This window comes from Papaver somniferum, chromosome 6 (genome assembly GCF_003573695.1).
Source record: "Papaver somniferum cultivar HN1 chromosome 6, ASM357369v1, whole genome shotgun sequence".
In the NCBI taxonomy this organism is placed as follows: Eukaryota; Viridiplantae; Streptophyta; class Magnoliopsida; order Ranunculales; family Papaveraceae; genus Papaver; species Papaver somniferum.
In genome coordinates, this window is record NC_039363.1 from 57,801,344 (window position 1) to 57,873,432 (window position 72,089).

General features: G+C 36.8%; 4 protein-coding genes and 1 long non-coding RNA gene across 18 annotated transcripts; 4 read left to right on the forward strand and 1 right to left on the reverse strand.

The window, feature by feature from the left end:
• Positions 1-21,170: 21,170 nt before the first annotated feature.
• LOC113285689 (NDR1/HIN1-like protein 6) lies at positions 21,171-22,695 on the forward strand. The gene has a single exon (XM_026534479.1). It carries the CDS (start codon positions 21,344-21,346, stop codon positions 22,094-22,096), a length of 753 nt encoding a protein of 250 aa, XP_026390264.1. The 5' UTR covers positions 21,171-21,343; the 3' UTR covers positions 22,097-22,695.
• Positions 22,696-23,207: 512 nt separating this feature from the next.
• LOC113287657 lies at positions 23,208-26,360 on the reverse strand. 10 transcript variants are annotated; one of them, XR_003330220.1, is made up of 6 exons: positions 26,162-26,360; positions 25,957-25,997; positions 25,041-25,841; positions 24,747-24,930; positions 24,348-24,435; positions 23,208-23,728 (listed from the first exon to the last, which is right to left on the reverse strand). It is a non-coding gene; the product is annotated as an uncharacterized LOC113287657 (long non-coding RNA). The 10 variants fall into 10 exon arrangements; XR_003330219.1 differs by having other exon boundaries at positions 23,208-24,042; XR_003330216.1 differs by having other exon boundaries at positions 23,208-24,930; positions 25,041-25,610; positions 25,729-25,841.
• Positions 26,361-27,671: 1,311 nt separating this feature from the next.
• Positions 27,672-35,382, forward strand: LOC113287658. 5 transcript variants are annotated; one of them, XM_026536468.1, is made up of 9 exons: positions 27,682-27,900; positions 28,010-28,025; positions 28,125-28,147; positions 30,886-32,090; positions 32,200-32,485; positions 32,760-33,641; positions 33,771-34,031; positions 34,132-35,039; positions 35,250-35,382. In XM_026536468.1, the coding sequence occupies exons 6-9, from the start codon at positions 33,085-33,087 to the stop codon at positions 35,258-35,260; spliced, it is 1,737 nt and encodes a 578-aa protein (XP_026392253.1). In that variant the 5' UTR covers positions 27,682-27,900; positions 28,010-28,025; positions 28,125-28,147; positions 30,886-32,090; positions 32,200-32,485; positions 32,760-33,084; the 3' UTR covers positions 35,261-35,382. The 5 variants fall into 5 exon arrangements, with proteins under 5 accessions (XP_026392251.1, XP_026392253.1, XP_026392249.1 ...); XM_026536466.1 differs by lacking the exon at positions 35,250-35,382 and having other exon boundaries at positions 27,672-27,900; positions 28,125-28,277; positions 34,132-35,123; XM_026536464.1 differs by lacking the exon at positions 35,250-35,382 and having other exon boundaries at positions 34,132-35,123.
• LOC113290830 lies at positions 30,963-33,085 on the forward strand. The gene is made up of 4 exons (XM_026540423.1): positions 30,963-31,450; positions 31,492-32,090; positions 32,200-32,376; positions 32,760-33,085. The coding sequence occupies exons 1-4, from the start codon at positions 30,963-30,965 to the stop codon at positions 33,083-33,085; spliced, it is 1,590 nt and encodes a 529-aa protein (XP_026396208.1).
• Positions 35,227-37,321, forward strand: LOC113287659. Its single transcript, XM_026536469.1, has 5 exons — positions 35,227-35,489; positions 35,590-35,796; positions 35,879-35,968; positions 36,403-36,525; positions 36,616-37,321. Exons 1-5 carry the CDS (start codon positions 35,262-35,264, stop codon positions 36,970-36,972), a joined length of 1,005 nt encoding a protein of 334 aa, XP_026392254.1. The 5' UTR covers positions 35,227-35,261; the 3' UTR covers positions 36,973-37,321.
• Positions 37,322-72,089: the final 34,768 nt, after the last annotated feature.

Below are 72,089 nucleotides of genomic sequence, written 5' to 3' on the forward strand. Positions count from 1 at the left end.
GTATCCTCCAACTTCTATCCCAGCCAACCAAAGAACAAGCTAGTCAAGTCTCATTCAGTATTCTAAAGTGATTGGCAATCTAACTTCCTATCAAACACCTTGAAGATCGAGGCTATACATGTATTGGTAGATCGTGCACGTGCAAGTTTCTTATCACATGTGATTTGTGCTAGAATCAGGGTGCCTAAATATCTAGACTAAGACTCCTAAAAATTACATATTTGCACAAGAGTCAACATTTCAAGGTAAATGAGCTCCATTTTTATGTTTTTTTTATCATTTTTTAATATTTTTTTTTGGAATTTTTAATTTTTTTTCAAAAAGAAGGAGTTCTTGTTTTCAATTATGGCATATTATCAAAGTATCTACTTTTCACCCCCAAACCTAAACTAAACATTGTCCTCAATGTTTCAAAATATGAACAAAATTATAATACAACATATGAAGAGGATCATGTTGAGTAGAGAAAAAGGAAAGAGAATACCCGATTTCGGCGAAAGCAAGATTAGAACTCCGTTATTCAAGGCAAGAATCCAACATATGTCAGCGGAGATCATATTAGATTAGAAAAATATATACAAAAGGAACAAAAGGATTTTTAAAATTTTTATCTACTGGATTATATACAAAAAATTCACCATACACTAACAATCTAAAGAGTTGAGGATCAACCCAAAAGACAAAGTGTAGAGGTTTCAACAGCTTCACACAATAATAATATGATAGGCATGCAAGTGAAGCTATGAAACAAAATGAGCTACCCCCAAACCTGGATTTTTCAACAGATAAAATTTTGGATACAAAATCTCGCAGTTTTTGGGGTTCATCATGCACAAGGTCTAATTCGAAATGAACTTTTCTAGGGACGGGTACACATGCTAATTCCAACTGTGGTTCCTCAAAGATATTATACTTAGATGCAAAATAATCCAAAAGGACTTGGGAAGCACACAGTTCCAAACCTAGATTAGGGACTCTCAGAAAAATTGGTTTGACAATATGGGTACAAACCAAATCTAGGTTGGGTGGAAGGCTATCAGATTGTGACTTAGGCAATAAAGTGACATCTAAGTGTCTCACATGCATGAGATCAAGAGTATCAATATTATCAGTCACATCAGCATTATCTAAGTCACACTCAAGATGTGTAGCATGCTCATCATCACAAAAAATTTGCACAAGTCCTAATTCAGAATCGTGGTTATCCGATATATTCAAATTATCATCAAAAGAAGCAATATATTGTGGCTTAAGTATGGAATCAGACACATCAACTATGTTTTCCTGCATAGGATCATTAGTGTCAACAGAAGATTTACCTAAGTCATGCTCTTCACAGGATAATTGCACAATATCTAAATCAGTATCAACATCACATGCATATGGAATACTAGAAGAAATATCATTCATGAAGGTCGGGGCAGAAAAGCCTAATGTATTTGAAACCAAAGGTTCCACAACATTTTCAGCATAGACATGTTCTTCTAACATAACATTATCATCATCATCATCATCATAGTAATATGCATACTTGTCCCTATTAGCAGTTGTGGTGTCATTAGTCAACTCATGTTCCTCTAGATTAGGTTCATATTCAATATCATACACATGGGAAGGACTAGACATGCTATTTTCAAAGTTCAATTCATTATCACCTATATCATGTGACAGTGTCTCAGTTTCCCTAATGGATTCCCATTGACGGGTTTTCTCTGCACTCTCAGCTAAAAATTTCCATGCATCATCCACAGTTTTATCAACAAATTCACCATTACACATACACTCAACCATGGCTCGAGATTTAAAGTCTAGTCCCTCATAGAGGATAGCGACAAGTCTCCACTTCTCAAATCCATGGTGTGGACATTCGCTCAACAAATCATTAAAACGTTCAAAATAGTCAAAAACAGTTTCCTCATCCAATTGGACAAAACAATTGATACTTTGACGAATATCGATGGTCCTATGATGTGGAAAGAATTTTTTGAAAAATAGATCTGTGAGTTGGTCCCAAGTGTTGATTGATTGTGGTCTCAAACCGTAAAACCATGTTTTGGCCCTTTCCTTTAGAGAAAATGTAAACAAACGCAATTTCAAAGAGTCTTCGGACATATGATCAGGTTGCATAGTCCGACAAATTTGTTCAAACTCTCTTACATGAGTATAGGGGTTCTCAGAATTGAACCCTCGAAATATAGGAAGTATTTGTATCATGCTTGCATTTTTTTTAAAAGGGTTATTGGTTTGAGGTAAGACAATACATGATAATGGAATTTTTATTGTGGGATACATGTATTCATGGAGAGCACGAGGTTGGCCCATATTGAAAAGACACAAAGCCCACTATTTGGTTTTAAAGGGTTTTCAAAAATTTGGTTTTTTATGGGAAAATTTTGGTTTTTATGGGTTTTGAAAACTTTGGTTTTTATGGGATTAAAAATTTGGTTTTCGAAATTAGGAGCAATTTTTTTTTTTTTTGTGTTGGGTTTTGAAGCCCAAATTTTAGTTTAAAAGAAACTACAAGCCTAACAAACAACTAAATTACAAGCCCAAATAAAGAAATAAATAAAAATAAAACTAATTATTACAAACCCACAAAAAAAAAGAAAATAAAAATAAAACTAAAAATATTACAATCCCAAATAAAATAAATAAAATAAATAAAATTAAAATAATTATTACATGCCCAAAAAGATAATTACAATTACAAGCCCAAAAGAGAATAACAATACAAACCAAAAAAATTACAAGCCCAAAAAATTTGGGTTTGGGTTTAGGCTTACCTTTTTGGAGGGAAGCCCAGTTGGGCTTTTATCCCTTTTCTTAAGTTTCACAAGCCCAGATGGGCTTTGGATCTTCCTAAACTTTTGTTGGAGAGGCCCAGTTGGGCTTTGGCTCTCAGCAACAAGCTCAGACCAGCAACTCAACAATAGCAGAAGGAAAACAACAGCAGCACCAGAGGCTGGCTGTAGCAATGGCCCAAGCACCAGCAGCAGCAGGAAGAAGTAGCAGCAGCAGCAGGGAGAAGAAGAAAGTAGCAGCACAGCTGCAGCAACAACAACAAGAGCACCAGAGGCTCAGCACCAGCAGCAGCAAGTGGCAAGCCCAGCAGCAGCAGCACAGCAGCAGAGGCTGGCAGCAGCAACAGGAAGCAGCAGCAGCAGTAACACCTGTTGGCTCAAAAAGAGAAGTAAGTTTCTCTTGAAAAAGAAGCAATGAGGGATCAATACAGCAGTGATATGCAAACTAAGATGCAAACAATATGCAATATGCAAGATGCTAATGCAAGTTACACTAAGATGCAGTTAACCTAAGATGCAATGCAAAACAGTAAGATGCACAACAAGTTATGCAAAAACAGCAAATTAAGATACAAGAAAAACTTCAACAAAACAGCAGCCAAGTCCCCGACAACGGCGCCAAAAACTTGGTAGGCTTTGGGATATGTATAAAATAAGAGCAAAGACAGCCTACAGTGATACCTGCAAGTGCACAGGGTCAGTTGTAGCAATGTATGTGCAAGAACATGGTCATTCCACAGGGACAAGGTGAGTGAGTTGAAGCTTTCCTACTTTCCTAAGCTAAGATTATCCTAAGCAGTAAATTAAGTGGCAGTGATAGTGACAGTGGCAGTTAAACAAAGGCAGTGAGCCTAAGGCAGAGAAGCTAAGCAGTAAATGCACTAGGGGATTTGAATTCACCTTATGGCCTAGCTAGGCAGCATCAATCTAGTTTATGCTCTTGTCCCTAATGGACAAAGGTGGAGGCTCATGCCTTCCTATAATCCAGGGCACACATAGATAGAGAGTTAATTAACTAATCTCACTAGCATCACCCCTAGCATTGAGTGTCTTCTTACAGCACACTCAATCACAGGTGATGTTTGATCCCTAAGCTTCATAACTTCCCTACTTTAGTTAAATGTGGATGGTTAAGTCCCTAAATTCTCTAGTTCACCCCTAGCATTGAGTGTCTTCTTACAGCACACTCAATCACAGGTGACTTCAATCACCAAGAACACTAACATCCTAATTCAGTTAAACCTACAAGAGTGTTCACTAAGATTTTGCTACCCAACAAGGTCTTCAGGCTTCATCTAAGCCCTAGCAAGAGTAATTAGAACATATTGACAGTAATTGTAAACATGATAAACATAAAGAGTAATTGAAATTGAAACTTGGAAATAAAACAGAAGATTACAAAACCTAACAGTGGAGAGCACTGGCTAATCCAGGCCTCCAAAGGGTGCTCTGGCTAATCCAGGCATACCCACAACAGCACAAAACACCTTCTATTTATACCCAAATTAATCAATTAGGGTTCCTACACAAAAATCCCCAAATTCCCCCAAATCAGGGAAGTTAGGGTTTCGAAATCTTACCCATACTTCTCGAATTTCACTCATACGCTTCTACCCACTTGCGTCTGCCTCTCCTAGACTTCCTCCATGCGTCAATTTCAGCTCTAGGTTACCTACTTCATCAATCTCCCACGCTTAGGGTTTCAGGGAGGGAAACGTGAGAGAGTGATGGAATAGGGAGCTAGATGGAAAGGGGGGGTGATGGGTTTTAGTGGTTGGAGTGGTTGTGATGTTTCGGTGGAATTTGGTGGCTGGCAGAGACGAGGGTGTGGTGGCGATGGAGTTGGTGGATCTGTTGCAGAGGGATGGGGGAGAAGATGGAGAAGAAGGTGGTCGATGGAAAATTGGGTAAGGTCTGTTTGGCTGACGGGTATAGGTGTTAGGTGCTCGGGTGTTGAGCGTGGACAACAAGTTGGATGTACAACGAGGATGAGACGTTGGATGTGGAGGTGATGGATCGATCTAACGACGAGATGGAAGGAAGCTTAAAGAGACCGTTGGATGCGGAAGTACAACGAAACTGACGGCTCAAGATGGAGTTAGGTGCTATAGTGTTTGACAGGAGCTTCAGATTTCGATGCACGAAGATGATGCGACCGTTGGATGCTGAGATGATCCAATCTGACGTCTAAAAAGGGAAACGGGTATGGATATTGGAAATGGATTTGGGTAAGGGTTTGGGGCCTTGGGTATTGATGAGTGCCAAATATTGTATATATTTATCACTTTTTGTTGGCATTTTAACTCATCTTTTGCGCATTAATTCTACATTTTATCCCATATTCTGTATTTTCATTGTTTTCAAGAATAAATATTTTTCTTACTTAATTTTGCATTTTTAGGTAATAAATAAAGTTTGGATGACTTGCGGAGCGGAAAAGAGTTGAAGAGTAGTGAAAAGCCGGAAGAAATTACGCAAGGAAGCCGCAAAGAATGGAGCGCACGTCCAAAAAGCTAGGAATGGGCTCGAGAAGGAAGAATTGTTCTTAAAGAAGATATGGGCTTGGCATACCCAAAGCCCAAAACCCTTACCCAAACCCATTTTCTATAACCAAAACCGCCTCCATCTTCAGCCGTCGGATTGGATCCATCTCATCATCCGATGGTCGCTCCTTCATCGCGCATCAAACCTCGATACTTCCGCTTAACACTACAACACCTAACTCCATCCGGCACCGTTAGTTTCGTTGTATATCTGCATCCAACGGTCTCTGCCAGCCTCTTCACTTTTAGCCGTTAGATTGATCCATCATCTCCACATCCCACGGCTCATCCTCGCTGTTCATCCAGTTTGCTACAACCGCCCAACACCCGAGCACCCGATACCTATACCCATACCAAACATCCCCTTCCCCTTCTTCCATCGACATCTCCTCCTCCATACCCTGTGCAGAACCACCACCACCTTCTCCACCTGCTCTGACATCGCCACCACCACTCCCTACGCCACCAAACCAACCCTAAACCTAAACCCATCATTACCATCACGTCCTATCTCTTTATCAACCACTAATTTCTCCAATTTCTCATCTTTCTTCTCACTGAAACCCTAGGTGAGAAATTGGGGATATAAGTGATGTTAAAGCAGAAATTGAAGCAAGAGATGAACCAGGAGAAGAAATTGGAGAGTGGGTCGACGAGTTGGAGTGAATATTTCATCTAAATTAGGTAAATCAATTTTACCTAATTTCTGTTTTTGGGGAAAAGGGTGTTAACCCTAATTTTGGATTTATGTATAAATAGATACTGTGGGTGTGATGTAAAGAAGACTTATGCTGGGTTAGCCAGCTTCACTCTTGTAGAGAACTGGACTAGCCAGTTTCTCATTTGTTTCATGTTTACACTGTGGTTCATATGTTTATCATGTTTTTGTATTTGCTCACCATATGTGTGTTGTTTGAATTGCCTTGTATGATATTTATTATTGTTTACAAGATTAGCATGAGCTAAGTTGCATTGCTGAGGCTCAGATGATGCTTTAGTGCACTGTTAGGTAGTGGAATGCTAGGTTAGAGCCTTAGGATGCATTGTTTTGATTGAGCAATGGGAGAAATTAGTGCTCATAGCAAGCTAATTCTCTTTCCATTCCATTTGTATGCTTAGGATGCATTGTTTTGATTGAGCAATGGGAGAAATTAGTGCTCATAGCAAGCTAATTCTCTTTCCATTCCATTTGTATGCTTAAGATCCTAATTTCAACCTAGAATTGCATTGTTTGGCTAGGTCACAAGGGTGGATTCAATTGCCTTAGTAACTTCTCACATTGCTTCCTGATCAGTTATTTCCTTCACTGTTTTTGCACTTCACATCTTGCTGTGCACTGAAATCAGTGCACTGCCTTCCCTGCCCTTGGCTCATAGCCTTGGTTCCTTGTTGTTTTACCATCTCTGTTTCACTGTCACTGCAACCTTGTGACCTTGCATTTAGTTTTGCATCAATTATCAGCATAGTGAAACTTCAACTACACATCCCAAGTCCCTGTGGAGATGACCTGTTCTTGCACATACACACTACAATGACAACTGTGCACTTGCAGTTTAACATGTAGGCCTTCTTATCCTTTGTCTTATTTTCTTACTCCTTTAAAAGCCTACCAGGTATGCCAAGCCCATATCTTCTTTAAGAACAATTCTTCCTTGTTAAGCCCATTTCTAGCCTTTTGGTCTTGTGCACAACATTCCTCGCGGCTTCCTTGCGTAATTCCTCTCGGCTTCCACCACTTTTCTGCTCTTTTCGCTCCGTAATTCCATCCAAACTTTATTTAGAACCTAAAAATACAAAATTCATTAAGAAAAGTATTTATTCTTGAAAACAATGAAAATACAGAATATGGGATAAAATGGAGAATTAGAGCACAAAAGATGAGTTAATTGCCAAGAAAAAGATATAGAAATATGCACTTTTTAGCACTCATCAGTCGGCCCGTAACGTAGTTTACTGTTTAGGATTTTTATTTTTCGAAACAAAAGCTCAACTGTACCTCTAAACCCTAAGCACAACTATCTGTCTACAACTGTTTTTTTCTCTTTTTTACCATCACTACTAAGCAAATATATACCTTGCAAAAGCTAGTTGGTTTTGTATTGTTAGAGTATATCAATTTAGAAGAACACTGACGTAATATGAGCAAAAGATTTATGAATTGACGTAAAATGGATTTAGTAAAAAAAAGGCGTTACGAATTGAGCAGTTCAAGAATTGGATTCAAAATCTCGAATTCATTCAATCAAGATATTTTTCTTCTTTGGACCTTTGTTAAAAGCTAGCACCAAAATTTGAAGGGGAGAGTGTGGATATCTTGTTCAGGATATAAAGAGTTTCTAAGTTTAGAGGTTTGAATTGCTTATTTCATTCACTTAATTCTTTAAGGTTAGATTTAACCATTTTTTAGGATTTAAAATTTCTATAACCATCATTAATGTGGGTAAAAAAACATTTAACAAATTTTAATCTCGTCCAATTAAAATCAAGAACAAATTAACTCGTAAACTCCATTCATTTTATAAAAATTTTCATCTGTTACCTTAACCATTCAATATTTTGTAATTAATTTATTTTTTCACCCAAGTAAATTTATTATAATTTCTACTGAAATTACTAAATCTCTTTGAAGGAAAAAAATCAAAGGCAAAGCTCAACCGTAATCTGATTGGGAAAGTTTTGTTATACAAAGTTCTTCATACTTTTATTCTTTACTGGTAACTACAAAAATAAATTACAGTAACGATGGTGATTAATGGGCATGAAGGAATCGATGAATAACTAAAAACAAGTGATATATATTATGACAAGAGAAGATGATCTCCGTCGAGTTAAATTTCCCGAACATGATCGCATCAATTGATAAGGCTTCGGTATCCATCATATACAGGGCCGTCTTAGGGGCAAGGCGAGGAAGGCGTCCGCATAGGACCCCAAATTTTTGGGGGCCCAATTTTTTTAAACTAATAAATAAATTGTAAAAGTTATAAGAATTAATCAACAATAGAATCGTACAAAGTCTTAGATGGTAGCCTAGCAACAAGCTGGGCACTAACCCAGCTTGTTACAACAATATAATTGTAACAGTTTATCAAATTTTATAGAAAATGATATAGAACTGAAGTATGTAGTTTGGCTCGTATAAGAATTGTAACGGTTATAAGTGTTAAGAAAACATTTTGTTACAACGATATAATTGTGGTAGTTATATTTGTTACCAAATTTTATGTGACAACTATAAGGGTCACTAATATTTTAATTTTTCAAATTAATAACCAATTTTTGGGGGTTTATTTTATACCAAATAACAAGTTTACAAACCAAAATCTAGCTAAAAAGCTGGAAAAAAATTGGTCTCCTTTCAACCGCATAATTGGATCCAAATTATCGCTTTAAATATATAAATATGTCTCCCTCTAAACTGAAATTCCAACTTTACCTTTGATTTAGTAATATAGCCCCATATATCACGTTCGCCTAGGGCACCCAAAAACCGTAAAACGACCTTACCATCATAGACTAACGAGAATTAATAGCTTACACATAGAGAAAAAGCACATATCCCATAGTTATGTGAAAAACAAGTGTATGATAAGAAAGTGAATTTTGTAATCCATAGAAGTGTATGATAAGAAAGTGAGTTTTGTAACCCATAGATTTTCTATTATAGTTATTTTTATTTTCGATTAGGTTGTATTCAACCCAAACAAATGTTGTATTTAGTCATTTCCTTCCTATTTATATACAAACTAAGTAGATGTTGATAGGTACTAAGAAGGATATGTATCTAATCCATAAGTAAAACCTAATTTATTTACCACTATTTTCCTTGAATAACTTAGTCTAAGTTATTAATCAAAGTTGTTGCGGAACAAGTCGTAATCTGTCGACTACAACTGAAGATATGGTGAGTTGGGGAGAAGTCAAAGGTGTTACAGTTACACCACCACAAGTTGGAGCTGATGAAGGAATAGAAGAGATGCCCAAGTTGCTAAGTATTCGAGAGAAGCGATCAACACAGAGAGGTTTGGTGAAAATGTCTCAATTGAGGTGTAGTATGAATATATAAGTTATGAAGCGATCAACTTAGACTGAATCTTCCCGTAAACATAGCAACAATCAATTTCATTGTGTTTAATACATTCATGAAACATTGGACTGTTATCAATGCGAATTGCAGTACAATCACAAAATACAAGAACATAAGTAGAAGGATACACCTTTAAATCATTAAAAAGATATTGCAACCATCGTAGATCAGTTGTTAAATGTGCAATACGATATTATCTTCAGCAAAAGAAAGAGAAAATAGTGGGTTGCTTCTTATATTTCCATGATAGAGGACTATTACCGAGTAAAGTGAAGTAACTAGTCATAAATCAACGCGTTATAGGACAACAACTAATAACCAAATAAGAACCCCCATCCTCCTAAGTTAAGGACTAAAACATAATAAAAACACACTGAAGCTATAAAATGCATAAAAAATATTCATTTTATTATTGAAATTGTTTGGTGCAATAATCAAAAATGAGAAAAATCAAATAAATAAAAGTTGTTGATACTTAGCTCATTTGTAATGGAAATGACTTGACAAAACAAATAAATTTCCCAAATCTCTGCATTCCTCAACATGACAAAACTTTGGTAAAACAGAATGAGTCACGTGTTCAACACGCTGTCCTTAAGATATTAGCCCCCGGCTACACTCAAGAGTGATTTTATGGCACTCACAGGACGGATGCATCCAGGTTTAAACACCCTACTACTCCTACTACTAGCATATGTCGTAGATGCTCAACTTGATCTTGGTAACTCAGAAAAACCCTCTAGGAAAATCACGAAAGTAAATTAAAAAAAAAGAAAAATAATAAAGAAAATATTGTTCTTTCGGTCTTTTTAAAAATAATATAGAGTAAACCTTTTTCTTGGATATCTTAATAGTATAAGAAAATATTTTTTATATAATCTCCTAATACAACTTAAGAAGAGGGACTCCTAAATATAAGACTAATAAGCTTAATGATATAATCCCTTAAAAAATAACTTAAGAAGTAGGAAATCCTCGATGTGAGGCTAATAAATTTTTCATTCACAAAAGAAAAGAAAACTAATTTATTTTCATAAAATCTATAAAATTCATTTTTATTTATTGTTCTCCAACAATTCCCTACATGAATGAAAAACCTCAGTAAAACATTAAAAACACAGATTGATCTTGGTAAACCAACACCCCCAATACGACAACCCGACCTGACCGAACAGATAGACTAGACGTGCATGTGTTGGAGTTATACTAGCCAATTCAACGTCCCCTCCTTTACATAAAAGTGTGTTGACCCGTGGTCATGCTATGGATTGGATATATCATAATGCTTTCTTACTTAGTTTCTCACATGTGAGACTAAAGGTTTCTTTCACCAAAGTGAAAATAATCCAGTGAACCCTTAATGACCCTTAGGTCTCAAGTTCCAGTAATACCAAAATCACCAAAAACAACATGAAACTCATTTTTTTCTCCAAATGAGTTAAATTTCGGCAAAAAACAAAATTCGTACAAAAAGCGGGAAATATCATTATAGCAAGGGTTTCCATGAGGTCTTGAACCTTTTCTTAGTGAGAGATTACCGTAACTACTTGCTAGAGACAATGAACGTAATGTCTTGAAATGCTATCATTTGTTGTAATTCGCGATAACGACCACGCCTGATATACAAGAATTTTCAGAATCTTTTACAACTATGACAAACTCTTCTTTTTCCTTATACCTTTTAAACTACACCAAGTTTGAGCGAAATTTTGGAGCTAAAAAGCAAGTTAAGTACCCTCTCCGTCTTTTTTATCAGTTCGCTTTGAATAAGTCAAAATATTAAGGAGACCTGATGAAATATCATAACTACCCTTATTAAACGCTAGATTATTACTAAAATCCAGTACAATTATGAATTACAACTCAGAAGGATTATCATATGGTAAGAAATTAGTTGGAAGCCTAGCAACAAGCTGAGCTCCAACACCTTTTTGGATAGCTGCACCTAACCTATGAAAAAAAATTCTCCAACCCGAACATTAGCATCATGGCTAGCAATTTAATTGCGTAAGCGCTTCAAAAAGTCTATAGTATCATCCCCAAACTCCCCTAAGGTGGTAAATGCAAGCATCCCAAAACCATAACCTTGAGACGTACACTTCTCCAAGTATTTAGCATTCTTGCGAGTAACAACATTCTTAATGGCCATACCTGAGACAAAGGACCGAACCCCACCACCAGTAAAAGGTGAAACACCTGTTACATCCAAGCATACATCACATACATTGTCCCAATTATATACAAATATATCAACTAGTCGAAGAGCTATGCCATTATTCGCAAGAAAACCCAAGTCAACCTCCTTCCTAGCTGGCACACCTTCTCGAAAACACATGTCCGCAATAGTGTCACGCACCAAATCATGTCTAAACTTAAGCCCAACTTCATTCGCACAGTGTATAGCATGATCACCGAAGACATCCATATGTCTCTTGCAAAAGGGGCAAGCACCATCCACCTCACACAGGGGTATCCCTAATCTGTATCGGAGAACTGCACTGAATTTCCTAGCTCCAATAAGTTGATTGAGCCCCAAAATTGGAATCATCGTTAGGAAATCCCAAGCATGTTTTGTTTGGTTACATTGCCAAATCACATAATCTCGTTCAGACATAACATAATTGGTAGGTAAGTTCTTCTTTACAGCACCAAAGTAAATAGTTTCCAGAGAGTTCGTGGAATGAATGGAAAAATTACTAATGCAAATGGGAGAAACAATCCCACACATCGAATTAAAAGATTCCAAAGCTTGTAGAAGAGAAATACTACTACCATCGATACCTGAGCGTCTGAGAATAGTGGACTCCAGATCTAGGGTCTGTAAACAAGAAGCAAGGAAACAAAAATGCTTAGTGTCCTGCATTGTATACAAACCAAAACCTCCATGCTTGAAAGGCAAGGTAGACAATCCCTACTAAAGAAGTCCAAAACCAGGCCCGTCGATCACTAGTAATAAATGCGCCTAAGGAATTGAAACAGGCGAGTATCAAATAAATCTTAAGCTTCGAGTACGAATTCAGGTTTAGTGGTTCTCAGTGCGAAGTAAAGCCATGACACTCTCGTACAATTGCTAAACAAGAGCGGTTCACATTGACGATCTTTTAGCTTCTCCACGGCATCAATAAGAGCCATAGTCTTGCCCACTCTACCAACAACCAATTATTTATTAAATTGAGTATCAAGACTAACCGTACCACCAAGTAATTTCAGTCTCATAGACGGCCTACTAATATTATAAGGGAAAACACCTGTAACCAAAGCTCTTGGATCCGGGGTGGGCCAGAACAACTCCGTTTTAGCGATGTTCAAATGTAACCCTCGTTCTACCCCATCATCTTGGATAATCTTCAAAGCCTTGGCAACCATTAGAGTATCACCTATCAAGGTGCCATCATCCATGTACCAAGCTTGTATTTCAAGCTCACATTGCATGGCAATCGTTTTAATCAAAGATGAAGAGTAAGAGCAAACGACAACGACCCCAAGGAATCATCTTGTTACTAAAATTAAAACTTACACGTACAATATATAAAAAAACATACATCGGGTAATTTTATTACTTTTGAAAATATTTAAAGGAAGATAAAAATAAATATCTTCCCACTAATTTTGGTTATATTATCAATTTTGTTTTTAGTTGGATTATAAGATCATGTAATATACTTCTTTTGTAGGAATCTTATAGTCATAAATATTTTTATTTAGAAAGGAAATGAAGATTAAAACATACTAAATAAATTTGTTTCTTTATATACGGAGACATTATTTAAGATTTTGGATTGCGTTTATATTAAAAATAGTTTTATAATTATAAAAAATTAAGGATATATTTGATAATTTAATGAGAGAATATATCTATAAACAGAGCAGACATATTGAAAAAGACAAACCAAAAAAAACAAAGCACAGGTAAAAAAGGACCGAAGGGGTATCAAATTCTATTGTTCTCACTCCAATTTGAAGACATTTGGTTTAGATTTTATTCTTTTCAAAAAAAGTAAAAGCAAAATGAATTTGAAATAGTTGCAAAGAAGGCATACATTTTAGCTCCTATTGTTATATAAAGGGCTCCCTGTGATCGTCGGTTGATGGTCTAAGATTGATAAAAATTGGATTGGTTGGCGGGGTAAAATGAAAAGTGAATCGCAAGCCGCAATAAATACTTCGCATTGTAGACGGACAGAGATTACTAGCGACTTCCGGAGCGAAATTATTATAATTTGGACCGGAAGTGCTACGTACCCTATATTTATTCCCATTAGGTAGCATTACTCTCCTCCGTTGATTTCACTAGGAAGGTGGGGGCGGGGGAAGCAAGGGGCCCATTATCTTGTGTTATATGAGGTGGGTACAAATTTGGGGGACTAGTTTGGGGGACCGGAAGCAGTTTTGAATTTGGACAGAGTAACACGAACGGATAGAGATTCAAGGGCACCAAGAAAACTTGGCAGTTGGCGCTGTGTCTGATTTTACTTGTCGTTTAGTCAACATAAATGTTTGGTACAGCGCAACAATGCACTCGTAATGTGCACGTGATATTTGGTGTGAGGAAAAAAAAAGGTAGTGGACCCCACCTTCAAGGTAATCAATATCGGTTATATAAACCGATATTAAAGATTTTTATAGGATATAAGAAAAAATCTTTACGATATTGAAAATATCGCCGATACGAAGGAGAAACGATAAAAACGTGTGTATCATCCTATACAAATCGATATACCGGTTTCACTTGTACACTGATAATATAGGTTTCACTTGTACACTGATATATCACCAATGTATTTTGTCTTTTGATTACGATTTTTTGAACTTTTAGTTCAAGAAAGTAACTCCATTCATTTTGGTAACTTCATATATGATTATGGTGGACGTAATTACTGTAAATGTGATGTTGATGGGCAACAAACATTCAATGCTTGGTTTCGTTGTTGACAGTATAAGGCTCAATCATCACCTCTTATTTTGTAAGGTTGAAGTATGTTTACTACAATTATTATTGTCTATTATGGTTATATCGATATATTTTTTTGTTTGATAAATTATAAATAGTAAAAAAATTCTAATGATGTATCGCTTATAAAAACAAAACAGATATTATCATTTGTATAGGTATATAGAACCCGGCCGATAAAATACCGATACATGATATTAACAACCTTGCCCACCTTTAATCTCATCCCTGTAAATCTTTTCCAGGACTGCCCTAATAACCCTTAGATTTGATCACGATGCACATCACGGTGCACCGCTTCCGTACATGTATCATTTCTGTTTAGTCAAGATCAAATATTAAACTCAATGTAAGACATCTAAACTATTTTAAAGGAAATCGTTTAATCAAGATCAAATTGTGCTTGCTCATAGTCTTTATGCAGGTCCCACCCTCTAGTAAGATCAAATGGTCCATCTTTACAGTTATTACTTTAATAAGATCAAATGGTCCATCTTTACAGTTATTACATTTCCAATATCTACAAAAGGAATCCAGTGGTAGTTGAGAAAAGTTGTTTCTCCTCATTTTATAATTTTAAAAATCTAATCAAAACAAAATCAAAAATCAAAATGCCAGTAGTGTTTTGCACTTCTCCACGATCCCACCATCTCGGCAACAATCTACATGCTACGGAACCAATTTATCAAGAAAATTGTTCAGCCATTCAAATTATGCCATTTATCGCAGATTCGGGCAATACAGCGAGCGGATTATAAAAGGGATTCGATTCAGTGGCACGTGGCGATACATTATCTGAAAAGCAGCAAAATTTGCAAATCCATCATTCTTCAAAACTTAATCTAAAATCTCTCTAAAGTGGAAAGTTCATTAAATGGACAAATAACATGCTTTATTGGCTGGTAAAATATTAAAAGCAACATAAAACAAATAGAATAAAACATTTACTAAAGTTTATATTTTCTCGTCTAGAAAATGGAGGATTTGGTTGTTATTAATGTCTCAACTCTCAAGGTCACATGTAAGCACATTCGTAAGCACATTCGTGTTTGTTGAATTTGAAACGGGTGAACTACCAAATTGAGACTCCAAATTAGCTTGGTAATTTTGATGAAGTGCGGCGTTTTGTCATCAACCTCTTCAACATTCTACTTCGATACTTGAAAAAAAATCCTTTATCCTACTAGTTTTATTTATAATTACAATATTCTTCACTAATTTATATTACTGAAATTAATTTACTAAAATTATTAACTTTAGTGATTAGATTAGCTTAATGACTTAATTCATAAATATGTTTGAAAACTAAAACCAAAAAAAGAAAGAATTTCTTTTTCTTTTTAGAGGAAAATCATGAGCTCTCAACAGTAAATTATTGGGAAATCATGAACTCCCAACCGTAAATCAAGATTATGGTTGGGAAATCATGTTTTTGAAACTGTAAAAAAGAATTATGGTTGGAAAATTATGAACTCCTAATTGTAAATCTGGTGTAGAGTTGCAAAACCTAACCATAAGTGCATGAGGATAATAAATGTTAATTAATGCTTCTACGAATGCATTTCCTAATCGTAACGACAACTTGCGGCTGAGAAATCAATGTAAGTAAACTCGAGGTCATTTACGGTTGGGAATCCATCGTAGTTGGAAAACATGGTTATTTTTTTCTATCCTAGGTAAACCCAGGGTCTATTATGGCTGGGAATCCTAATTGTAGGTTAGTTTTCTGATGCTTCTTGCGACTATGTGATTTTTCTTTCATTATTTAGAATTAGAAAAATTAAAACACCAAAATTTATTCATTACAGAAAATTCATAGTAATAAAAGATGAAAATACTAAAGTTAAACAGGTCCATAACTTATCTATCTACCGCGACCAACATTTTCTTAAACATTCACGCTAGATAATGAAGAACGCCTAGGCCTCTTGGAACCCCTTGGTTCGTCAGTATGGAGATGTTGATAGGCACCTAACTTACGAGGCCAGATACTCCTTATTCCCAGATCTCAATACTTCGGTTCCTCACTTGTTCCGAAAGTGAGACGAGTAGCAGTTGTGCCAGGCTTTAGATAGAGAAACTGCACGCTTATATAGCCAAAGGGAATAGGCCGCGCCTAAAATCATTCCAAGCGCTGTTAACGTGGCTACTAAGCTATTTCTATGAAAAGCGACCAAGGTATTGGGTTTTCGCTACCTATTAGTAGTCGTTGCTCCAGTCGTATAGAAAATTCAGCTATACCATCGATTGAAGTTCAGGACCACCACTACTTTGGCTAGTGGACGATGTCCTATCCATGATGTAATACATTTTGTTGGTATGCTAGGCCATTGGTGTAGCAGTAACCGTGCTGTTGTGATGGTGATCCCCCTATATACTCCTCCCATGCTTCCAGGTGATTGGCCCGTAGCCGGCATAGCTGAGTGTATTCCTGTGTTCTAGTAATTGTTTATATAGTTCTTTGCAGGATTAGAAAACTCTTTAAGTCGTTGTTGAAGTGTTATTCGTTGCTTAACAATGAATAACTCCCCAACATCAATGGAACAGCCCATATCCTTAACCAACCACTTAGCTCGATCGACCATCATCATAGCATTTGGAAATAAATTTACTTTTTCTTGGGTTTATTGACTCTTTTCCTGTGCTTGATTCCTAAAAATTTTACAAACAAGGAATTGTGAAAAATTTCAGTTTCATTATTAAATTTATGGCTAGGGTACATTATACGACCGAATCGTAAATGTATTTATAGTTAGGGCTCCAAAGCGTAAGTAAACTCAGAGTAACCTACGGTTGGGAAACACCACTATAAACTAAGAAATGACATCTATGGTTTGGAATGCCTACCTTAATCAAACGAAAGTTATCTTTTACTATTTACAATCCCAAACGTATTTGAACTAAGGGTCACTTACGATTTGGAATCCCAACCGTAACTGAACTATGGGTCACTTATAGAGGGGGTTCATATTATCCCATCTGTAATGCATGATTTACGATTGGGAGAATATGAACTCCTGTAGGCAGTTCAGAAATCAATTTCGAGACCCTAACTTCATCAATCTAACCTATTTATCCAATCAAAAGCTAAAATAAATGATGCGTTTTTCGATTGTTACCTGATAACAATCACCCATGAGGTTTTCGCCCATGTTTAACTTTTTCATTCACCAAATCTTCACCTCTGAGAATCAGTTGATGGTGGATCCAATACAAATCGTCCTGATCTTGTCCTTTAGACCTTGTTATCTTGAGAATTAACGTAAATATTTTTGACAATCGATAAAGAAGATATGAAGAGAATAGTTTAATTTATGTTTTTGTTTTGGTTTTTAGATTTAAATTAGATTTAGGTTATTATGGAGGAAGGGTAGTAAGATAATAATCCCAATCAGAGGATATATCTGACTTTTATGCAGATTAGGTTCCCTCCAATCCAAATTTAAGATATTTGAATCTTATGTAGACCTCGAAACCAAATTAGCGCAAACCCAAAAATGAGATTCTTTCTAAAGTGGCCCACAATTTAGTTTTCTTTTTTAGGCCACAATAGTTAGTTTCAGCCAAAGTGAGATGAGAATTACATCAATGCCCAAATGTAACCCTAGATCGAGAAATGAAAAATTATCTCATTCATTTCTTTTCTTTTTTTGTTGCAAATTCCTCCTCATTCACCACCGGAGTTAATAAAGATGTTAGAGAAGAAATCATTGATGGAGAAGTAGAAATAGATAGTGTCTTTAGTAAGGGTTTATGAGACTTTTATAGGTGCCACCTAAGCGTACGACTTTGACGAACTGTTTATTATCTTTCGGAAAGAAAAACGATCAAGTTGACAGCACTTTTGGAAAGTTCTAAAAAACGGGGGTATTTTACTTGTGTAAATTTCAAAATATGGGTACTTTATCAAAATCTCCAATTAGTTTTGATAAGGTTATATCACATAGACACATACCATATTTTCAGACAATATATCGAAACTTTATGTTGCTCTAATTCATAGGTCCTGAATCCAATTGTTGGTATTTTGTTGCATGGTTAGAGCAAGGGCCATCCCTTTTAATATAGGTGAAAGTGGAGCCCGAATGAGTTATTATCCCACTATTAAAACTAGTATTTGAAGAAATTACACGACAAATGGTTTGCTTTAAGAAAAATATTGAGTTGGGGGCAAACAATTTGTTGGATAGGAAAAAAAAACTACCCTAAGATAAATAGGTCATCGTATGAAAAGGATAAAACTACCAAAATGCAAAATGCAAAAAAAAAATTAACATATGGGGAACGAAAAACTATCATGGGGCAATCCGTTTACCTTTTCTTCATTTAATTTATTCCTAATGCAAACCAAACGCGTTTGCCCTATAATAAAGATTTTTGACCACATCTTTAATTTAATGAGTGGTTGATTAAGTTTTGAGTGAATGAGAATTTTATCAAATTTAATAAAGTCTTTGATATTCATCTAACAGACTGCTCAACCTGAGCTTGTTCCAAATGAGTTTGAATCTGGATATTAGTTTTCCCTGCAGTAATCTATCCTTTTATCTTCAAAAAATAATAATTGGGAGATTCAACTCCATAGTCCTTGATCTTATATCGAGAAATAGTCATGTTGATATAAATTAATTATTACTTATGTAATTAAGTAGATAATTTAATCATCCCTAAAATGATAGGTTTCGCATAAAAACTGAAAAACACATAAAAATTGTGTAACAAAGACAATTTTGAAAATATTTGTTTGGGCGTCATTAAAGGAATTTTTGTAGATAATATTTTTTCAATATTTGCACAAAGTTTCTGCTTAATTCTTGCATTATCACTTACACAGTGACATAAGAAAAAGAATGTTTGCTCAACCTATTTTTATCTTGTAGCTATATCTAAAAACTTTCTGGTTCCAAACAATTTATTCGCCAGCCAGGTACTAAAAATAAGTGACTTTAAATTGGTTATCAACAATTTTAATAAACTGTAAAATAATAAGATCGTGAAAAATGATTTTTTTTCCTGATCGACAAAGGTTAAATTTATAAGAAGCTTACTAGAGATAAGCAGGCCTTTTGGTTCGTAATCTTTTGCTCATCTCTACTTAACTCTCTTGGCAGGCCCTTTGGGTTGTACTCTTTTACTTACTCTAGAAAAATGAGGTGTTTTCTGTGAGAAAAATCTACATAACAGAACCAACAGTAATACTATTGGGAAGTTTTTCTTGATTAGTTTCACTTCTAGTAAAACCTCGCAAACTACTGTACATTGTAGAAGGTTGTTTGAAAACGGTTGCTTCAAGAGCAAGTGACTTGTAATTAGATAATTTGACATGCTTAAGAAAAATAAACTTAAAATAATTGACTAGCCAATCAACTAATTAACCAAATTTATGCTTCAAAAAGAAAAACTAATTAACAAAAGCGTTAGCGACTAGGGAAAAAGGAGACTTCCGCCCACCAGGGAAGAAAAGAGAGTAGGTAGCTAGTAGTGTAGTCAAAAAGGTTGATTCTTACTTTCTTATATATAAGAACCTAAAGACTCTCCTTCAAAGAGTAGCTAGGACTACATTTCCAAACCAAACTTCTCTCTTTAAGTTTTTACTCAGTTCATCATGGATACTTTGATGAGAAATACAAGCTTAGCTTTTAGTCGCCATGGTCAATCCGACAACTACAGTAGTGTGCCTTACGAAATCTTGAATCATGATCATGATGACTCGAATGGTACAAGCTGGACAGAGAAAAATGGAGTCATGGGCAGTCGCCGAGCTCCAAGAACATCGTCGAAGAGAAAGAAGGAACAAGTAGTACCATATATGATGAGCTCAATGAGTTACAGACGTGATAGAGCCAAAAATCGTCAAATTTTCTTGAAGAGTTATAAGTTAACATATTCGATAGAAACCAAATCCATCGAAAGTGATAATAATTCATTGAGATCTGGGGTTTCAAGAAGATTAACAAAAGCTTGTGTTAAGGTAAAATCAGCTTTAGTTGCAATTGTTAGGTTTGTAAATATTGATAGTTCTTTAAGGGCATGTGCTGTTAGCGGTCCACCAGCTATTTGTGGTTCAACTCCTACTTCTGTGATTCAACCTGTTCATCGATCTATTAGGAAGTAACCAAATCAGTTAATATAAGTTGGTAAAACTGTTTGATTAAATTAAGTTTCAATGTAATTATCAGTTTATTTTTTCTTCTCCGATGTAATTACTTAAGCATTATCATAAATTAAAGAAAATGGAGATTGTGAACAGAGTAAATTTGTGGAATGAAATCTGTCATCCATGGATTCTGGAGAAATAAATCTCTGAGTCTTCTGACCGAGATAGGTCACTCAACTGCACATATCCTTAAAACATTTTTTCCTTTTGGTTTGAAACTGCCGCAATTCGATGGTTGATCACACTTGCTGAACCGTCAAATTCCCCTGAATGCCATCCTCGCCAGTCTTTTTAGACAGTAATGAGGTGCAGCTTATATTTGGAAAAGGGTATCGCTTATGCAGTGATTAGAGTGTACCTCTAGCAACTGTTTCAACAACAGCAATGTTATGTGAGAGTCCCGCAATATGAAATGGTGACGGGCGGCCATATTTAAATTGCAACATTGCCAATTAGCCACATAATCCAATAGTGCTGCAATCTGACAGTGGATGGATGATCTTTTTTTTATCATATTCATTGCTATATATAGTTGAACGGGGCCTAATTGTGAGGAAAACCATTTTCCTCGGATTAATGTCTCAAACTTTTCCTGTCTTTTCCAAACAAACAAACAACCTCATAATTACTTACTCTGGCTAAATTAATCAACAAACATCTCTAATCTCACGGAGAAGAAGAAAACCACCCCTCTTTTCCTGTTTCTCTTCTCTTCTTCCTTCATACTTCTTGTTCTTTCTCTGTTTGATGTTTAGCTAGCTTCCGTTATTAGTTCTTACAATATACTATTATTTCTGCATTTTGATGTCCCACCACCATAGGGTCCACCCCATGGATGTAGAAACGAATACTGGTGGACCTCCAAAATATGTAATGTTATCAGAAAATGGTGGAGATGCTGGTGTTCGTCCGCCTCCTTATCGTCGTAACATCCCACGTTACCATTCTACTGCTCAACCTTACAAGAAGAAAGGAAATTGTTGTCTCAAATGTATTTGTTGTTTCTATTGTTTTCTTTTCATACTTATCTTCGGGGTATCTGCTTTTGTTTTCTATGTCCACGCTATATACCAACCCAAAATGCCTACTTATAAAGTCGATCATATTGGTATTGGTGCTTTCGATCTTCAAGCGGATTTCAGTCTCTATACAGAATTTGACGTTACTGTTAGAGCCGAAAACCCCAACGAAAGAATTACTATTTTCTATGCACCTGAAAGTTCAATCGCTATCACTTATTCTGATTCAACACTCTGTACAGGAAAAATACCAACGTTTAAACAGGGTCATCAAAATGTGACTTTTATGGATATTGTTTTGAAAGGTAAAAGTGAATTCGGTTCAGGTCTTCAAGAAGCTCTCCTGGATAACAGAAAAACAGGAAAAATTCCTCTACTGATTATTGTTAGAGCGCCAATCGTTATTGAGATGGGGGACTTGCCATTAAAACAAGTTACGTTTCTTGTTAATTGTTCATTAGTCATTGATAGTTTGACACCCAGAAAACAAGTCAAAATTCTTTCGACAACATACCATGGTGCAATTGAACTGTCATGATTCATGCAATGTGGAGAGTGTGGAAAGAGGAAGTTGTAACTCGAATATTTATGGCCTTCAATGTTCAATTGATGCGGCGCCTTCGATCTTTATTATGGAAGTTTTATTAACGAATGATCATAATAGGGGTTTGCGTAAGAACCACCGTACCCATTCAACAAATTTAACGGTAACTTCCTTCCGCACTAGAGTGGCTTCATATTGCTCTCAGTTCAATTCAATTTGTATTTTTAATTTTAAGTTTCTTGATTGATTTTCCTTCAAATTCTTGTAAACACATTACATATCTTTAGGTTTAGTATATAGCAGATTTCACATATACATATACTAGGATAGTACCCGTGCCGTAACGGTACGGAGCTATGGGTTGTTTTGGTGTTGGTTAAAATTTTTTTCCTTGAGAGAATACCATGAGCCGATCGTGGGAAATTTGGGGAACGATAATCTTTCTTAAACTAAATTCGAAGCCTTGATTGATATTATTAACATCAGCGGGAGCGGTTTTTTATTGAATGGTGTTTAGGATGTCCATATATTGATGTACATTGATATATATATATATATACATACAACAGAGAGTAATTTTTTTTGGTAGTTAAGATATCCAATGTAAGCGTGTACACTGCAGCTCCACCCAGTTTCATTTATGGTAATTGATATAACCATCCATTCACAATTGTTGTAAATAATACCAACAAACTTGAAAACCTAAAGTCCCAAGCGGGAGCTCGTAGAAATTCCTAGTTTGATAAAATTAACTTGTCGATTGCATTCCAAATTACAAATGCAGTTCAGTCATCGATTGTCATTTTGTATTAAAAAAAATCAGTGCATTTTTTCGAAATTCAAAAAGTTGAATTTGAGATGGAAACTCTTCATTCATATCCTTAAAAAGTGTTATCTCTGCATTAATTTTTGGAACCGCTAATTGTTATGTGCTGTATCAATTTTTATTCTTATCATTTTAATGCTTGTTAATCCATAGTGTTGGTGCTTACAGCATCACCTACTCGATCAAAATTTTCAGAACCATACAAATAGTAGAAAAACATGATAATCTTGAGGTTTTTCTAATGGGCAACATCCCTCAGATGGAGTTCATAGATACAAAGACACAAAGGAATACCCATCCCAATAAAGTTAGTATTTTCCAAATTTTATTGTTAAGTGATGTAAACATACTACCTAATTTTATTGGTAAGTGCAAGAACCAAACATACATATGCATTATACACCCCAAAGACTCCTCGGGTTTCACCCATGCCTCTCTGGACAACTCAATAAACCTTAAAAATGATATACTGACCACATTTCTCAATCCGAAGAACAATAGAAGTTAAGACTTCCAGTGACAATTTCTTATCTGGTGGTATGTAGGACTACTTCTTTTTCCATTCGTCAATTCTTCTTAACCTCAACATTATCCTCTTGGGAGATTCCATTCCATCGGTTTCTATATCAGCTCATAAAAATTGTTCCATTTAAATCAAACCCCAGTTAAGAGGCTAGGAGATTATCCTATCTTCGAGCATCCCACTAATTACATCGCCGCCAAACTTCTCAGACTTCTGGTAATAAAGAGTCTTACAGACTCTATTAAGTCATGTACAACTTTCCAATATTGAGCAACTTCTGCAAAAGGTATTGCACCCAAAACAAATATTAGACATACAAAAATGTGTGAATGTCGTTTATATAGGTTTCAAACTTTCAATTTCTTTAAAGTAATAATCCTAATGATCTTTTATGTCATGAGGATCAACAAAAATAGGAAAGAACCATGCTAAGTAACTTACTAATTAATAATCATACCTATCTATCTAGGAATGAAGCGATTTTTCTTCGAATAGTAAACTAAGAACATGCATAGACATGAGTAGCGCAAATATCACTTGAAGAACGCCGTATTCGACACTCGACTGTACTCATATTGCGTTATGTGACATCTACATTTAGTAAATAAAACAAATTGCAATGGTTTAATAAGTTGCGATAAAGTATGCCATGGACTGTATTTGGAAAAGTTGAGCTGATAGTGATTCCGTGAAACCGATGTCAAGGTATAATAATCCATTGGTTAGCCTAGCATTTTTCCAGTACGTACAGACACAACTAAACTATTATGGGAAGAACAGTTAAAAATACATAATACCAATTTTTTTTTACCGGAAATCACCATTTCCTTGCTAAATAAGTTCTTGTTAGAAAAGAACGTAAACCTAAACTTCGAAATCCAAAAAGGGTTATTCACCATTGACACTAAGCTTGCATCCACCCGTAACAGGTTGTACCACTTCCCAGCAAAGAGCTTTAAGAGGAAGTAAAAAGCCACCTACCAACTTTGACAATTTTAAACAATGATGAGTAAACAATAGTTGTGCGTACAAAAAACTTAAATTCCACCTTGCTAAAATAGACAATGAAAACTTTAGTATATTTTGCAACCAAGAACACTGATGGTGAAATCTCAGGTTGCGCTTCTATTACATCATATGTTCATTGTTAAACTCCCACTACTCCCAATTATCAAATGTGTTCTAATTGGAGCAACTACAGTTGTAGAGACAACCCCTTCAGTTACCAACCCAAAGAAAGTAGATGATTCAACCAAACATACCTAAATTACCAAATACAAAACCCAATCCATTACCTAAGTAATTAATATTGACTGAGGAAGAGAAAGAGCATGGGCGAAGTACTTCTCGCATTTGCATTTTACTCAGTCAGCCATGCAACCCCTGTCCGATGGGATAATAGAGAAGTCAAGCAGAATACGGATCCCAACAAAAGTGACATCTATAGTTTTACCAACTGCCTTGTTCTTAGAAAGGAATCTGAATTTCATGAAGACCGATGCAAGGAATACCCGTTAAAAGGTCTGAGCTTACTTTAAAAGTGCAGTAAGATTAAAAGAAAATAAAACTTGTATCACTTGTTAACATACCCAAAAACTTTAATTATTTTCAAAAAGCATCCTTACAAAGTTGCACCTGTTGTCCACCTCTCGCTGATTCAGTTGAATCCTGACTGTGGTTTACAACTGCGAACACCCAGGACTTATTAAAAGCAATGGTAAACTAAACCCAATTAGCATGTATCTTTCATATCATTCTGCCCCAAATCCAATTAGCATGTATGTGTAAATAAACCTCGTATTAACAATTAAACGAATCACCGAAAAAAATAAAAAAAATAAAAAAATAGATGAATCAACTTAGCAGGCCTTTATAAACACACTTGAATTATTTGCAGCAACTCAATCCTTGAGCCATTTCCCCATTAAATATATGTATAAAAATAAGAATATAATTTCTATCAAAAGTTTGGTTTCTCAAGCACCAGAGTAATTCATAGCCCATACCTTGGATTTAAAAAAAGTGTGAGAATGACCACGTTGTAGGGTTTTTGGATAAGCAAGTATGACAGACTGAACTGGAAAAATGAAGGATCACCATTGATGTCTCTGTAGGGATATCAAAACCCTATAAAGAGGTGAAATGACAAATCTACAACACTAACCACAAAGAACATTATTCTCTTACCAATTTAACACTGAAATAACAATTGCACACACAACTTAAAAAAGGAAAACGAAAATGTAAACCGTAAAGAAGAAATCCAAACTGAATTACCTTCGGATGATTACATCGTCGTCGGATCTTGATAGTTATACAATTCCAGCTCTTCCAAATTCAATCAAACATCTTTCAGACATTTATACAATCATGTTGGGCTCAATAGAACACTGCCAACGATGGAGTTCATATTCATTTGTTTACATAATCTTTTTGGAAGAATTATACTCAACAATAATTTGAGATGGTAAACTTACTGCAATTGCAATTGATAGATAAACTTACCTATTCTGAGAGAACCAAACTTTCAATCAAATTCCCAAGACCTGCAAAATTTAAATAAAAATCAAATACTTAAAAGAAAGGGTTAAGTGGCAAAATGCCCCAATTTGGACTACAACGTTGTGAAAATGCCCCGGACGTTAGAAAAACATCAACATGTATTTTCAAATAGAAAAATTGAAATTGGGTAACTTTCTGCATTTTCTACCTGGATTTGTTGACGATGAAGGAAAGAACCTAGAGTAACAAGAAAGAAAAGTGAAAAGAGTTTATTTTCACTTTGAGATTCCATTGATTACTCAATAGTAACGTCCGTGACATTGATAACATTGCTGCTTTATAGGGAAATTTGAAGCGGCTGCAGCTGAATGAGAAGAGAAATGGAAACAAACGGGAGAAAAACCTATTGAAAGTGTAATCGGAAATGTAGATATTCATCAAAATGTAGGCCGCTCTTTATGACCTAAAAATGTAGATATTCACTGAAATTACTGGCTCCATCGTGACCCTTCTTTATGTGTCTGAACTGTAGATAAGCGTTCATGTCGAAAAACACTATTATCCCTTGTAATATAGATAATACATGTAGACGTTTACCAAAATTCTTAGTTTGCCAATGTAATATAGCAATGTTATTGTATTTATGGTCAATGTTTTTTATCCCAATACTAAATTTTTTACAGTTCCCTCTTCCCTATGGTAAAAATTGAAAATGCAACTTTAGCTACTCACTCCGTTTCAAAGATAGACATGTTGGGTTAACACGAAAATTATAATATCTAATTAAGGCTGTATTTGGTATGGATTTTGAAAATACTTTTTAGAAAACAGAAAACAAGAAAAATTGTGTTTGATAGAAATATTTTCAGAAAACATTTTTCATTTGTTTCCTGTTTTTAAAAAATAGAAAAACAAAAATCATAAATAATCGTTTTCTGCGTTTTTTTTTCCTAGAATGAAATAAGAGCTCGCGGCAAGAGTTGCGTGCGAGAATTGTTTTTATCATTTTCTCGATGAGTCTTTACTTAATCTGGTTTAGTTGATTTTCCTTGGTTTGCAAAACAGTTTTTAAATTTCTTACCAAATATCTTTAAGAAAATGAAAACAAGAAAAAAGGGTGTGTTTTTAAGAATCGTACCTAACATGCAAGTTTTCCAATTTTTTTCTTGTTTCTTCCCTTTATTATTTTTAAATGAACGTAAAAAAGTGGAGTGAAATTAGTAGTCTCTTCATCCCTTTTCTAAAAGAGGGAAAGAGGATAAAGAACTAGTCTTCTCCGTGTCTCAAGCTAGAGAGAGTTAGACACTTAAAAGAGTAAATGGTCTATATAGTCCTGTTTTGAACATGTTTCGTAATATTCCTTTGATACGATATAAGAGAATGTTGGCATTATAGCTTATGTGTTCATTATGATGTTAATCATGGGAGTTAGTAGCATGGAAAACCTTTAGTGCAATACGGGATGAAGAAAAAAAACACTACAAAAACAAGTCTCAATTGTGAGGGTTTTTCTAAGGAGGCGTCACAAATATGAGTTATTTGTGAGGGTTTATTACAAACCGCCACAAATACTCTAACTAGTCAAAGTCATCTAAAAGTCCGTCAGTTTCATGGATCCGACCAACCAATTGTGAGGGTTTGCTGGACCAAGCGCCACAAGTACGGACAGTCAAAGTCTAATGGACTTTTTTTTGTCAGTTTTGAGTGTTCGACGCAACAAATCTCATCAGTTTTAGATTCCGACAGATGAAACTTTCATCACTTGCTGCGGTTTTCAATCCGTCAAAAGTTTTCAGAAAAGGCGGTGAAATTTCATTCTCTCCCGCTGAAATTTTCGCCAAAATTTTCTATATTTTAATTCCTTTCTCTTATGTTCTTGTAAAACGAAAATCTGGTTTTCCTTTATCTTTCCTCCCGTTCTTCTCCAGTGAAGGAGTTTGTTGAGAGGTTTGATTTTGTTACCTTCTCTCCATCTCGTCTATCTCGTTTGCAACAATCACCACTCTTGAGTTTATGCTCATCTATTAATGGTTATTTTTTTCGTTTTGCTTTGCAGGATTTTTCAATCGAAGGTGATTTTTCCTATGTCATTTTTTCCTTTCTGGATTTGCTTTTTCGATCTGGTCTGCTTAATAAACCATTTAATTCCTATATCTTTGTTCTGCATGCAGGATTTAAAGGAGTAAACTTGAAGGTGAAGTTTCCCTTTTTTTTGTATTAGTAACAATCTCTTTTTGTTTCTTTGTTTCTTTGATTAAGGACTGGTTTTGCTTTTAATTGCTTGTTTTCATTGTTTTACATGAGCTAAAGGAGTAAACTTTCAGGTGAAATTTCCCCTCTTTGTCTTAGTATTCACTACTGGGATTCAATAAATTAATTTTTTTTTCTTTAGTTTCAATTTCTTAGGGTTTACTGGAAAATTTAATTTTCTTTAATTTTTGAGGGTTTGTGTTGGATTTCATTTTTTTTTTTTAAATTTCTTAGGGTTTGTGTTATGGATTTGTAGTCTAAAAACGAAATCTGGATATGGGTTTCCGTTTATGGAACTTGATATTGTGCTTTGAGCTTTGAATTTCTTAGATTTGAGCTTAGAATTTCTGATTTGGGTTTGAGTTTTATCTGTGTTTTACAAATATTGGGGTTTCGTGACATTTCTTAGTATCTGATTGTGTTTGTGTTGTTGTCTATAATTTTTGTTGAATAAGTAAGCATGAGAAAAGGCTGAGCCTTGAAATAAAGAACCCCTTATCGTTTTTTTGCTCATTCTTAGATATGATTGTTGGGTCTCTATTATATCAACTTATTGGATTTTAAAGATATTATGATGTTGCTAATGAAATTTCAGTTCTTAGAGAGGTATGATAGGAAACTATAAGATGTTCTGTCCATTTATGGTGTATGCTATCTAGTCAGTTGGAATTGTTCTGTAGGTGAGGTTGCTAATACGCGAGATGGTTTACTGTGTTTGGACATGTAATATATAGTACTTATGAGATGTTCAGTTCACTACCAGGCTTAGTTTGTTAACTTGCTGTGTGAATCTGGTGGCGAAAAAATCTCGTTTGAATCGCCTTATGAAATTTATGATTTTACCCCAAAATTTTGTTTTAAATTTGGTATTATTGGTCTACAGATTTGAAGAGTCGTATGGTTTTGTTCATTTGCTGCTCATCTCAAAATTGGTGTCTACGTTTGTGGGGGGATACGATGCATAGATTTTCTGAACCAGATTTGTTTCCTAGAAAATTCATTGCTAAATTAACTGGGTCATTTTCTTTGGTTCTCAAGTAAAGTGTTGATTAATCAATTACACTTTATTAAATTGCATTATGAGGTCTTGGTTTTAATCAGTTCCATGCTAGTGGAAAAATTGATGAACCTACTTTTTACAAAGTCTGTAGAATCAGTTGAAATTTCTAGCACTGGTCATGTGAACTTTGTATGCAATTCTTGGACCAAATTCTATGGAATACACAAGAGATCAGTTCAAGCCTTAAATGCTTTATTTGCAAATTTTTTGTGTTAATAAGGAATGATAAGAGGGGCTTCCATTGTTCTATGTGTATCAATCGATTAAGTTTGATCTTATTGGGTGCAGATAATGTGTTTGTCGAATGTTTCCTACTGTTCTTTTCTGTTAAAATTATTGAAATCATCGTGTTTGTTGAATTCCATTAGGCTTTAGCCATTTGTAGTGGTGTATGCTGTGTTCGAATACTAGATTTGAAATCCATTGTAATGTTCTGGCCATTTAGGATTTTCTCTTAGACTTGGACATTTTGGTTAAAAACTGATGAGCACTAAATGATGATGGATGGACCACTTTTAAATTTTTTAGATATTTTTTTTAAGAGAAATGTGAAAACATTATCAAGAGAAAAGAATCGAAAAGCTATTTGTTTTTTGTTTTGAAAACAATAAAGTAGTATGTTTGATTTTAGCTTCAGATAAATAGCTTTTGAATGCTCTAATTTGGAAATGGATTCTTTAGGGATTACATGTTATAATTTCTACCTAGTAGAGAAGTATGCGCATTGTGATGATGAAACAGTGAGTGTCCAATTTGTTTGTTGCTTTGCTTGGAATGTGGTAGTTGAATGCTGTGATATGCAAAGAACACTCTTTTGGATGTATACTAGCTAGCAGTCTTGCCATTTTTAGATGTTTTTCGCTTGTGATAGATGTATTGATGCTAATATGTATCTAACTACTTAATTCTTGAAGAGTGAAACAACTGTTTCTTGTGAGTGACTGCGACTGTTATTTTTATGCCATGCATTTTCGTGCATCTGCACAAGAATGACATAACTTGGGATATCTATTATATAATTTATGGGGTTCAGAGAGCTAAACCTTTGTTTGTATAAACAAATGAGAGGGACTTTAGATGACTAGTGTATCTCAGTCTTCATTGTATGGATAGAGTGATATGTCATTTTAGACTTTTTTTACCTTAAAGAAATGAAATCTAAAACTAAAATCCCAGTCCATTGTAATGTTCTGGCCATTTAGGATTTTCTCTTAGACTTGGATAATCTTAACTTATTATTCATGTGATTCTTTCATTAAAGACGTAAATGTTTGAGTAAATACTTCACTGTTTTATCTTGTTGGATAATCTTAACTTATTATTCTTGGATAAATTTGAACGATGCACATATAATAATATTTTTCTCTTCATACTATTGTCTCTGTGGTGTTTGAGACTTAGAGGTTTAGGCCGGTTATGGTGTATGCTACCTAGTCCATTGGAATGTTCAGGCTGTTTAGGATTTTCTTGGTCTTAGACTTGCACATTAGTTATGACTGTGTCATTGAAACACTCTTTTTTTTTTTGGTTTTCATGTAATTTCTTTTGTTAGATGCTTCCATTATTTCTATTGTAAGTCTGTAACTCTAATTTTCTAATGTTCCTTTCTACTTTGATGTCAGGTACTTACGGTTGCTTGAATAATTTTTTACTGATTGTATCCATCGTTATTTTATTTCAAGGATATTGTGATTGATAAATGGATAAGAGTTGGGTTTATTATGAAAGATCAAGTAAGGAGTTTCATGAAGGGCTGTGTTTGTTCCTGAACTATGCGTTTGAAAATGGGTTTGTTACTGAAGATAACAAAGTGAGGTGTCCATGCAAGAAGTGTGCCAATGTTCATTACAAAACTAGAGATGAGATATATGATGACTTAGTTAGCTATGGTATGTTAAGGAGCTATACAAGATGGTATCATCATGGTGAAGGGTTCAGAACAACATTTCCATGTAACTTGGGGGCTGAAAATACTAATGTGGATCAGGTTATTATGGATAACAATGGGGAAGAGGTTGGAGATGACATTACGAGAATGCTGCGAGATGCATATGGAATGGATATGGGTGATATGTTGGATGCAGAAATGAGTGGGATGCCAAGTGATAGTTCAGCTGCGCAATTTTATAAGTTGCTAGAAGATTCAAAGAAGCCGTTATACCCTGGATGTGATAAGATGTCGATGATGTCTTTTCTTATTAGATTTGGAACTATAAATGTGTTGGTAGGATGTCTGACAAGTCATTTAAAGAGATGCTTCAACTCATGAGAGAATCATTTCCAGAAGGGTGCACATTGCCGGAAAATTTCACACAGTGTAAGAAGGTACTATCAGATTTGGGATTGTCTTACGTTAAAATTGATGCGTGTCCCAATGATTGTATGTTGTACTATAAAGAGACTGCGGATCTTGAATCTTGTAAGGTTTGTACAGCTTCTTGTTACAAAGATGGAAGATTAAAAACGCCAGCTAAAATACTTCGTCACTTTCCTTTAAAGCCTCGGCTACAACGGTTGTTCATGTGTTCTAAGACTGCAGGAGATATGAGATGGCATCATGAAGGGCGTACAAAAGATGGGGTATTGAGACATCCATCTGATTCCGAAGCTTGGAGGCATTTTGATGAGATGAATCCAACTTTTAAGGCAGATCCAAGGAATATCAGATTAGGTTTGTCAACTGATGGGTTTAGTCCATATAGTTCAATGAGAAATCCGCATAGCACATGGCTTGTGGTTCTGTTACCCTATAACTTACCACCATGGTTATGCATGAAACAACCTAACATGATATTGTCTTTGCTTATACCAGGCCCGCATAGTCCAGGTAATTATATTTATCTTGATTTTTATCTGTTTTGTCAAGATTACATTGATATTCTGTTTCATAACCAAATATTGAAACTGATCATAACCTTCTATGTCAAATATTACAGGTAACGACATTGATGTGTATTTGAGACCATTAATAGATGAGCTGAAGGAATTATGGGAGGAAGGGGTGGACACATATGATTCCTCACGAAATGAAATGTTCAATCTGAAAGCGGGATTACTATGGACTATAAGTGATTATCCTGGACTTGCAATGCTCTCTAGATGGAGTAATAAAGGTAAGTTGACATGTTCAACGTGTCTTGAAGAAACTCGGCACCAGTGGTTGAAAAATGGAAGAAAAACAGTCTATATGGGCCATCGACGATTCTTACCGATGAATCATAGGTAATAATCTTTATACTTAAAATGAGTTGCCTGTCAAAATGATTCTCTCTGTTGACCTTTCATACTTCTTTTTTATAGACAAAATAGATAAACATGTATAGCTTCAAATGAACCAAGAGGCGCCATTCTACTTTGTGTTTCAGCTGTGTGTTTTATTAATGCTCACATCTGCTGCATCTGGATGCTAAGATTAGTCAAGTGTTACTTTATTAATGATGTTTTTTTTTTTAAATGGCTGTGTATTTGACAGTTAATTGTATGAATCGTATCGTAGGTTTCGCACCACACTTAAGAAAGATTTTGATGGGGAAGGTAGAACTTAGCCCACGTCCAAACCCATTGTTAGGGCCAGATATCTTGAGCTTGCTGAAAGACATTCCACACACATTTGGGAAACAGTTCGAGGAGAATTTGAGGGGAGATCATCCACGCAAGAGAAAATCACGAGGATCATGTAGAGTCGCAAATAATATGCCAAGCAATTGGAAGAAATTGAGTATCTTTTATGAACTTCCATACTGGCTTAATAATCTTCTCAAACATAACATAGATGTGATGCACACTGCAAAATTGTATGTGATAGTGTTCTGGGTACAATAATGGATATTGCTAGAAAAACTAAGGATGGTCTTAAAGCTAGATTTGATATGCAACTCCTGAAGATTAGACCTGAACTTCATCCAAAGCCATTACCAAATGGGAAATACTTCTTGCCAGGAGCATGTTATTCCATGGATAATCCAAAAAAGACTATGTTTCTTAATGTCTTGAAGAATATGAAGACTCTGGATGGTTACTCAGCATACATTGCGAGGTGTGTAAATGTCCAGCAACGTAAAATTTTTGGTCTAAGAAGTCATGATTCACATGTGCTCATGCAGCAGCTTCTACCTTTGGCATTCCGAAAGACGTTACCTTCTAAGGTCAGTAAAGTGCTAATGGAGTTGAGTTCCTTTTTCCGTGAACTATGCTCCAAGGTGTCACGTCCCGAAGATTTTGAAGAGTTGGAGAAGCGCATTGTTACCATTGTTTGTGAATTAGAGAGGATTTTTCCACCTGCCTTCTTCGACATTATGGTTCACTTGCCTATCCATTTGGCAACAGAAGCACGTTTAGGAGGACCTGTGCAGTATCGGTGGATGTATCCCATTGAACGGTATACATTTTAAACTCTTTTTTGCTTTGTTTGTTTCTTACTTCTTTTCAGTAAGTTGTTTGCTCTCTTTTTATTGTTGGTAATCTGTTCACTCACTTATTATTGTTTTTTGGTATTCTTTTTTGGCAGGTATTTGTACACTTTGAAGAAATATGTAAGGAATAAAGCTCATCCAGAGGGATCTACTGCTGAAGGATATTTGGCTGATGAATGTGTTACATTCTTGTCGAGGTACCTCAAAGATGTCGAGTCAAGAACCAATAAACCACCTAGATACGCAGATGATACTCCCATTGGGAAAACCGTGAGATTTGCTCTAACTGGCGATCAAAAGAAGAAGATGCATGACTATATCTTGTCTAATGATGATGATGTGGCTCCGTACATAGCGTAAGCAGCACTCTATTTACCCAAGTTTTATGTTAAGTCTTTTAGTTTTGCTTTCCCTACCACACCATTTAATCTTATGTGCTTTGATTAAATTTTGTAGGCAACACAAAACTACACTGGCTATGATGCACCCAAGACTGAGTGACCTTGAACGCCTGCGAAAGCACAAATATGAGTTTGCTGATTGGTTTAAGAATCATATTAGGTTGCTTGTGAAATCTAAAGTGAGTATTGTTGAAGGATTGGATTTGCTTGCTGAAGGACCTTTTTCAACAGTGAGAAAATTCACCGGCTATACAACACAAGGCTATAATTTCAAAGTTGTAAGTAAAGAAAATGGAGCAAAGACACAGAATAGTGGTGTGGTGGTCGATTCAACAGCGCCTTCCTTTAGAAATGGAGTAGCTCAGAACCCAAGCAATGATGCAGAACGCGCGTACTATGGAGTACTTACCAACATAATTGAGTTGACATATAGACAAGGTCACTCATACGTGTTGTTTGAGTGCAACTGGGCTAATGTGGTGAACACTTCAGGCAGAACAAGGACTTCTGGTTTGAAGACTGATAGCTTAGGGTTCACTCTTGTGAATTTTAACCATCTCTTGGGGACACAACGGGAGGAGCCTTATGTGTTAGCCTCTCAATGTCGACAAGTTTTTTATGCCCAAGACCCTGTAGAACCTGAATGGGATGTTGTGGTCAGGAATAAACCTAGGGATATTTTTGACATGAGTGATGATAATCCAGATCAACTACTGGATAACCTTCCATTTGGGAATGAAGTCAACAATGAAGATGATGACATCATTTGTGTTATAAATGATGGGACTGGGGTGATAGTTGATGCTCCTACGAGAAATGGCAGTGGAGATCGAATATGGGTTGAAGAAGAAGAAGAAGAGGAAGAAGAAGAGGTAGAAGAAGAAGAAGACGCCGACGAAGAAGTAGAGTCAGAAGAAGAGGAATTTGTGGATGGGTTTTCAGAAGATGAGAGTGATGGCTATGGTATTGAGTTAGACAGTGGACCAGATGATGATTCTTAAACATATTCCAATTTTTCATTCCTGCATTGCTTGGTCTCCTTATAACGTGTTCTTAATATAACATTTGAATAGATAGTTCTTTTGAAATTGTGTCTTTCTACAAGAGTACAAGTTATACTTATTTCAGTTGGTTCTCATTGTTAGTTAAGTATACTAACATTGTAACTTCCAGATTTTTTGTAGGATGCCTCGAGGTGGAGCGGCTAAGAGGTTCTTGCATGACCTATTACCTGATCAGAGGCTTGTAGTTGAAGTGGACATGGAACACCTTTGCCCTATAGGGGATAATGGTACGTATATAACCAAATATATCAGTCATCTAGCGAATGATGGACGCAAACTACCGTTGACAATACATGACTGGAAACACATGCCTTCACATTTAATTGAGAATGTGGTGCTTGAAATAAAGGTACAATAACATATGCGTGTTCTTTCATATAACCACTGAATCCATATCTTTTCAAAATCTGAAATGTTTTCGTCTTTTGTGGTTGTATATTTGATGTCAGCAAATATTTGAGTACCCAGAAGTGTTGGATGACTGGATATACACCAAGATAAATAATAGGTGGAAGGATCACAAATTTCATGTTAAAAAGGCGGCTTATAAAAAATGGAATACGGTGGAAGAACGTCTTGCTAATCCACCACACGATGTTGTTGAGAGCCAGTGGAGGGTACTCGTTGAGGTTTGGAATACTGATTTGAAGAAAAAAGTAAGCATTATTATTCTTGTTTTTCATGAAAAGTCTCATCATTAAGCAGGCCTGACATTATAAGATCTTATATTTGGTGTAGGCAATATGCCAAATAAACAAAGAAAACAGGGAGAAACAACAATTTCACCACACTACTGGCTCTAAACCACATGCTAAGTGTGCAGCAGAGGTAAGTTTCTATACCACTGCTAAGTCTTAAATACTCATCTTTCAACCGAACAATGCCAACCTGCCTGTAAATATAGAGAATCTGGATTTATTATAGCAAAGAGAAGTTAGTATACAATACATTTTTGTCTGTCCTCTTATGGAATTTACTGGAAGTTTATATTGTATGAAACCATGTTATTCATGTAGCTTAATAGTGATAGATCTTCCTTGCTATTAAAAAATAGATCAAGAATGGTAGAACTTAGAGTTAAACTTAATCACTACGTCCCTACCTTCCTTAGCTACTTTTTTCCCACTTATGTTTGATTCTCAAGCTGGAAATTCATCAACTGTCATTAAGAATTGTTATCTTTTTGAGTATTCAATGAGTTTGTATGTATGTTTCTGTTTCTATATCTATGTTGATTTTCTTCTTGAGTTCTATTTGTATAGCTGGGAAAGAAACTAGGACGGCGTCGTAAACGTCACGAGATCTTTGGTGTTACCCATACTAAAAAGAAGAAAACTGAAGACCCAGATGAAGTATTGATGGATCCAGAAGTGGCTGCAGAACTCGTACGTACTTTAGATTTATTATTAATCAATTTTGAAATTATTTGCATATGATTACTTAAGCATTTGTTCTTGTAATTGATATTTTTGTAGAAGGAAATGGAGGAAGTAGAGATCCAAGCTAGCCAACCAGGTTCTGATATTGTGCTACAAGGACGACATGATGCTTTTGCCCAAGTGCGAGGACGGGATAAAGGTGGCCGTGTTCGCTGTCTAGGCAATGGTATAAAGCCAATGAAATATTGGGGTGAAGAATCATGCACCAATCCTACCACTGACCCAGATGCTGAAGTTTTGAACCTTAGACATCAATTGGAGAATACTGTTTCACAACTTCAAGCAGCAATGCAATGGATAGCTGAACTGGAGGCGCTTCTTTCGCGTCATGGACTGGGAACTGCCAGCACTGTTACCCCATCGACTGACGCAGAGATCGGGAACAGTCCATGAGTGGAAGATCTTGGTGCACATATATAGATGCTTGACTGATATACTACTAATATATAACTATGGCGACTCAGGTGCTTGTTTTTTTTTGTTGCTACAAGGGACTGGTATCTCTTTCTTTTTTTGTTTTCATGCCATCAGGTGTGTTCTTATCATGTCCCAAACTTTCCACAGGCATTTCGGATGTTGATAATCTTAGTTACAAGCTTTTTGAACTCTCTGGGTGTTGTTTGGTTGCCCAGAATTATGTTTTTTGAACAGTGAAACATCTTACTGTTGTTTCTATAGTGCATCTATGTAAAACTTTGATAGGAATGGTATAAGAATTATGAATGGTACAAGAATTCTGCAATGGAAGGTTATCCAGTAGTTTAAATGATGCAAGTTCTGAAAATCTTTCTAAATTTTATGTGAATCGCAAAATCAGTCGCCGGCGACGGAAGACCGGTATCGAGGTCCGGCAAACGTTGAGAAAAAGCCGCAGCCAATAGTTAATATATTAGTGAGGGTTTCTAAACCGTCACAACAGAAAATTCCGGCGACGGGAGCTGTTATCGGGAAAATACGACGGCAGCAGGAAAGTACTTATGACGGTCTGACCAAGCGTCACAAATATATTCGTGACGGTTTACCAAAACGCCACAAATGATCTCAACCGTCACAAAAAAAATTGTGAACCATTAGTCAAGACGGATTATCGCCCGTCACAAAGCCACATTTGTGACGGTTATTTTGATATTTGTGACGGTTTACTACTATTTGTGCCGGTTTCAGAACCGTCACTAAAGGCCCTCTGTTTTGTAGTGAAAATAAAGACTTTTGTTGCTAGTTAAAGAGTTAAGGGTGCGCGCTTGTTATTGCAAGTGTATAATATTGAGTACCTGTGAGTAAAATTGTATTTCCGATCGTTATCCACTGGAATTGTAGGCCACGAATCAGGGGTGTGACAGTCGAATAACATTTGACTTTCGAAAACGGAAACTTACCTATCGTTTTAACATATCCAAAAATAATAACTAGCTTTATCTTTTTAATAGAGAGAGTAATTGAATTCACATCTATATTGTTAAGCAACGACAAAAGCTGTAAGTTTCTTAGTTTTCTATATTTTGAAACAATTTCTTCCCGGGTAAAATAGAGGGCCTAACTGGTGGCTTCTTAATTTGGATTCAAATACTCCACCTATGGGTGAGTATTTGGAATTGAATTCACATATTCCAACTAGGCCATTTTTTTCATATGGAGGGGTCTCAGATCCGTACACCAACTAATTAATTGGATACGGGTGTGTGATTAATAATTCACTGGACATCTATATCCGCTAATTTAGTAGTTGTTCTTTTTTTTTGTATGTTTATCTTGTTCAATAATGTTGATATTAGTTACTTAGCTTTTTTTTATTACATAGAACAATTGTTTCTAGAACTACACTCAGGTACTTTAGCCTAGGATTTATGATATTACAGGGATTCGATTCCTAACTTCCCTATATGAGGAAGCCATGGTTCTCTTATTAGTTACTTAGTTGAAGTACAAGTATATAAATTTCTGACATTATTATATCAGATAAAATTAAAAACGTTATTTGAAAACGTAGGGATACCAAGTACACCACCAACATTTTAGTTCGACAGCCTGTATGAACAAAAACGTAATACAATTACAAGCATACCAACTTGATGATCCTTAACAACCTGTATATAGAGTTTATATCTCTATCTCTACCTCTTCTCAATCAGTATGTATAAGATAAAGAGTCTGTGATACCTGATTGTTAAGAAGAGTACTTATACGATCTTAAAAATCAATATCCAAGACCAATCTAGTCGTATCCAAATAATCCAATCGGATTTCTTCCAAAAACTTGTTATTTATCTTTCAAGATACAAATTCTACAAGAGACAAGTGTCGTAATCGGTCATAATTAGATAGACGTATTTATTAAGATTGAATACGTACAACTCGCATAAATCCAATTATAAAGATAAACAATATAATGCGGAAAAGGAAAAACACAAGATGCCAGGAGTTTTGTTAACGAGGAAACCGCAACTGCAGAAAAACCGCGATACCTCGTCCAGATTTGAATACCAAACTGTATTAAGAAGATACAAACACTAGCTCACTATCATTCTTCAGACTGGAATGTAGTTTAAACCAAATCCACCCTTTAAGAAATTAAGTTACAGTCACGCTCCTTACGTGTAGTCTCTTCTTTCCTTTTCTAAAAGGGAGAAAGGAGATAAAGAAGTAGTCTTCTCCGTGTACATATATGGGTTGGCTTTTGGTAAGTAAGTCTCAAGTTAAATAGAGTTAGGCACTTAAAAGAGTGAATGGTATGTATAGTCCTGTTTAAAACAAGTTTTATAATCTTCCTTTAATGCTGTATAAGAAAGTGTTGCATTATATCTTTGTGTTTATCATGCTAATCATGCAAGTTAGTAGCATGGCAAACCTTTAGTGCAATACGAGATGATATAAGAGATAAAGAGAAATAAAAATAAAGACTTTTGTTGCTAGTTAAAGAGCTAAATGTGTATGCTTCCTGTTGCAAGTATATAATATCGAGTACTTATGGGTAAATTGTATTTCCGGTCGTTATCCATATGAAGGTAGGCCTCGAATTAGGGGTGTAACGGTCAAATAACATGTCGGCTTTCCGAAAACGAAAACTTAGTTATCATTTTAACATATCCAAAACTAATAACTAGCTTTATCTTTTTAATAAAGAGGGAATAATTGAATTCACATCTATATCGTTAAACCATGAAAAAAGCCGTAAGTTTCTTAATTTTCTATATTTTGAAATAAAAAACGGTAAATTTCTTCCTTGGTATCAAAAGTGTTCACTGAGGTTGAAGTAATTGACGTCCTTTACATCCTAAGAATTGCATATCTTGAGAATCTTTCGGTTTTGAAGTTTCCTTGTTGTCCAAACAACCTTGGTCTATATATACCTAAGTTTGTACATCTTGAAAATATCCTAAGAGCCAGTAATACTTCATTCGTGTTGTTTCTAGTGGAGCCGTCTATCTGGAGAGTAAAGTAACCCAATTAGGCAAAATATCTTATGATCGCTTGTTTAAAGACTTATGTGGGCTCAAGAAGCTGTACGAGTACCATTGGTGGTGTTAGAGAATCGCTCGGTTGAACTCACTAAGCGGTGGTATGTCAAGTTTGGTTGTCATATTTTAGCATCAAAACTCATCTAAAGTCGCTTGATTAAATACTATAGTCGTTTAGATTAGACTATAAAGTCTAGGAATGTTGAGACATACAAGTATTACTCCGAAGACTTGAAGAATGAGAAGAAGTAACGACTACAACGACGTCATCATCCTTCCACTTGAGGTTAGTAATATTGACTTGAACTTGTTTCAATGCCTAACATATCTTTCAAGTCGTGCTATATTGAAAACATAACATGTGAAGTTGTATATATTGTATATATAGTATATAATACTCTAGTGGATAGACATGATCATAATAGTATGGTCATAGTATTAAGGAGTTAGATTAAGAAGTATAACGCTTATTTTTTGAACTTTGTAGACATGACATCGACATAATCTTGTATATAGTTTTATGATTATGTGTATGGGTTATGGTGAAGATTTTATCCTAGGAAACAATGTTTTACATTTTCTTAAAGGAAGTAAGTTCGTGAACTTGTTTCATGAATTGAATGGGAAATCAATAGGTATATTGGTCCGGCTATTCATTGCATATTATTTGATGACCAATATGTACGAGTTGGTGGAACCGATCTTAACTCAGGTTACGTATCTTGGCATAACCGATCACAATACCTAGACTTATGATTTGGTATGACTGATTCTGGTAATTGATGTAACCGATTCTAAGTAATCACCGTGAGATAGTATGATCGATCCTTGTAATTGGTGTGACCTATCATAAGAGGTTGTGTGACCGATCCTAGTGACTCGTATGACTGATCACAAGTAGGTATCATGTTTAGATATAACCGATCCGAACCCATGTATGTGAATTTGTAGGACCGATCACAACTAACCATTGTGACTTGGTATGACCAATCACATAGTAGTCTTGGAATTCTGGTAGAACCAATTCTAAACTTGTTTGGAAGTGACGTAGAACCGATTCCAAAATGCAAATCCTATTTTCCATGAATTATATATTTTCTTCATCAACTTGTGTATATTTAGAATTAGGATTTGCTATGTAAAGATGTCAACATACTTTGAACATGAGAATTAACTGTTACTCCCTCCGTTTCTGAAAAAGAGATACTTTCACTTTTTCAATTTGGCCTATTTTTAGGCTAAAATGAAAAAATGAAAGTATCTCTTTTCTAGAAACAGAGGTATTATTATTTATTGTTCAAAGATATTCCTTGGTACTCAAGGTGATCATGTGCCGAAATAAATTAAGAATCTTTTAATTAAGGTTTTTGGATTTATATGCTTTAATTACCAGCAATTAATGCATAGCTCTAGAGAATAAAAATTAGTAACGTGCATTTATTATTTGTAGATTTTCTATGAGAGATTTCGGAAAATATTAAACTGCATTTATTGGAATTAGGAACACTATGACATTCATAGCATATCTTGAGAATATTTTCGGTTTTGGAAACTCCTTGGTCTATAAATACCTAAGTTTGCATTTCTAGCAAACTATCCTAGGAGCCATGTGTTTATGGGTAAAAACTGTTTCTGCTGGTTTTGGTAAATGTGGGTGTGTGGATGAGAAACAAATATAAACCTTAAAACAAATGCATTGCACGGGAGTACTTTAGATTCGAGAGATCAATCTGTACAATCCTGGACTAAAACAACAAATGGTCGTTCCATTCTTGCTTCGGTCACAAAGTGAAGGAGAAGGGTTGTTCTTAGGGAGGGAAGCAAAGAAGGTGCTGAGATCAGAATGGTTAACTCTGAAGGTGTGGCTATTTTATGACTTGTATCATAATTTGGAATTGGCTTGCGGAATGTAAGCTATCAGTTCTTTGATGTTTTCTGGATAATGTGTTGTTGTTAACCAAAACTTTGTTGTTTGGTTGAAATAGGTAGAACCTATTTATACAAGTCATATTGAACGCACCATGATCTCGTTGAAAGTGGGAATGATTGAGTGATGGAGAAGTGTGGTCGTGTGTAAATGCCAGAAAACCACGTTCCCACTATGAAGGAGACGGGTTAGTTTACACCCACTACTTCTTTCCGCCACTAACTGCCCTGCTTTCTGACACTTTCTTATAATGGGCGTGTTGCATGCCGCACGTTGTAAACCGCCAGACCAATATCCTCATGAGTATCCCCCAGTTTATGACATGTTTGATGTCTCGAGTGTTTTCGTGGAAAATGTGTAGTAGACTGCTATGTGTGGCAAGTCAAAGTCAAGAGACTTGCCGCATGAGAATAACATGTGGCGCTATTAGGCTTGTCTTGGCTGGTAACCTAAGACTTTCCACAGGCCTGTCAATTCTTTGGCGAATTTTGACGGCTGAGATTGTAACTCATCAGAAATAGTGGCCATTGATTATGGACACATTCTATTGGCGCCCAATAATATCACAGTGGCGTCGTTGGTACATGCCAATGGCGTAGTGACATATTTAGCGCATGCCAGTGGTACAATGGCATGGTTGACATAATTAGCGCATGCCAGTGGTGAATGTAATGCCTGGCGTAGCCATGGCCGCTAGATTTTGGCACATTGGCGTTAGACCCAAATATGGCTTGACAACATTAGTTCTAGTTGCCACATCAATCCCAATGCTCTGGGTAGCATGATTAGGCTTGGTTGGCGTAACAACTTTTCCTAAATTAGAGTTTGGTATGCCGAAACCCTAATTAGTGCGTGTGGCATGCGGCCGCGGCATGGTGACGCTTTTTATGCAAATGGCGTCGTAGTCACGCCAAAGGAACAATAGTAAGGCCATAATGTTTAAACGGCCACATGAACAAGGGTTGCTATGAGTGGATATGATACGACGCCATTCCTAAGGTTTCCTTGGTCCAGCATGGCTCGTGGCGTAATTTGAGCCACAACTGGAAATTAGGGTTTTGGTTAATGCGCCTAAAGCAAAATCGTGCTTCTTACTAGAAAACCCTAATTTAAGAACGTTATGGCGTTGGCCACGAACATGAGGTAGGTTAGCACGTAAGCGCGCTATTTACGACACGTTGACATGTTTGGCGTGGCGGAGTGGCATGTTGGCATGCCGTTCAGCTCATTGGCATGTTGGCGCGGTTTTGAAAAGCCAATTGGCTTTGTGACCATATGGCGCAGTTTGCCTCTTTTAACACTGTGGCAAGTTTAGAACAACCTGATTGGTTAATATAAAATAGGCCGTCCAAGCATGGGCGTGGACACACTTCTGGTGTGCGTGGTGGATTTAAAGCGACCTGATTGGTCGATGGGAAATAGGGCCGGCAAGTATGGGCCCATCCAGCGTGTGGCGGGTTTAAGGCGACTTGATTGGTCGACGGGAAATAGGGCCGGTCGGGAAACATGGGGAATGGCCAATTTCAAATGGTGCCGGCTGGCCTAAGGCACGTCCACACCTCCCTTTGTTGCTGCTCCTATTCCGCAGCTCCTTTTATTCCTTGTTTTCTGATTTTGGGTAGGATTTTGTACCTACTAATCCATGACAGATTAATTGCTTAGTTCTCCTAAGCTTAATTTTGACCAACGGGGTCTAATTGAATTCTATGTGATGACACATAGTTCTTTAAGTTTATTGCCAGAGATCAATATGCTTTCTGATTGAGTACTTTTATGCAAGGACCTTAACCTCGATACTTGGAAATTCGTGCTACTCTGCTGCGAGTGAACACAAATTTTCATGTCATATCAATATTAAGGGTTCGACCAGGGAACATAACACAGAAAGTATTCAAAGAAACTTATATTAATTGAATAACATGGGCATGGTGCCGAAATTTACAGAATATTTGGGATTGTTGCTACATGCACCATTCTGGATAAATTTCAGGAGGAAATATTGAGTTGCTCAATAAATGTGCCAGTGGAGAGGTTGAACACTCATCACTTTTACATGGCTATGTTTCTTTGCAGAGTGACAACACATTAAACGCAAGGTTTACAATTTTAACTCTGAACTAAAACCACCATCAACACCATGCAAACATCATTTCTTGTTGTTTCTGGTGGAGCCATCTATTCAGAGAGGAATGTGTCCTAATTAGGTGAAATCTCTTACGACCTCTCATTTAAATTTTTTTGTGAGATCAAAAAGCTCTACGAGTACCGTTGGTGGGAAATTAGATAATTGCAGTGTTATTAGTTTTCAATTATTGATTTGATTGACTAATGGTTATTGAAACTTTGATTGCACCTGGTTTGTTATTCTTGAAAATATTCTCTTCTGATATAAGATTCACTCAGACTAGATCAAAGTATCGACGGGATCTTTAGAATTATTGTTAGATCTAAAGACATCTTGTGATAATCCATTGTTAACAGACTCCGTTTTGTGTGTGATTGATCACAAGAGAATTCAAGTGTTGTTGTGCAGGTATTTGAAGGAAATATAAGATTTGAAGACGAAGAAGAATTCTTATTAGTTTTCGTATCTTGTGGATTTAGTGCACAAACCTTGATCGGCTGGGATCCAAATAGAATCATTTTATCTTTGATATATCTGATTGATTAGTTGCATGGGATTGACATTCTCTATAGTTTCTCTTTGAGATATATATCGATTGAGTGTGAATTTAAACTTTACTATTTCGGTAGTTATTGGATAGACTGATCTAACCAGACAAAGAAGCTTATTATATTAAACATAAGAGCCCTTTTCAAAAACTCACATATCTTATAGCAAGATTGATTAGAGTGGTTACCGAACGGATTCTTCCATTGTTGTTTGGAATACGATCCAAAGGAATTGCTATTCACGTGCGTGACTCTGGAAGTCGAAGGCGCAGGGATATTGAGGGAACCAAGTAGCTAGGGGTAGTCTGCTTGGTCTCAACTATACGAAGTTGATATTTGATTTTGTATAACGACTTCATTCTGAGAGTATTCAAAACTGGACTAGGTCCCGGGATTTTTCTGCATTTGCGGTTTCCTCGTTAACAAAATCTTGCTGTGTATTTTACTTTGTTTTTCACATTATAATTGTTATTATAAATAAGTGAAATACACAAGTACATTAACTCTGTAATACTTGATATTGATCCTATAGAGTTTCGGTTATTTCCGAACCTATTATCGTACACACTTTGTTGTTGTATCATCTCGATCTTGTATCCATAGTCAATCACACAAGTGATCTTGTTGTTGTATTATCTCGATCTCGTATCCATAGATGATCACACAAAGTGTGAACCGAATTGTCATATTTTCTCGACTTTTTCCATAGACGATCACATTCGGTAGAGTACTTATAGGTTGATAAATAAAAGATTGTGGTGTATTTGGGTACCCTCGTCTTTTCCGGTCGGAAAATAGATAATTGCATTGTTATTTTAGTTTTCGATTATTGATTTGATTGAATAACGGTTGTTGAAAATTTGATTGCACCTAGTTTGATTATTCTTGAGAGCCTTCTCTTCTGACATAAGGGTCACTCAAACTTGATCAAAGTATCAACGGGATCTTCGGAATTGATTTTAGATATGAACATATCTTGTGATAATCCATTATTAACAGACTCAGTTATGTACGTGATTGACCACACGAGGATACAAATTTTGTGTGCAGGTGCAATTGAAGAAAAATAAAGATTTGAAGACAAGAAGATTTTTTTTTCTGATTAGTTTTCGTATCTTGTGAATTTTGTGAACACAGCTTGATCTGTTGAGATCCGACTTAGATTAGATTTATCTGATCATAAAGTCGTTTAGATCAAAAACTATCATTTAGTGGTACTCTTCAATTACCGAATCTAATAGTTGTGAATCTGAATCTAAGTTACTGGAGTTTATTAGATTAAACATAAGAGCATTTGTCGACAACTCAACATGTATTTTACCAAAGATTGAATAGAGTGGTTACAAGACATATTTGTTAATTTTTTGTTGGGAATACGATCAAAAGGAGTTGATTACATAAGACTCGAGATAGTGATTTCTGTCTTGAGATTCACGTGCGTGACCAAAAGGTCGAATATGCAGGGATACTGACGGAACTAAGTAACTAGGGGTAGTTTACTTGGTATTAACTAAACGAAGTTGGATTTTTTTCTTTTTGTAGCGGCTTAATTATGAGAGAATTCAAAACTGGACTAGGTCCCGGGGTTTTTTCCTCGTTAACAAAATCTTGTTTGTGTTATTTACTTTACTTTCGCATTATAATTATTTAGTTATAATAAAGTAAACACATTTGTACGTTAATCAAAGACACTTGATAGTGATCCTATAGTCAATCGATTTTTATAGGGTAACTATTATAAAGTGTAACCTTGTTGTTGTATTGTATCGACTATTGTCCATGGAAGATCACACTTGTTTTCGAACTTATAGGTTGAAACGAAACTGTTTGTATCAAAAATTAATTCTAAGCACTAAACACGATGATTTGATAATGATTATTGAAAATTAGGGTTAAAGAACGAATTAGAAATAAATAGAGAAGAAAAAGATTTAACGTGGTTCGGAAAGTGTTGCCTACATCCACAGAGGAACTGATAAATATTTTATCGATTGTAGAATACAAGAGTTTTCTCCGGGTTAGCCAACCTGAAATTCCATATCCACTTAGGGTTTAGGATACATGTATTTATATAGTTTATGTAACCCTAATTGTGATTTAAACTTGAGATGCAAGAAACTTGGGCAACAAGACATCTAGAATTTTCCTTCACGGGCTAAACAGGTTTGATTAGCGGGCTTCCAGTCTATTTTATATACGGTACAAACACCCCCTCTTTACCTTAAACTTGTTGGGGGTTAGGAAGTTTGTTTTTCCTTCGCGCCAATGACGTAACTTTCCCCCAAGTGTGAGTAGAGACATTACAAAGACGCCCCCAACTGTGTACCTGCAATAAATTTGCTCATGTGCTATGTGAAAATTTTTTCCACGTGGTGGACTTCGTGATGCTCGAGGTCTAGTCGAATCTTGAGTGGAATGTAGTGTGCTTGCAGCTGGGGCAAGACTTTTTCTCGCAACGTAACAAGGTTGAAGCGCTCGTTGCTCGGGCAGGCTGGATGTTTCTTGTGTTGGGTACGAGTCTTTGGACCAATATCGGGCATTGGTATCGTGGTCGAGACGAGAGTTTATGCTTGCCAAGGTGCAAGTCTTTCATACTCGCGTGCCAGACGAGATTTTACGCTTGTGACAAAAGAAAGACTTATGTTCTCACGTGAAAGGTGAGGCTTTAGGTGCTTGCGATGTGATGCAAGGCTAATTATTGAAGGGTCCAAGCAATCCTCATCTCACACTCGATCATGTCCCCATTCATGAACCTCGAACTCGATCGTGTTGCTGCCCTAAGTGCATATAAAAGTTTATTGAACACAAGCAATTTTGCTTCCATGTTGTAGGGAATTGAAAGACAATTCGAACGAGCCAAAAATCACTCAATTCGGACTTAAAACGAAGAAGTTATTGATGAAACAAGATTTGAACGAAGCGCGCGTTCTGTTGAAGACGTGGAAATGCTGACTGTGCACCGCATGCTAACATGGCAGAAAGAGATGACATGGCGTTGCAGACCGAACGGTGTTGTCATGGCGATTACAGTCGAATCAGTTGCTGACAAGGTCGCTAACATGGCAACTGACCTGATGCTGACATGGCAGATGACTAGTTGTTGACGTAGCAGATCAGTCAGCGACAAAGATCACCGATTCGATAATTACTGATGTGGCAGTTTGTGCTGACTGGAGTGCCTCTGCTGTCGTGTCACTGATTCACTAGATTCCTTAGGCTGGCGTTTCAACTGGTTAGACCCGAACGATCTGGACCGAGTTGGACTAGCTGCTGAAGTGGTACGGTCAACCAGAGGCTGGATTGGTGGTTGGAAGGATCGTACGGTTGAGATTTGTTGTATCTGATGGACAAGATTTGATTGAACTGGAACTGTACATGAGGTTGGATGAAGATCAGGTTTTCGCAACGCTTTCTTCAACTATTTGTCACGGTTTCTTCAACTGTTGCGCAACAGTTTCTTCAAGCTTCGCAATGGTTTCTTCAACCTTGTAACGGTTTTGTGAACCCTAACTTTTTCTTTGTTGTTGATTTTCGCATGGAATTTCGTGCATGATTTCTTCCACAACTTCTCTTAATGGTGAAACATGATTGTTTTCACGAATCCCCTTAATCGGCGCCAATGTTTGTACCCAAAATTAATTCTAGGCACTAAACACGATGATTTGATGATGATTATTGAAAATTAGGGTTAAAGAGCGAATTAAAAATATATAGGGAAGAAAAAGATTTAACGTGGTTCGGCAATTGTTTCCTACATCCACAGAGGAACAGAGAAATATTTTATCGATTGTAGGATACACGAGTTTTCTCTGGGTTAGCTAACCTAAAATTCCATATCCTCTTAGGGTTTAGGATACATGTATTTATATAGTTTATGTAACCCTAATTATGATTTAAACTTGTGTTTGAGGGTGAATACAGTTTCTGCTGGTTTCAGTAATTTCGTGTGATGTGGGTGAGAAACAAGTTTAAACCCTAAACAATGTACTGCAAGGGAGTACTTTAAGTTCGAGAGATCAATCTGTACAAGTCCGTCCTAAACCAAGAAATGGTCGTTCCAGACTTGCTTCGGTCACAAAGTGGAGGAGAAGGGTTGGTTTTGGGGAGGGAAGCGAAGAGAGTGTTGAGACCAGAATAGTTGATTCTGGAAGAGTAGTTGTTTTGACTTGTATCAGAAAGCGTAAGCTAACAGATGGGAAAGCTAACAGGTGATTTCTGAGTGTTGTATGCTCCTGACCTGAACTTGTTGTTCGGTGGAAATAGGTAATGCCTATTTATACAAGTTGAAGTGAAACGTACTCTGGTCTCATTAAGAAATGGAAAACGGGCGAGTAAATGGGAGGATATGGTAACCGGTAACGCTTGGAATTGATGTTCCATAAAAGAAAGCGTTTCACCATTACTCCCTGTATTTACTAACCGCCTCATCCTTATGACACTTTCTTATAACGAGCGTAATGTACGCCGCACGCTGTAAACCGTCAAACCAATACCTAATGAGCATCCCCCAGTTTGTGACATGTGTTGATGTCTCGAGTGTTTTCTTGGAAAACATGTAGCATGTTGTTGTTGTCTGGAAAGTTGAGCTTGGGAGACTTGCCGGCTCGGTGGTGACCTTCAATGGTCGAGATTTTACATCTTAAGAGGAAGGTAGCTGTTGATTATTGCAACCTTTCGTTTGGTAGCAAGTGGCATGAAAGTATGATCAGTATGGCTTTCATATGTCCCAGTTTAGGAGCGGCCAAAAGTTAGGGTTTTGGCTTTGTTTAGGCGCGACCAAACTAGGGATAAAGGTTTCCATGTGTTAACTGGTAACCTTGGACGGCTAAGATATGCATCTTATATGAAAAAATGGTCGTTGATTGTTGCAGGCCTTCGTTTTGGTAGCCGCATAGGGAAGGCCGGCATGGTATGGCGCGACAAGGTGGTTAGCATGCCATTGGCACATCTGGCATGACATGCCTTGACGCGGTTTGGTGTGGAAAAAACTAGGGTTTTGGTCTAAAGGTTACCATGCGTTGTTTGGCGACCTTGGACGGCTAGGATTTGCAGCTAGGATGGAAGGGTGGCCGTTGATCGTCGCACGCCTTCGTTTTGGCAGCCGCATGGTGATATACGCATTTATGTGTCTAATACATCTCAATTGTATGTATTGTTAGTGCTCGATTTTGTATTCATTTTGTTATTTTATGTCTTTGTAGGTATTTATAGAGAAATAAGCTCTTGCAGCAAAAATTGGCTCGAAAAATGGTGTTTTACACCCCAGGATAAAGTACTAAAGGCACCCCAGAAATGCACCGGAAGCACCCCAAAAATGTGCCGGAGAAACCCTAGAAAAATTACTATTTACGCCCAAAAATTACTATTCGCACCCCATAAGGCAAGTGCTAAAGGGAAACCCGTACAGGATTAGGTGGAGGACATCTTCTTCTCAAATTCAAAACCAATTTTGGCGGGAAAACATTTCACTTCACTGGAAGAATTTCGATCGAATGTTTGGAGGAGTTTTTGTGTGATTCAATCGCTGAAACTTCATGGGTAGTTGTGATATGTCCTAACAGAGCTAGTATGGGTGTTTGTTTCGATCAAATTTGGCTAGATAACTTGGTTTAATCCAAACAGGGAGTTGGAGGAAAAACATGAGCTTGCACGAGTTGTGAGGAATTTAAACGTGTACTGCACGTGTTTGGAAGAGTTGATCGATATTCTGGAGCGTGAAGAAGGTATAGAAGGAAAGAAATACAGCTGCAGACGCGGATTTTTGGAAACAATATATTTTCGAGAATAAAAGAAATAATGGGATTAAATAAAGAGATTTTGGGAGATTCAATGTCGCAATGATGTATAAATAGGTTCTTAGGATCACATAGAAGAGGAGGGGAGAGTTTGGGGTCGAGAGGAGAGCTCAGGAAGCGTGAATCAAGAGTTTTCATAACTCTGTTGCTGCTGCTCGTGAAGAACAGGGAAACAACGACGGTTTCTTCATCCGTCGTAACGGTTTCTTCAAATGCTTGTCACAGTTTCTTCAACTGGTTTGCAACAATTATCTTCATTGTAACAGTTTCTTCATCCTCTTCTGCAACATTTATCTTCATATTTGTAACGATTATCTTCATCATAACAGTTGAGAGTTGAAACAGTCGGTCTGCAACGCGCATGTGCTATTGCAAATTTCCTGTTTCACTATTTTCTCTTCTTGTAAACACTTTTTGAGCCATGAATACATATTTTGAGTGTGTTTCCAACATGATGAGCTAAACCAAATCTTCCGGGCGATGGAGGAAGCCATTCTTCCAAAAGTTATGTGGTAAAATTTATTTGAATTTATTTATGCAATTCTTTTATGATTATTTGCACCGAATGAAAATTGAGTAATGATTTTTATTAATTAGTTGTGTTTTCTCTTGATGAAGTATGCTTAGTTTAGGGCTTTTGATACTTCATTCTTGCGATTAGCAATTGATGTTTTGAAAATCTAATTTAGGCAATGATTAGAATCACAATTTCTTTTGATTGGAGTTATATTGTCTAGAATTGCATGATAAAAATTAACATTAAATTACATGAATTTTGGTGAATGGTGAAATCCTGAACCCCGTTCTCTCTAATATAATCAGTTTTAATTTTCTTAATTTTCTTTAGTTTTAAAATTTAAATCTAAAAGCACAACCTTCACAAGTCTTGAACGAACTCTATTATTTATTACTACAACAACTTGAAAACACATAAAAATTTTGGCGCCGCCGACGCGGACTTGTCTTTAGGCTAGAGTTTTTAGATTTTTTTTTTAGGTTTTTATTTTTATTTTGTTATTCTTTACGTTTTTGGGTTTTTGTCTTTTTCTTTCAGATTTTGGAATTTGGAGCGAAAGAAAATTTTGCCAAAGATTTTGGTGAATACTTAAAGACTGGAGTAAAAGGCAAAGTGAAAGGAGCGAAAGAAGAAGATTTTGTTTTTATAAAAAAAGAGAGACATTTTTATTTTTGTAGATTTTTTAGACTTTCTTTTTCTTTTGCACTTTATATTTTTGGACTTTGGACTTTAAATTTTGGGACATTATTTTTTTAACCCTATGGAAGGGTGGTTTATATATAAACTGTTTGCAGAGAAGGACGGTGATTACGATATCACCTCGGCCCCTCGGGTTCGTACATGACATAGGAGTCGTGGCCCGAGTCGATTACAAAGGTTCATCCCCCGTCTGGTACGGGAGGTAAGTCTGTCGAAACACTCGCGAATCCCCTGTCAGCGAGTTACTGTCTTCCTTCGTATGCATATATGTTGAGGACTTGAAAACGGCTGCTTTAATTTCCTAGTAAAGGGCAAGGACTGGCCATACAAGATAAGGGTTCGGATTTCATCACTGTTCTCTTCTTACCCGCCTTAGGAAAACGACACCAAACGCGAACCTAAGCCTAAAATTTTGACTAGAACGAGACCGATAGGGTAACGAGCTTAATAGGAAAGTCATTCGAAAAATATTGGTTACTCTTTTAAGGATACTTCGAAGTTCTTGACGGTTTCTGTAAGTTGAATGCGTGATTGCGCCGCCTTGTAATACCGGTGAGGCATTGGGTATCAAAGCTCCACCGAGCTTCCCTCGCCTCTATTCAACTTACTTTGACTCGGATTGATTCCAGAGGGGTTTGCTTAAATTGTAACGAATTCCCGCTCAAAGGATTAAAAGCTGGTCTAGAAACAATCTAAGTGGAGCCATCATGCTTTTTGTTTGCTAGAAATCAGTAGGTTTGTTGTGGTGGAGTCAGCCGTGTTTGTGTTTGCATAGAACATCCCATTCGTTTTAGGACTTTTCTTTTTGATTTTGTTTTTCTAGTGTATGCTCGAAGTTTTTAAACGGGCTTGGAAAAGAAATACTCTAGGTCGTTTGATTAGTGACAAACCTAGTAGTTCTTCTTGTGAAGGCGGGGAGTTCGAAGACTCTTCTTTTGAGAGCCCCGTTTTTGGAAACTTCAGTTTTGAGAATCTGTCTCTTCGTAAGGAAAGTACCCCTAGTACTCCTAGTCCTTTGGTAGTGCCAGAAATGGCAACTTTGAAAGCTTTGCTAAACCCAACTAGGACCTCTCGTCCGCCTTGTATCAAGTTAGCTGAAACCGAGGCAAATTATGAACTGAAACCTGGGACTTTACAGATGCTCCCAATATTTTTAGGGAAGGAGAATGAGAACCCCTATTTTCATGTTAGGGAATTTGAGGTAGTTTGTAATACTCTGAAAATTAAAAACATAAGTGATGATGCGTTGAAACTTAGGTTATTCCCCTTTTCCTTAAAAGATAAAGCCAAATCTTGGCTGTATAGTTTGGACTCTGAGTCAATTGAAACCTATGACCAACTTACTTCTGCCTTTATACATAAGTTTTTCCCAAGGCATAAAACATCGTCTATTAGGACACAAATATGTACTTTTACCCAACAAGAGGGAGAATCTTTATATAGGTACTTAGAAAGGTTCAATGACTTGATATCTCAATGTCCTCATCATGGTTTGGAGAAGGTTAGGTTAGTTCATATCCTCTACGAGGGTTTAGATTATTCAACAACAACCATGGTTGAGTCCTTATGCACAGGTGGGTTTGAGAATAAAACTGTTGATGAAGTCATGAGTGCCAAATATTGTATATATTTGCACCTTTTTATTGGCATTTAACTCATCATTTGTGCACTAACGCTCCATTTTATCCCATATTCTGTGTTTTCGTTGTTTTTAAGAATAAATACTTTTCTCAATTAATTTTGCATTTTTAGGTACTAAATAAAGCCTGGTTAACTCACGGAGCGAAAAGAGCAAAGAAACGGCAAAGACTCCCGCAGAAAGGCAGCGAAGAATGATGTTTGCAAGAGCCGGATCAACTAGAAGTGGGCTTGAAGAGGAAGAATTGTACTTAAAGAAGATACTGGCTTGGCATACCCAAGGCCCAAAACCCTTACCCAAATCCATTTCCAATATCCATACCCATTTCCATGAGAGACGTCAGATTGGATCCATCACATCATCCAACGTTCGCCTCATCACCGAGCATCAAATCTTGAAGCTCCTATCAAACATCATAGTACCTAACTCCAATTTAAGCCGTCAGAATTGTTGTATCACGCATCCAATTGTCGCTGCAAGCTTGTTCCATCTTAGCCGTTCGATTCAATCCAGATGTGATCATCCAACGTATCATCTTCGCTGGACATCGAATTTGCTACAACCGCTCAACACTACAACACCTAACACCTATACCCAAAACACTCCCTAACCCATTCTTCATCGGGTTCTTCTCCTCTTCTCCCCAAATTCCTCTCTTCGATCACCTGCAACTCCTTCACCACCATACCCTGCCACCACCAAACCCCGATGTTCACTGCCACCATCTCCATCAAATCATTCCAAACATCTCCACCATATCCCTAGCCTAGTTCTTTTACTCATCTCACAACCACTGAACCCTAGGTTTGGGGTGAATAAAACAACTCGAGTTAGGGAGCAATTAGAGCATCATAGGCGTCAATTGGAGCAGGGGGAGAGCAGAAAAAGCATGGGTCGAAGTGATAGAGCAGTTATCTAGCATGGGTGGTACAAATTGGTTAGGTAATTTTCGAAACCCTAGTTTTGGAAATTAGGGATTTTGTTAGAACTCATTGTAACTATAAATTGAGTGTGTGGGTGTGAGTAGGATTCATGCCCGGATTAGCCGGTGCACCAAGCAGTAGTTCATGTTCGATTTCATTATCTCCATGATGTTCTAATTTCATAGTTAGGGTTTAGATGAAACCATTAATCCATTGCTACATTTGGTTCGTGTATTGATATTGTTCTTGTTGTGCTATAATGTTTTGGATAAATATAATCTGAGCCTTCAGCATTTTGCTCTCACAGTGTATGCCATGTATCCATTGTAGTTAGAGTAACACTATGTTGATTGTGCTACAACTCATGCTTAATTGATTGTTGTTCGATCCTTTGACTAGTTGTCCCCTGAAAAGACAGTTAGTACTTTGGAGAAATACCTTAGTTGCGATTAGAATATCCATATCAGGGTTTATTAATTATCTAAGTGATTGATCTGCGGTTAGTTTGTCTTGTGAGAGGGAAGCTAATACTAGGGTTAGGAATCATCTTAGTGACACTAAACTATCCTCCTGAAACTGCCCTAGATAGGCGGAATACCACTGGTATCCATTATAAGGGACTAGAACATTGTTGAGATTGAATTGGATTGGTGTGGTTAAGAGTTGGATTCGACTGCCCTAGCATCATATTTATCTGCTTGTTAGATTACTTTTGTTTTCGTTTTTGTTATCTCTGTTACTATCATCATCTCCGTCGTATCGACAAAACAAAACCCCTTTTTGTGCTACTCTTGTTTCGAATCAGTTATAGTTAAAACCATAGTTTCAAATCTACACCCACCTTGTCCCTGTGGATCGACATGTGCTTTCCCTGTGTTACATTGTCACACTGTGCACTTGCAGTTAGACATAGTCGTAGGTACTCTTTCAAGTCCTACCAAGTTTTTAGCGCCGCTGCCGGGGACTCGGTGGCGGCGCATATGTTGTTCACTCTTTGCTCACTGTTTGCTCTTGATCTTGATCTTTACTGTCCTGTTCTTGTTGTACATTCCCTTGTCTTTCTGTTTCTTGCATATTATATGCATTATATCATCTTGCAGTCTTCACTGCATCATTTTCTTGCATCTATTCATCCCATGCTTCTATTGCATTCTGGTAGCATATTCTTTGATGTTTACAAAAAATCATTTCATTTCATTTAGCATAACTTGTAAATACATTTGCATCGTTCACTGCATAACTGTCACTACTTGCATCTTCTTTTGCTGTTGCATTTTGCTCTACTTGCATCCTGTTACATCTTGCATCCCCTTCATTACATACTCTTCATCTGTCATTTGCACTGTCAACTTGTTCTTGCACTGTTTTTCACTCCATCTTAGAAGTGCATCTCCATTCTTAACTCTTAAGCTGATCTTGGTCCTTCTCTTCTGCTGTTGGGGCAAAGACCATGACCTGTTATTGCTGTGGGCTGTGAGCTAGCTTACTGCCACTGAAGAGGTGATCCTGCTGCTGTTGGAGTTGAAAGATTGAACAAGGCCCAACTGGGCTGTGCAACAACAGAAAAGGGGATAAAAGCCCAACTTGGCTTCCTTCCAAAAACAAGTAAGCCTGAACCCATTAGCAAAGCCCAACTGGGCCTTCTTTATTGTCTGTTGGGTTTATATTTTTTCTGGGCTTGTAATATTATTTTAAACCCAACAGTGGTCTTGTGTTTTTGGACTTTTGGGCTTGTAATTTTAATTGGACTGTGGGCTTATAACTTTGAACATTAACTGGGCCTTGTACTCAAAACAACAACTTTGGAACTTTGAGAACAGTGGGCTTAAAATCTTTGAAAATCTATCAAGTTTTCCAATTTCAAAAACTCCTGTTGGGCTCCTCACTTTCCAAATAAACTGTTGGGCCTCCTGAAGACTACTGGGCTATGCTTTGGGACCTGTTAAAATACCAACTGGTCCTGTTCAAACTTCATCCAAATTCACAGTAGTAGGCCGTTTTTCAAACTGCCTAGTGGGTTGTGCATTCTCCCACCAATGTGGGCTTGCTCCCAATAACCAAATTTTTTCTCCCACATCCAAACCAAATTTTCTTTTCAAAACCCAACAAATCCAAAAATTTTCAAAACCCATCAAAACCAAATTTTTCTGAAAACAATGGGCGAGTATGTGAATAAACCCCGTAGTCTCCATGAATACATGTACTCTAACAGAATAATTCAGTTATCATGTATCGTCTTACCCCAGACTGATGGCCCATTTGAACTAAACGCAAGCATGATACAAATACTTCCTATATTTCGAGGGTTCGATTCTGAGAATCCCTATAATCATGTAAGAGAGTTTGAAAAAATTTTCCGGGCTATACAACCTGACTATATGTCTGAAGACTCTTTGAAATTGCGTTTGTTTACATTTTCTTTAAAGGAAAGGGCTAAAACATGGTTTTACAGTCTGAGACCGCAGTCAATCACCACTTGGGACCAACTCACAAATCAATTTGTCAAAAAGTTATTTCCCCATCATAGGACCATCTCTATTCGTCAAAATATTAATTGTTTTGTACAGTTAGATGGAAAGACACTTTTTCATTATTTTGAACGGTTTAATGATTTGTTGTTTGAGTGTCCTCACCATGGCCTTGAGAAGTGGAGACTAGTCGCCATTCTTTATGAGAGACTAGACTTTAAGTCTCGAGCCTTGGTTGAATCTATGTGTAATGGTGAGTTCATTGATAAAACTGTGGACGATGCATGGTCATTTCTAGATGAAGTTGCAGAGAAAACCCATCAGTGGGAAACCGATAGGGAAACTAGGACCATGCCACATGATATGGGTAATCACCATGAGTCAGATGTTGATTTTCCCAATGAGCTTAATTATGGATATAGTGTTTCATACCCTATTGCTGAAAATGTCAATCCATATTCACCTATTTTAGAAGCAGATGTATGGACGAAAAACACTAACAGTTTTGACAAAGTAGGATTTTCATGTATTTGTGATGATGATGATGTTATGTTAGAAGAACATGTCTATGCTGAAAATGTTATGGAACCTTTGGGTTCAAATACATTAGGCTTTTCTACCCCGACCTTCATGAATGATGTTTCTTCTAGTATTCCATATATATGTGATGAGGCTACTGATTTAGATATTGTGCAGTTATCCTGTGAAGAGCATGACTTAGGTAATGTTGAATCTTCTGTTGACACTAATGATCCTATGCATGAAAATATAGTTGATGTGTCTGATTCCATACTTAAGCCACAATATATTGCTTCTTTTGATGCTGATTTGGATATTTCGGATAACCATGATTCTGAATTTGGACTTATGCAATTGTTTTGTGATGATAAGCATGCTACACAACTTGATTATGACTTAGAAAATGCTGATGTGACTGATAATATTGGTACTCTTGATCTCATGCATGTGAGAAACTTAGATGTCACCTTCCTACTTAAGTCACAATCTGATAGCCTTCCACCCAACCTAGATTTGGTTTGTAACAATATTGTAAAACCAACTTTTCTGAGAATACCTAATCTAGGCCTGGAACTGTGTGCCTCCCAAGTCCTCTTGGACTATTTTGTATCTAAATACAACACCTTTAAGGATCCACAGTTGGAATATGCATGTTTTCCCGTCCCTAGCAAAGTCCATTTCGAGTTAGACCTTGTGCATGATGAACCCCCAAAACTGCGAGATTTTGTATCCAATAGTATATCTAGTGTAAAATCCAGGTTTAGGGGTATCTCATTTGGTTTTTCACTCTCACTCGCATTTCAGTCCAACTATAGTTGTTTGAAACTGTCTATGTTTCAACACTTTGTCTTTTGGGTTGATCCTCAACTCTTTAGACTTTATGTATATAGTGAATTTTTTGTATATAATCCGGTAGGTAGTTTTTAGTGAAATTTTATGTTTCTTTATATTTTTCTACTCCATGGTGATCGCGGCTGAAATATGTTGGATTCTAACCATGAATAATGGAGTTCGGTTTTTTCTTTCGTCAAATCGGGTAATCTCTTTCCTTTCTCTCAAAACATAACATGTTCTCCTGTTATGTTAAAATTATAAATCTGTTTATCATTAGAAACATTGAGGACAATGTTTAGTTTAGGTTTAGGGGTGAAAAGTAGATAACCTAATAACATGCTATAATTGAAAACTAAACTCCTCATTGTTTTTGAAAAAAAAAAATCAAAATGAAAATAAAAAAATATAAAATTGAAAAAAAAATTTAAAAATGGAGCTCATTTACCTTGAAACGTTGACTCTTGTGCATGTATGTAAACATAAGGATTCTTAGTCTAGATATTTAGGCACCCTGATTCTAGCACAATTCACATAGTGATAAGAAACTTGCACGCGCACGATCTACCAATACATGTATAGCCTCATCCTTGAGGTGTTCTATCAGAAGTCACGATTGCCAATTACTTTATAATATTGAACGAAACTTGACTAGCTTGTTCTTTGGTTGGTTGGGATAGAAGGTGGAGGTTACATTAAGAAAGACAACCATCGAATTTAACTGGGTGCATCAAAAAGGGCTACCTCTTGCAAAGTGTCATGTAATTTTTTGTATCTTTTTGCTTATGTATCAAAAGAGTTACCATGTTGTAAATAAATGTTTTTTTTCAAAAAAAAAAAACAAAAAAAAAACGATGTATATATTCAGAAAAATATCGGAAAAAAAAAATCAAGTATTTATCAATTCCATCCTCTCTTGTTCCAAAAATAAAAGAGAGTAGTCAATGTAAATAAGAGTCATGCAAAGAGTCATCTTTTGTGTTTTTGTGTTATAATCAAGGAAGGGTGTATGCCTTTGATGTACAACGCGAGTAATTGTGAAATACCTCCAACTCATTCACAATTCTCGTAAAGTCCGGACAGCTAGCTAGATTTCGACCTCTGTTCTTAGCCTGAGAAACTATCTCTTGGTGATTAGTAGTCATAACATCCGATCTTTCTTTACACATGTGTGGATACACTTTACACTCTTATCACATGTCTTTATTTGTTATCAGTGCTAGGATTGTGCCTTTGATAGCTAGATTGACATCTCCATTTTGCTGTGAGCTTCTACTGTCTTGCACATGTCACATTTCATGGAATCTGAGCTTATATTTTATCCTAGAACTTTGTAGGTACGTTCTAAGCAAACCTTCACGAGACTTGAACTCGTCCACTAAGGACACTTAGTGGTTTAAAAGGCTTATTGCATTCACTAAATGCAATCGAGAGACCAGCGACAGTGGTATAGGTAGGATTTCCTTAGTTTTGTTTTACTTGAGGACAAGTAAAATTCAGGTTTGGGGGTATTTGACGAGTGCCAAATATTGTATATATTTGCACCTTTTTATTGGCATTTAACTCATCATTTGTGCACTAACGCTCAATTTTATCCCATATTCTGTGTTTTCGTTGTTTTCAAGAATAAATATTTTTCTCAATTAATTTTGCATTTTTAGGTACTAAATAAAGCCTGGTTAACTCACGGAGCGAAAAGAGCAAAGAAACGGCAAAGACTCCCGCAGAAAGGCAGCGAAGAATGATGTTTGCAAGAGCCGGATCAACTAGAAGTGGGATTGAAGAGGAAGAATTGTCCTTAAAGAATATATGGGCTTGGCATACCCAAGGCCCAAAACCCTTACCCAAATCCATTTCCAATATCCATACCCATTTCCATGAGAGCCGTCAGATTGGATCCATCACATCATCCAACCTTCGCCTCATCACCGAGCATCAAATCTTGAAGCTCCTGTCAAACATCATAGTACCTAACTCCAATCTAAGCCGTCAGAATTGTTGTATCATGCATCCAATGGTCGCTGCAAGCTTGTTCCATCTTAGCCGTTCGATTCAATCCAAATGTGATCATCCAACGTATCATCTTCGCTGGACATCGAATTTGCTACAACCGCTCAACACTACAATACCTAACACCTATACCCAAACACTCCCTAACCCATTCTCCATCGGGTTCTTCTCATATTCTCCCCAAATTCCTCTCTTCCATCACCTGCAACTCCTTCACCACCATACACTGCCACCACCAGACCCCGATGTTCACTGCCACCATCTCCATCAAATCATTCCAAACATCTCCACCATCTCCCTAGCCTAGTTCTTTTACTCATCTCATAACCACTGAACCCTAGGTTTGGGGTGAATAAAACAACTCGAGTTAGGGAACAATTAGAGCATCATAGGCGTCAATTGGAGCAGGGGGAGAGCAGAAAATCATGGGTCGAAGTGATAGAGCAGTTATCTAGCATGGGTGGTACGAATTGGTTAGGTAATTTTCGAAACCCTAGTTTTGGAAATTAGGGATTTTTTTAGAACTCATTGTAACTATAAATTGAGTGTGTGGGTGTGAGTAGGATTCATGCCCGGATTAGACGGTGCACCAAGCAATAGTTCATGTTTGATTTCATTATCTCCATGATGTTCTAATTTCATAGTTAGGGTTTAGATGAAACCATTAATCCATTGTTACATTTGGTTCGTGTATTGATATTGTTCTTGTTGTGCTATAATGTTTTGGATAAATATAATCCGAGCCTTCAACATTTTGCTCTCATAGTGTATGCCATGTATCCATTGTAGTTAGAGTAACACTATGTTGATTGTGCTACAACTCATGCTTAATTGATTGTTGTTCGATCCTTTGACTAGTTGTGCCCTGAAAAGACAGTTAGTACTTTGGAGAAATACCTTAGTTGCGATTAGAATATCCATATCAGGGTTGTTTAATTATCTAAGTGATTGATCTGCGGTTAGTTTGTCTTGTGAGAGGGCAGCTAATACTAGGGTTAGGAATCATCTTAGTGACACTAAACTATCCTCCTGAAACTGCCCTGGATAGGAGGAATACCACCGGTATCCATTATAAGGGACTAGAACATTGTTGAGATTGAATTGGATTGGTGTGGTTAATAGGTGGATTCGACTGCCCTAGCATCATATTTATCTGCTTGTTAGATTACTTTTGTTTTCGTTTTTGTTATCTCTGTTACTACCATCATCTCCGTCGTATCGACAAAACAAAACCCCCTTTTGTGCTACTCTTGTTTCGAATCAGTTATAGTTAAAACCATAGTTTCAAATTTACACCCACCTTGTCCCTATGGATCGACCTGTGCTTGCCCTGTGTTACATTGTGACACTGTGCACTTGCAGTTAGACATAGTCGTAGGTACTCTTTCAAGTCCTACCATGAAGCGATGACATTTTTGAATGAAATCGCCGATAAGACCCAACAATGGGAAAATAGTAGGGAACCCCAGAAAAAAATTCTTCTAAGTAGAGGAAATGTTAATAGGGTAGAAGGATCTCATGAGTGAGATGCCAAAATAGCAGCTATAGCCAAAAGGTTAGAAGCCTTAGAATTAGGTCATTCCAGTGGTAGTAGTGGAAGAAATGAGCCTTTTTGGGAAGGCCATGATGTTGAAGAGCAAGCCAATGCTCTTTATAACAACACTAGGTTTGATAACCGACAGAAGTTTGACCCATATTCAGAAACCTATAACCCTGGCTGGAGAAACCATCCAAACCTTTCTTGGTCCAAGGGCCAGAATCAAGGTCAGTCTAGTAATGCTCAGGTTCCCCCAGGTTTTGGCTATACTAAGAATCCTTCAGCTCCGGCACAGTTTCAGAACCCTTCGGATAAGAAGATTATGAGTTTAGAAGAGTCTCTTGCTTTGTTAACTCGTAACACTGTGCAGTTTCAGCAATCTGTTGCTCAAGGTTTAGAAGAAAATAAGAGAATAGGTCAGGCTAACTCTCAGGCTATTTCCGAGTTGAAAACCCAGGTTAGTCAGATAAATGAGTCTTTAAGAGAAAGAGGTAAGTTTCCTAGTCAGACTCAACCCAACCCTAGAGGAATTAATGAAATAGGTGAAAGACCATCTGATCATGTGAATGCTATTAAAACCCTTAGGAGTGGTAGAGAGATAGACAACAAGGTTTCCATGCCTGATAGTGAACATGTGTAGTTCACCCTTCTGAACCAGAAACTGAGGAGACTGATAGAGTCTCTAAAGAGACCAATGAGGGTCATATTGAGCCCGCTTTGTCCCTAGAGCCCCATTCCCACAGCTGCTAGTTCCAACTAAGAGGGAGTCCAATTTTAATGATATATTGGAGGTTTTTAAGCAGGTAACTATCAACCTTCCACTACTAGATGCAATTAAGCAGATTCCCTCTTATGCCAAGTTTCTCAAGGATATGTGTACGCGAAAGCGAAAGCTTAATGTCCAGAAGAAAGCCTTTCTAGCTAGTCAGTGAGTTCTATTATTCAGAATACCACTACTCCTAAGTATAAAGACCCAGGGTCCCCTACCATTTCTTGCACAATAGGTAAATACCGTGTTGAGAAAGTTGCTTGACTTAGGAGCTAGTGTGAACTTACTACCATATCATGTGTACCTTAAGCTAGGACTTGGTGAGATGAAACCTACCCAGATGACACTTCAGTTAGCTGATAGGTCCGTTAAAATTCCTCGTGGTGTGATCGAGGATGTTCTCATAGAGGTTGACAAGTTTATTTATCCAGTGGATTTTGTTATCCTAGATACCCAACCTGTCCCTGACCCAGAGAACCAGATACCGGTAATTTTAGGTCGCCCGTTTTTAGCTACATCCAATGCGATCATTAACTGTCGAAATGGTATTATGAAATTGTCTTTTGGTAATATGACTATTGAGCTGAACATTTTTAATATTAGTAAGCTACCCTCTGAACTAGATGACTCGAACATAGAAGAGGTGAACATGATAGGAACATTAGTCGAGGAGTCATTACCAAACACTTTGTTAGAAGATCCATTAGAGAAATGCCTAGCTCACTTTGGGATTGATTTTGATGATGATAATGTGATTAATGAGGTGAATGCTTTGTTAGATTCAACCCCTTTGTTAGATACTAGTAATGGATGGAAACCTAAAGTCGAACCACTACCAGTTTCTATGAGTCTACCCTAGTTCCTTCGTTAGAAGAGCCTCCTAAGTTGGACCTAAAACCATTGCCAGATTCCCTGAAATATAGGTTTTTAGGCCCGTCTGAGACTTTACCTGTGATTATTTCTTCCGTCTTGGATAGTGACCAGGAAAGTAGGCTAGTAACCGTCCTTCAAAACAACAAGGAAGCTTTAGGGTGGACCATAGCTGACATTAAGGGTATAAGTCCCACTGTTTGTATGCATCAGATCTATTTAGAGAGTGATACCAAACCTTCTAGGGAGATGCAACGTCGACTAAACCCTAATATGAAAGAGGTAGTTCGAAACGAGGTCCTTAAGTTGTTAGATGCAGGCATTATCTACCCCATTTCAGACAGTAAGTGGGTCAGCCCCGTTCAGGTTGTTCCCAAGAAATCCGGTATTACTTATGTCCAGAATGATAACAATGAGTTAATCCCGACCCGAGTGACCACGGGTTGGCGTGTTTGTATTGACTATAGGAAATTGAACAAGGTCACTAGGAAGGACCACTTTCCCCTTCCCTTCATCGACCAGATGCTAGAGAGATTAGCTGGACATAGTCACTACTGCTTTTTAGATGGCTATTCTGGATATAATCAGATTGTTATTGCCCAGAAGACCAGGAGAAAACCACTTTTACCTGTCTCTTTGGTACCTTTGCGTATAGACGCATGCCTTTTGGGCTTTGTAATGCCCCTGCGACTTTTCAGCGTTGCATGATGAGCATATTTTCTGACATGGTAGAACGGTTCTTAGAGGTCTTTATGGATGATTTTTCAGTGTTTGGTTCGTCTTTCGATGAGTGCTTGCATCATTTGTCACTAGTGTTGGCTAGGTGTAAGGAAAAGAATTTAGTGCTTAATTGGGAGAAATGTCACTTCATGGTTCGTTGAGGAATTGTTTTAGGGAATATCGTATCTTCTAAGGGTATAGAGGTAGATAAAGCCAAAGTTGACCTGATTAAAACTTTACAGGTCCCAAAAACCGTAAGAGATATTAGGTCATTCTTAGGGCATGCAGGTTTTTATCGTCGATTCATTAAGGATTTTAGCTTAGTTTCTAGACCTCTTTGCAATTTGCTTGCAAAAGATGTTAAGTTTGTCTTTGATGATGCTTGTTTAGAGGCTTTTGAGAAGCTTAAGAATTCACTCACTACCGCCCCCATAGTCCAGGCACCCAACTGGAACCTACCCTTTGAGATCATGTGTGATGCTTCAGATTATGCTATTGGTGTAATGCTAGGTCAGAGAGAAAACAAATTACTTCATGTGATTTACTATGCTAGCAAAACTCGGAATGATGCCCAGTTGAACTATACCACTACTGAGAAGGAACTGTTAGCCATTGTGTTTGCCTTAGACAAGTTTAGACCCTATCTCTTAGGTTCTAAGATCATCATATATACTGATCATGCTGTTTTGAAATATCTTTTGTCTAAGAAGGATACAAAATCTAGATTGATTAGGTGGATCCTTTTGTTGCAAGAGTTTTCTCGAGACATTAAAGTCAAAAAGGGTGCCGAAAATATTGTAGCAGACCACTTGTCTAGGCTAGTTGTTAGTTCCCCTGATGATTCCCTTCCTATAAGGGATAACTTTCCTGATGAATAATTGTTCTTTGTTACCCAATTACCTTGGTATGCGAATATAGTGAACTATCTTGTTACTGGTCGAATGCCCCAACATTGGGGTAAACAAGATCGTTCTAGGTTTTTAGCTGAGGTTAAGCACTTCTTCTAGGACGATCCTTATTTGTTTAAGTATTGTCCAGACCAGATTATTAGGAGATGTATACCTGAGAGTGACCAGTCCAATATTATTTCCTTTTGTCATGATCATGCTTGTGGGGGTCACTTTAGTGCTAGGAAAACTGCTGCTAAGATATTGCAGTGTGGATTCTATTGGCGTTCGTTGTTCAAAGACTCCCACAGTTACTGTGTGACTTGTGAACGTTGCCAGAAATTAGGAACCATTTCACGTAGGAACATGATGCCCTTGAACCCTATTTTAGTTGTGGAGGTCTTTGATGTGTGGGGTATTGACTTTATGGGTCCGTTTCCTAATTCTTTTGGTAAATTATACATCCTTGTCGCTGTAGACTATGTCTCTAAGTGGATTGAGGCGGCTGCGTGTAAAACCAATGACCATAGGGTTGTGATTGAGTTCTTGAAAAATAATATACTTACACGTTTTGGTACACCGCGAGCTATAATTAGTGATGGAGGGTCGCACTTTTGTAATTGACCTTTTAGGCTTTTGATGAAGAAATATGGTATTACACATAAGGTAGATACCCCGTATCATCCACAGACTAGTGGTCAGGTAGAAGTTTCCAATAGGGAGATAAAACGTATATTAGAGAAAACAGTTAATCCTAATCGGAAAGACTGGTCGTCTAGGCTTACTGATGCCTTATGGGCTTACCGAACTGCGTTTAAGACCCCCATTGGAATGTCACCTTATCGACTTGTGTATGGCAAGGCATGTGATAGACACATTTTTGTGTTTAATTTGATCTCAATACTATATATTGTTGGCACTCGAGTTTGTACTAATTTTGGTGTTTAATGTGTTTGTAGGCACCTTTGGAAAATAAACATTTTTTGGAAAATTCGGCTCGAAAAGTTGGTAAAAGCCCCGGAGGACACGTGTTATTCGGACTCTCACTGTTGGATAAGGGGCACCTTAATTACTAAGGGGCACCCCAGGTCACCCCAAAGGCAGCTGCTATTCGCACCCAAGTTCTGGTTAGGGGGGAGGACATCTTCTTCCCAAATTCAAAAACCAAAAATTGGCGGGAAAAAAATACTATCAACTGGCAGATGTTTTGTTGGAATTTTTGAACGTGTTCTAGGGCGATTCAATGGCTGATTTTTGGTAGGAAGTTGTGATATGTCCTAGCAAACACGTTTTGGGCTTTTGGTTCGATCAAACTTGGCCAGAATTAGCTGGATAATTCACGGAATGCAAAACAGGGAAACACGGGTTGGACACGGGATTGGAGAAGATTTGAGCGTGTTCTGCTCATGCGTGAGGGCTCTAGCAACATTGTGGGTCGTGTGTAAACATTTCTAGAGTGACCAGGATGGAAATCTACGCGTGAGAAGCTAAATCAGGGAAAAAAATATTCCCAGAATATTTTTTCATCAAACCGAGTTATAGCGAGACTTCTTGATCCTGTGGAGTATATATAGAATGCTGGGGACTCATAGAAGAGGGTCGAGAGTCTGGGGGGCTGAGGAGAGCCAGAGAAGAAGAAATTCTAGTTTTCCCAAACTCGGTTTCTGCTGCTGCTGCTGATGATGAACATGAAGAACACGAAGAACGGACCTGCACCAGCAGTCGTTTTTCTACAGTAATAACGACTCACACCTGTGGGTCGTACATCAGGCAGATTTATTTTCCACAGCGTTTGCGACACAGCTGCAGCAGTCTTATTTTGTCACTGAGGGTCGTAGATCTCTGGTTTGTAACAAATATAATTGTTACAAACCCGGTTTTATTGTATTTCTCATATTCTCATCATTTGTAAACCACTTTTGAGCATCAATGAAATTCTTTGAGAGGTTTTCCAACATGATGAGCGGCTAATTCTCTCGTAACCAAGGCAATGGATGAAGCTATTCACACATGAACAATGGGTAACTATTCCATTTTCTCTAATATTTAATTATAATTCACTCAATCACTGCTTTTGCAGAGTTCTTAAAAGTTTACATAATTTTCTTCATTAGTTGTGATTCAATTAGATAGGTTATGCTTTGGTTAGATAATCTATGCTTAAGGGATACAATTAATTTTTGAGAATATGTTTGATTATTTGTGGATTAAGAAATAAAGGATTAAAAGGATAATTAGAGCTATGAAATATTTGACATCATTCATGTGTAATAGTGGATTCTAGTGTCTTGGTTACCTCTCGCCCACTTTGTTAATATTTTTGTATATAATTTTATTAAATCTTTAAATTTAATCTTCACAAGTCCGAGAGTTTGAACCTCATTACTACAACATCATCAAAAACATAATCATTTTGGCGGCGCCGACGCGGATTTGTGCTTAGGTATAATTTTTAGTTTTTTTTTTATTTCATTTGTTCTTTTTACGTTTCTTTGGGTGTGTCTTTGTATTACAGGTTTGAAGTTGGATACTAAAGACTTGGAATCAAAGCTTAAAGCCAAAAGAGAAGGAAAAAGACAAAGAAAAATTAAAAAAAAAAGAGAGAATTTTTTTTTTTTTTAGAGACCTTCGATTTTTTGTAATTATTTTTTTTTTCTTTTCTTTTGCACTTTATTTGGACTTTGGACTTGGACAATTTTTTTTTAAACCCTAAGGAAGGGTACATTAAATATAAAACTGTTTGCAGGGAAGGACGACGATTACAATATCGTCTCGGCCCCTCGGGTTCGCACATGACATAGGAGTCGTGGCCCGAGTCGACTTCAGCGGTTCTTCGCCCGTCTGGTACGGGAGGTAAGATTTCGAAACACCCGCGAATCCCCTGTCAGCGGGTTTATTGTATGCCTTAAGGTGAATATATGATGAGGATTTGAATACAGTTGTTTTAATTTCCTAGTAAAGGGCAAGGCCTGGCCAAATTAAGATAAGGACTCGGATTTCATCACCGTTTCCTTCTTTCCCGCCTTAGGAAAACGAAACCAAACGCGAACCTAAGCTTAAAATTTTGACTAGAACGAGACCTATAGGGTAACGAGCTTAATAGGAAAGTCGTTCAAAAAATATTGGTTACTCTTTTGAGCATACTTTGAAGTTCATGATGGTTTCTGCGAGTTGAATGCGTGACTGCGCCGCCTTATAATACCGGTGAGACCTTGGGTATCAAAGCTCCTCGCAGCTTCCCTCGTCTCAATTCAACTTACTTAAACTCGGAGTGATTCCAAAGAGGTTTGCTCAGATTGTAACGAATTCCTTTTCGAAAGATTAGAAGTTGGTCTAGAAACAATCTAAGTGGAGCCATCATGCTTGTTGTTTGCTAGATTTTATAGGTTTGATTTGGTCGAGTCAGCCTTGTTTGTGATTGTGTAGAATTCCCTTGCGGTTAGGATGTCGAACTGGTATTATAATAGCCAATACAATGAGTATCCGACTGAGCAGCTTGGACATTATCCTTTTTATGACCATAGTGTGAATAATGATTGGGAACGCGAAACTTTTGAAGGTTATGGTCCATACCATTGTGAGCCCAATTACTATCCATATACCCACAGGTCATATGAGCAAAACAAGGGTTATTTTGTTTTTGGTACTCAGGTTTTATCCAACTTTTGAGTTTGGTCTAACATTTATCCAGCTTGGTGTTTGGTACTTGGAAAAGACGTTGACCAGCGTTGACTCAGTTAATTTTTGACTTCCGTTTAGTAATTATTAAAAATATTATATAAAATCTAATTAATATACAAGTTTACTGTTATATCCTTCTACTTTACAAATATTGACAAAAAAGTATCATGTTTGGAAAACCTTCTTCTCCATCTCTTGATCTCTGTCACTGTCCGTCACCTGCACCACCACTATTCAACCAACTTCATTTTATAACCCTGAATCCCGAAACTGATCGAAGTTGATAGTCCCATTATTTGTAATCATGTAAGTTTTTCTTGTAACAGATAACATCAAGACTCAGTTCAATCCCAATCTGCAATAACTCATGTCTTAGCCCTTTTTACATGAACCACAGGCTCAACAAAACCCATTATACTCTAAAAAACAACACAAATCTGCAGAAACCCATTGTTCTGATTCTGTTTATGATTCTTAATTGAACTGACTAGAGATATTAGTTCAAATGCAGAAGATTACTAAGTTTACAAGTATACCCACTGAGTTGACCCTGATCTATCATGTTCTTCCCCAATTCCATTTCCCCAAACTTGATTTCAGATTCACCACCAGATTCTCAATTTCAGTAAACCACCTTAATTTTTCAAGAACCCCAATTCAGGGAAATCCCCAGATTAAATCATACAAACCCTATTTAATCAATTGATTCGATTCAAGTTCAAAACAAAAATTCACACACAAATTAACACAAACCCACATCTCGAATTGAGTCAATTTATTCAAATCATAAAAGAAAAAGAAACTTAAATACACTGAATTCGGAAGCTCCAGTGGATTTCAAATTAAACCCAATTCACCTCTTCTTCTATTCAATCAATCACCTCAAAATCAGAATGAATAAATTAAATAAAATCAAAACAATTGATCTCATGAGGAATTGAAGAATCCTAACTTAAAAATATTCACAAATTAAATCAAAAGAAATCATCAATTCTGACAATTACCCAATTCATGATTTGGATGTCTTCTTCTTCTTCCTATTGTTGTGGACTATCTCTTCATCCACTGCTTCAACTCATCATGCAGCGACAGTTTAAGAAAACCCAAACTCTTCTTCCTCACCGACAAAACCCTAGAATCATAATATATGTATCAAAACAGTACCACCAACAACTAAAACAATACCATCATTCACTAACCCTCTTATCGATTTCATTATCGATTAAACTAAAACCATCAGATCCGTCACTTCGAGAATCATCTATTTTCCTCACAGTTTCTAAAAGAAAGAGACAGGACGACGAAATCTATGGGAGTATACTTCTTGGTCCATATTAATAAAATAGAAGGGTATAATAATAATTACCCATAGTAATTAAATTTTATTTAAATTTATTCATAAATACTAAACGGAAGTCGAGTTTTTAAAGAGTCATCGATAGTCAACGTCTTTTCCAAGTACCAAACACCAAGCTGGACAAATGTTAGACCAAACTCAAAAATTGGACAAAACTTGAGTACCAAAAACAAAATAACCCGCAAAACAATCCTTTTATTTCTCTAGAAGAGTCTCTCAAGAGTTTCAATGAGTCAACACGGAAGTTAATTATGAAAGAGACTTATAATATTCTTCTCCCAGAAGAGTCCGTAGAGCAGTCAACTAAGATATCTCTAGAAGAGACCCTCAAGCAATTTACTGAGAATACAAATAGGATTGTGTAAAAACTTGCTCAGGATAGTCTTAATTCCTAGTGTAGTTTTCCCAATACCACCCTCGAAAATAAGGATAGTGTTTATTCACATAATCAAGATGACGAGGTTAGAATTGGTAACACTACTTGTTTTAATAAGGTTCGATCATTTTCATGTTATTATAGTGATGATTATGATGAGGATAGTACTTATGAAGAACATGAAATATGTAGGCATAGTGATCAGGAATTGGTTACTCCAATTGAACTTTACAATGATAATATTATTTCTAGTTCAAATCCAAATAATTTTAATAATTATTCACCTATTCAAAAGGACGAGGATTTGACTAGAGATACCCTCGTTTTAGACGATGTAGTATTTCCTGTTTACAAAGCCGATAATGATTTAGAGGAACGAGTTTATTATGAGAATAATGTTTTAGAGTCTAGCGATTTAGAAACAATAGTCTTAGACGAAGAAGATGAACTCGTAGAGATGAGTGAGGATGAACCTAACTTAGAAGAATCAATTGACCATTTCCAGGAATCTGATGGCCTAGAAATTAGGGAAGTTGTGACTAGTCTTTCTAGAGACACAGAAAACTCTAAGTTTGGGGGTGATTATCATTCTCCATGTGCTTTAACTCTTAGAAAGTTCCCTCGTGTGGGAATTGACATTTATGCCTCAACCATATTACAATATTATCTTCATACATGTTTTCCCGAACCTAATGATGTCCATAGAGAAGCTCAGTTGTTAGAAACCCATCCTCTGGTTGATGTGGTTAACCCAGGCTATGATACCAAGATTGACTTTGTTTTCCCACCAAAAATTGTTCTTCCAATTGTGGGAACATATGATTTTCAGATGTGCGGATATTAAGTTTTGAGACTAAACCCAATTACTTTAGGATATTAGGGTCGACACATTTTCTTAAGAATGACCATTATTATGGTCGACTTTGTGAGTCAAATCTAATTGACTTAGAGGATCCCCAATTATTCAGGTTGTTATTATGTGCTTCTAAATTTTTATTTGAGTTTTTACAGACTCTAGGACCTAATAATTCGGATCTCACTTTTGAGGAGTTGCAGCCTAAAGAAATTTATTTAGACCCTTTTATAGAAACTGAACCTGAACCACAATTAGATGTAGTTGTCTTAATCAGGAAAATAGGTAAGGTCATGCTAGTCTTGTTCATTTTCTTGGTTTACTGCAGTTTCCTTTGGTCAGCTCTATTTGGTTTTGAAGACCCGCAGTTATTCCGGCTACTGTTATACGGTTCGAGTTGACTAATCCTTTCCTAAGTCTGGCTTAAGACTTTAAACTTAGCACTTATTGGGAGGTAACCCATGCTCATGCAACATGGTAATATCTTTCCTTAACTCTTTTTCTTCAAGTGGTAACCGTTTCTCCTTGTTCATGCTTTTAATTTTATCTTTAGAACATCGAGGACAATGTTAGATTTAAGTTTGGGGGTATGGGAGAAACTTTTTAGTTGCACTTTTGGAACTTCTAGTGTCACATGGTATCCGGTTAGCTAAGTTTACATACTGTTTCTCACCGAAAAGATAGAAATTGGAATGCTAGAGATAACAACTTATTGAGACATTAGAGAAAAAGACATTGAGATCCTTGAAATTCAGGAGAGAACTTGTTCCTTTTAGAGGGTAACCGTGATGGACCTAACCATACATGATGGAAAGGAAAGTAGGTCAGGGAAATGCCAGAAAGACAAAGCAACCTCACAATGTAGTCTTAGTTACTAGATTGCGACTCTCTCTCAGTAGAAACTTATCATCATCAACAAGCGGAGCGACATCAAAATATATGAAGAAAGTTGAAGACTTTAGAAGCAACAATAGAAGAGAATAATTCAAAAACCAAAAATTGGC

Excerpts from the sequence above, each read along its gene's own strand:
- LOC113285689 (XM_026534479.1), top strand. The coding sequence starts at position 21,344 with ATGTCCCACCACCATAGGGTCCACCCCATGGATGTAGAAACGAATACT.
- LOC113290830 (XM_026540423.1), top strand. The coding sequence starts at position 30,963 with ATGGATAAGAGTTGGGTTTATTATGAAAGATCAAGTAAGGAGTTTCAT. Across the intron at positions 31,451-31,491 it reads TGTGATAAGATGTCGATGAT|GATGTCTGACAAGTCATTTA; the intron begins GTCTTTTCTTAT and ends ATGTGTTGGTAG. Across the intron at positions 32,377-32,759 it reads CTCTAGATGGAGTAATAAAG|GTTTCGCACCACACTTAAGA; the intron begins GTAAGTTGACAT and ends ATCGTATCGTAG.
- LOC113287658 (XM_026536466.1), top strand. The coding sequence starts at position 33,085 with ATGGATATTGCTAGAAAAACTAAGGATGGTCTTAAAGCTAGATTTGAT. Across the intron at positions 33,642-33,770 it reads TGGATGTATCCCATTGAACG|GTATTTGTACACTTTGAAGA; the intron begins GTATACATTTTA and ends CTTTTTTGGCAG. Across the intron at positions 34,032-34,131 it reads GATGTGGCTCCGTACATAGC|GCAACACAAAACTACACTGG; the intron begins GTAAGCAGCACT and ends TAAATTTTGTAG.
- LOC113287659 (XM_026536469.1), top strand. The coding sequence starts at position 35,262 with ATGCCTCGAGGTGGAGCGGCTAAGAGGTTCTTGCATGACCTATTACCT. Across the intron at positions 35,490-35,589 it reads ATGTGGTGCTTGAAATAAAG|CAAATATTTGAGTACCCAGA; the intron begins GTACAATAACAT and ends ATTTGATGTCAG. Across the intron at positions 35,969-36,402 it reads ATGCTAAGTGTGCAGCAGAG|CTGGGAAAGAAACTAGGACG; the intron begins GTAAGTTTCTAT and ends CTATTTGTATAG.